This window comes from Zea mays, chromosome 1 (genome assembly GCF_902167145.1).
Source record: "Zea mays cultivar B73 chromosome 1, Zm-B73-REFERENCE-NAM-5.0, whole genome shotgun sequence".
NCBI classification, from domain to species: domain Eukaryota; kingdom Viridiplantae; phylum Streptophyta; class Magnoliopsida; order Poales; family Poaceae; genus Zea; species Zea mays.
Genome location: NC_050096.1, coordinates 118407533 through 118479621, shown reverse-complemented (window position 1 = coordinate 118479621; position 72089 = coordinate 118407533). Strand labels below are relative to the sequence as shown.

Sequence of the window (72089 nt, the reverse complement as noted above, 5' to 3'; positions counted from 1 at the left end):
CCGGACAAGCTACAGTACCTGTCCGGTGGTGCACCGGATTGTCCGGTGCGCCACCCGACAGAAAGCAAATATTGCCTTCTAAATGAAGTCCAACGGCTCCTAGGCCCCTTGGGTCTATAAAAGGGACTCCTAGGCGCCTCCAACAAATATACAAGTGCAGCCAACAAGTGGAGACATCACTCGGATCAATTCTCTCTCTCCCTCTCGTGTATATCTCTCTAGTTTGTGTAGAGGCAAAGCTATAAGCCTTGAGAGAGTGGAGAAGTGCTGCAAAGAGCTAGAGCAAGGTCTTGAGCATATAGTTACTCTGCCGGAGTGCTGCCAAGAAGATTGTAAGCAGCCGAGGTTTCGTTGTAACCAACTCAACATAGTGAAAGGCTTTATCTGTCATATGGACAGATCTGAGCAAACGGAGGAAGGAGTTGAAACAGACTCCAAGCCCAGGTGTGGCTAACTCCAACGAGGACTAGGCAAGCATTTCAGGCTTGACCGAACCTCGGGATAAATCCTTGCGTCTGTGTGCTCTGTTTTGAATTGTGCTCTGACTCTCTGTCTTACTCGCTTTTATTTCTGCACTTCAACACTTATCTGTGGTACAAGTTATATTTGAAGTGCAGGACATTTTGAGACAGGATCTTCTATTCCGCTGCAACCTACTTGAAGGGGTTTCTCATTCCACTGCGTTCTAGTCTTCGAGTAGAGTAAGAATTTAAGTTTTAAAGTGATAATTTTTATTCTCCTATTCACCCCCCCCCCCCTCTCTAGGCGACATCCAGATCCTGTTCCCGGGCAAAGGGAACTTTCAATTGGTATCGGAGCTAGGCCTCTCCAGTGTGGGCTTAGCCGTCCGGAGATGATGATGTCGTCACAAGAGGTAACTGTAGAACTTCTTCTAGGCGATGGCTCTAATTATAAATCTTGGTCTGTCTCTATTTATAATGCCTTCATGCGTGTTGATCCTGATTTGAGACAGATCTTTAGTAGAAGTATTTTTCCCTCCAATTTTAGTCAAAATCCTTCTAATGATGAACTAAGATGTCTGTCTCTCAATCACCATGCTTGCAACATCTTAGTTGACTCACTTTCTAGAAGTGCCTATTTTGCAATCATGAATAGTGATAGTGATTTATTTGTTGATGCTCATGATCTATGGACCAAAATTAAGTTAAAATTTTTTAAGTCCATATGCACTGCTTCTGCTCCCTCTATTGCTGGTAGTACTAACTTGTCCAAGGGAGAAGAACGAGAGAGATGGACACCAAGCGATGAATCCACCTCACCGACAGGTTCATCTCCCACTTGTTATACATGTCTTGTTGCTAACGATGAGAATAAGATGAAAGCAATCATGAGGAGGAATATGAGGAAGAGGTGTCTACATCATCACAGGTACATTTTCCTATTTTGCTTCCACTGACAATAGTGACAGGGAAAATGAGATTGACGATGTAGAAGAAGAGGAGATTTGTCGTTTCTACACCCATCTCAACAAAGAAGACAAAGTGCCCTTGGTTAAGCTGTTGAGAAGGAACAAGGAACAAGGCGAGACGCTTCTAAGGCTAGAGGAGACTATCATCAAAACCAACGACAACCTAAAGAAGATGACCAAAGAACTTGAGGAGCTAAAATGCTCTCATGATGATTTGATCCAACGGTATTATTCAGTTTTAATTGAGCAAAGAAATAATGATGATGTTTTATCTAATGTTGCTCAACTTAAAACTGAAAATTCTATGCTTAGGAGTCAAGTAGAAATGATAAATTTAGAAAAACTTGCTCTAGGTGAAAAGTATGATATGTTGTCATATTCTCATAATAAACTAGTTGATGACCATATCATGCTTGATGTTGCTCATGAGGTTGTAATTACAAACTTAAATTCATGTGAACCTCATTCTTGCACAAGTGCACATTTGGATAATATATCACCATGTGCTAACCCCTGTCGCTCAAAAGGAAGCGAATGTTTGAATGAGCAACAAGTTGTAGGGTCAAAAAGGAAATTGCTTGGAAACAAGAAACAAAGACAATTAAGGAGAAGATGCCTTGCTCGACTTCCTCAAGATATCTACGAACACGTGGTGAAGAAGCTTGAGGAAGGAGAAACCGCAGCAAGGGTCAAACTCCTTGAGAAAGATGTTCCTAAAGCAATAAGTGAAGCAATCAACAAGAGACAAGAAAAAGGTAATGATTCAATTAGCCATGTTATTTGCACTAATAATCTCTATATGTCATCCAAAAGCAAAAAGAGAAGAGGAAAAAGGAGGTGCTTCAAGTGCAAGAGATTAGGTCACCTCATTGCTTCTTGTCCATACAAAGACAAGGACGAAGGGATAAGGAGATGTTTTGGATGCAATGAAAAGGACCACATGATCACCTCATGTCCGGTCATAAAGAATCAAGGACATGCACCCTCCAAGATGACCCTCACCAAGGAAAATGATAAACAGCAAGCGTCATGTCGGGTTGAGCGACGTTTCTGCTATATGTGTGGTGAGCATGGTCATCCACCTGAGGTATGTAATAAAGGTAAGGGTCCTAAGCAAGTAAATTTGTCTCAATCTTATTCGCTTAGAAGACCCAAACCATACACTTGTGCTAGATCAGTAATGAGATCACCTAGAACTAGCACAATTGCTATTTGGGTACCAAAGGCTCTTTTGGATGATCGTTATGGACCCATCCCGAGATGGGTACCAAACTATGCCAACTAGACCATGCAGGTGCCTCGAGATGGACTGGAGACCATGGGAGAGCTTAAGATGTTAAATAATTTGTAGAGGTCTTGAATCATTATTGGTGAATCAAGCAAGGGACCTTGATGAGAATATGCAACTTGCTCTCCAAAGGACGGTACCCGGGTATCTTAAGTACATTATTGCAAATCAGTATTGCTCTTAAGTTGGTTTGTTGTGCTACCTATCCTTGGAGTAGTTATGCTTTTGAGATTGCCTGTGTTATCAATGGTTCATAATGATGCTTGTGTAATCATGATTGTGTGTTCTATATGTTATATCTTTTGAATCATTCAATGGTACCTTTTAAATCGATATATTCACTATGATTAACTCTTTTTGTGTTAATGGATAAACATGTATCCTTTTGTAAGACATGCTATTATCTTTAATGATTAACCTATGTGCAAGCATGACATCTTATTTAGTCCATGTTCACATAATTACCCAATTTTGATACTATGTGTATACCAAATCCATGTTGTGCCACTAATGCACCTTCTTGAGTTATGAGGTGCATGAGCAAAAGGAGCCCTAAATTGGTGACAACATGTGCTATCACTCTACACTACCTAAAAGAATGGATCTCATGGTATTCAGGTAAAAGGCAAAGGTATGGAGAATGGAACTATGCAATCTCATATCTTGAAGTTCCATTGATTGTGATCACAGCTATGTTCTTGCCTCTGAATTGGTAGTAACTTGGCTTAGGTGCTCCTTACTTTAAAATGTTGTTTCTTTTGGTGTACCTAAGGAACCTTCTTGATCATGGTGTACTTAGACACTACGCTTTATATGCATGATCTTGTCGTTTTCAATTGGTATGCAATGATTATCATGTATGAAGCATGCCTAGGTTGCTTGTAAAATGTTATACTCCTTGAGGCATGCATTGTTGTATTAAGTCAACTATTCAATTGGTATCTCTTTGTGATGAAATTGATAGAGTATGCCTTGACCAAGAGATGTTGTGATCCCCTCTAGTTCTGAGGAAGCTAGAATGTGCAAAGTGCAAGTCATTCAAATACTTGATGCAAAACTTTAGGGGCAGCACACATAACATGTGTCTTTTGAGACTAATTGGTTCTTGAGTGATCTTGTATAGTCTCAAGGTGGAAAAGAGAAGATGAGCAAGAAATGGAGCAATCAGGACTTTGGTACCTCTGTAAGTAAAGTATTTGGTATCTTAAGTTGTAAGTAAATGCATATTTTTAGACTGCTCATGCTCTATAATATTTGGTGTTACTAGATGCTGATCTTTAAATATCATGGAGCCATGATAATAAATGAGTTTTCAATTGGTAGTCGTGATAGTTTGCCTCAATTGACATCTCTTGATAATCACTAGAATAGGAGTTTCATCTTGTGCCGCAATACTATAACTTGTTCTAAGTTTGGTGTCTTAGCAACAAGAAAAGGTAGGATAAAGGATCAGGCACAAGTGTGGAGGAGCCTCCTAGAGATTAAACTCTCAAGATGGAAAGTACACCGCAACATGGTAAAGGTACAAAAGGAAGTATTGATCTTTTTGCGTATATGTATCTTAATTTTACTCAAATGTTGGTGGTGCATATGTTTAATGAGTAAGGGGGAGTTTTGATAATGTGTTTTTCCTCCTTAACACCCTGTTGTCCCTTGACATCATTCTATGTTCTTGCTTGAATATGGTTTTGGTGTTTGATGTCAAAGGGGGAGAGATTGTGCATTAAAGCTTATCTCAACCTGAGAGGAAAGCTTATCCTAAAGGGGTGATGTGTTAGTTTGAGCATTGTTAGTGTGTTATTGATAATTCTTATCATATGCTTCTTGCTATAGTATATGTGTTGCATCATATGGTTGCATCATATGGTGATGATGCAAAACTAGTGCTTCCGCTGCTATGAATTAATTGGCATGTGTTCATGTGGGTAATGGTGCATGTGGTTAATGGGTTAATGGTGCTTTAAATTGGTATCTTAGTTTGAATTGGTATCTTAATGGTGAATAGTAGTAGGTTGATATTCCTGTGATATATCCACTCAATTGATTGGTGTTTAACTCTGATTCTGTGCATTTGTGTGTTATAGCATCATGGTTTGATCCTTGACACAATGCATCCCACAAGTGCTAAGGTGTAGAAATGCTTCGAATTGCCTAAGCATGTGCATATTGGTATTTAAGGCCAAAGTTATGATTTTGATGTAAGCACATATTTAGGGGGAGCATTCTACAAACTTAGAGTTCAAAATGTGTGCTTTAAATTTCACTCTTATGTAAGCTTTAACTGTGTTGCCATCAATCACCAAAAAGGGGGAGATTGAAAGCTCTCTTGTGGGTTTTGGTGTTTCGATGACAACTCAATTAAAGGACTAACAAGTGTGCTAAGTGTTGAACATGTGCTTAATGTAAAGCTAACAAAGTTCAACACAAGTGAACAAGTGTGATGGTCCAAGGACTAGATTATGGATAGATAATGGACATCGCAAGTGAGATGGACATTGCATAAAGTGAGACTCGGGTGCGTAGCTCGGAGACAACTGATCAGGCCAAGGATGGAGGCAAGAAGAGCTTCGAGGTACCAAGTGCACGGGAGAAGGTCAAGAGGCTGAGGAACCCAAAGCCAAGGGTGAAGAAGAAGACTTGCAAAGTCAGGGGTGATCGAGTTGAGAAGAGCTATGACACATCAAGGATCACTACATAAGGACGTGACTTACAACCAATGAGGAAACATCTATGGTTATGTGGTGTAAGTGGCTCAAGATCAAGCTCTAAGAAGGAGAACAAGGTCACTAGGAGGAGAACAAATGTCAAAATCAGAACTGGAAGCAGCCCAAAAGAGCTAAGTGCACCTTGACCTTTAGTTTGGGTTGTTCCTAGTTTGGAGATATTCTATGTGACCTTTGCAGGATGTTGGAGCTCAGAAATGTCAGTCTAGATCAAGTTAAGCTGACTTAATGATTTATGAGTCCAACATCAATCTAAAGCATGTCAAATAATAGAGAGATGAAAATCCAAGAGAAGGTATGGTTCTAGACTTAGTACATTGGTTTTTGTATACTAACATATTTGTCTAAGTGGTAGAAACAGAGAAAATAAGAAAAGAAAAGAGATGCAAAAGGCTTGGCTGTGTACAGCCAAGACTCAGCTCAGTCTGGCACACCGGACTGTCCGGTGGGGCACCGGACAATGTCCGGTGCGCCAGGCTGAACTCCGGTGAACAGGCCACTCTCGGGAAAGTCTGGCGGCGTACGGCTATAATTCACTGGACTGTCCGGTGGTGCACCGGACTGTCCGGTGAGCCAACGGTCGACTGCGCCAACGGTCGGCAGCGCAATCAGCGGGCGACGCATGTCATGAGCCAACGGTCAGTTGGCGCACCGGACTGTCCGGTGTGCACCGGACATTGTCCAGTGAGCCAAGACGACCGTTGCTCCAACGGTTAGCTGTGCCAGTTTTGGAAGGAGATCGGGCACCGGACAAGCTACAGTACCTGTCCGGTGGTGCACCGGACTGTCCGGTGCGCCACCCGACAGAAAGCAAATATTGCCTTCCAAATGAAGTCCAATGGCTCCTAGGCCCCTTGGGTCTATAAAAGGGACTCCTAGGCGCCTCCAACAAATATACAAGTGCAGCCAACAAGTGGAGACATCACTCAGATCAATTCTCTCTCCCTCTCGTGTATATCTCTCTAGTTTGTGTAGAGGCAAAGCTATAAGCCTTGAGAGAGTGGAGAAGTGCTGCAAAGAGCTAGAGCAAGGTCTTGAGCATATAGTTACTCTGCCGGAATGCTGCCAAGAAGATTGTAAGCAGCCGAGGTTTCGTTGTAACCAACTCAACATAGTGAAAGGCTCTATCTGTCATACGGACAGATCTGAGCAAATGGAGGAAGGAGTTGAAACAGACTCCAAGCCTAGGTGTGGCTGACTCCAACGAGGACTAGGCAAGCATTTCAGGCTTGGCCGAACCTCGGGATAAATCCTTGCGTCTGTGTGCTCTGTTTTGAATTGTGCTCTGACTCTCTGTCTTACTCGCTTTTATTTCTGCACTTCAACACTTATCTGTGGTACAAGTTATATTTGAAGTGCAGGACATTTTGAGACAGGATCTTCTATTCCGCTGCAACCTACTTGAAGGGGTTTCTCATTCCACTGCGTTCTAGTCTTCGAGTAGAGTAAGAATTTAAGTTTTAAAGTGATAATTTGTATTCGCCTATTCACCCCCCCCCCTCTAGGCGACATCCAGATCCTGTTCCCGGGCAAAGGGAACTTTCAGGGCTGCCGGAGGTGGAGTGTCAAAGAAGATCTGCTTGAGGAGTGACGGGGCGAGGAGCCGAGGCACCCGTGGATGGCCCGGGCCACATGTGGATGGTGCCTGTCCATGGGTTGTAGAAAGATGGCCACTAGGAACCACCCGAAGAGCTGTCGTGCCACTGCGTCCACTCTTGCGACCACGACCGCGACCCCCCCCCGGAGTCAGTAGGCTGTCGAAGAGCTCCAGGCGACAGGGGACCAAAGTGTGGTTAAGAGGAACCCCCCTGGAGGCAGAGGGGGATGCCCGAGGAGCGTTGTAGAGCGTCGTGGCGGGAGCGGCAGTCGCAGTGGTAGAGAGGCGAAGCTCCTCCAGAAGAAGATCGTTCTTGGTCTCCGCAAAGGTTGGAAATGGCTTCATGTGGGTAAGAATGGGTGTCACACGATCGAAACGAGGGCTCAAGCCATGGAGGAGGTTGAGCACGAGGCACTCATCAGTGGTGGGGGCCAGAGGGTGCGGAGAGTGTCCGCCATCGTCTTCATCTGACGGTAGTACTCGTCCATAGAGAGATCGCCCTGAGCAAGCTAACGGAAGGCGGTCTCGAGGTATAGGATCCGAGTCTGGCGGTGGCCGAGGAACTGAGCCTCAAGGCACCCCAGATCCGGTGAGCAGTATCGTTCGGCACGCGGACGATGTCTTGAAGTTCGGTCGTGAGGGTGCCATGGATCCAGGAAAGCACCACCTCGTCCATCAGAAGCCAATCCTCTGATGGGTCAGGGACCGCGGAGAGGACGTGGTCGGCGAGGGCGTAGCGACGGAGGGTCTGTAGGACTTGATCACGCCATCGGGGGTACTGAGTGGAGTCCGGCGCAAGAACGTCGGTGACGATTGCCTGGATGCTGGTGAGGGCCGCCACCTGAGCGTGAAGAGAAGCGCGAAGGGTTGAGGCCGGGGCGGCGCGGGCTTGAAGGTGTCGGTGCTGTGGCGAGCGGACGTGGGGGAGCCATCCGATGCGCCCTTGCCAGCGAGACGGCGGTAGGTCTCGGCGTACTGGCGCTCAATGGCGTCGACAATCGCCTCCTCTTGCTCAAGAGCACGGGCGGCGTCCTGGGCCCGCTGGCAAGCAGCCGTAACAGTTGCCCGGGTGGCGGCGAGAAGGGCAGCAGCGTCATCCAAAGGAGCGCGCAGGGAGGAGGTGATGGCGGACGGCTAGCTGTAGACAGTCGTCGGCAGGGGGCAGCCACGCACGCGGGCCCCGTAAGGTGTGTCGAGTGGGACATGAGGAAACCCCGGCGCTAGCAGCTGGGAGCGAAGCAGGGCGGCATACGGTAGGGAGAGCGCAGGAGCCGGCCGAGACCCGTTAGGCCCAGGGGCAGCCCCGAGGGTGGCGGATTAGGTCAGCATGGGTGGAGGTGGTTCGATAGTGACGACAGCACAGCAGCGATGACGATGTGCCCCAACAGTGCGTCGGGAGCGGCGATGGGGCGCGCAGGGCCAGAGACAGCGGATGTGGCGGGGAAGTGGGCCACAGGGGGTGCAACAACTATCGGTGACGCGCTGACCACAAAGGGGAGGGCCGTCAGGGACGCGTTGTTGCTTAGCGGCGCGCCTGCCGCAGAGCGGAGGGGTGCTGAAGGGGTGGCGGGGCCCGACAACACGCCAGCCATGGGGGAGAAGGGGCGTCTGAGGTGCAGCGAGGCCTGGCGGCGCTGCTGCCGCAAAGGAGATGGTCGCCGGAGGGGCTGCGACGTCCGGCGACGCGCCGGTCGTGGGGAAGACGGTCGTCGGGGGCACAGCAAGGGCGGCACAGTAGGAGAGAGGAAGGGGAGGGAAGAGCTCGACGGCGAATGAGGAGAAGGGAGGCAGCGGCGGCCGGCCCGCCATGGAGGGGCGGCGGTGGTTGGAGGAAAGGGTGGGGGCGGCGGCGACTGTAACCTAAAGCTTTGGTACCATGTTACATTGTGGAATACAACTAAACCCTAGCTACAGGGGTACAAAACAATATAGAACCCTAATGGGTCAGGCCCATATACATAGATACACAGATGCTCTAACAGTTAGCATGGCAGTGAAAGAAACATGTTCCTTGTCTATTAAAGATCGACCTCACCTTCATTTCCTTCGAAGCACAATGCTGACTGGGGGAGGTCGCTAGCGATTACATAAACGACTCATCATAGCATAGTGCTTCGAATAGTAATAAAGAGTAAGTAATAATACTACAGACTAGACTCATTTACATTGTATAAATCAAAGTACACAGAATAGAAACGTAGCCAACATAAACAAACCCACCACAGGCAGCTGACTAGGGGAGGTCGCTAGCCTAATCCTCGAACTCGTCGAAGTCCTGGAACTCCTAGAGATCCGTCTCGATGCCTTCTTCTTCTTCTTTACTTGAGCATAGGTTGCACCAAAGCAATCTGGTGTTTTGTGAAAGCAAGGGTGAGTACACATCAACGTACTCAGCAAATGTCCCGTTTGACTGAGGTGGACTAGCTTTATGTGGGGTTAGGGTCAAAGCAGTTATTTTTAGTTCGTCAGGTATTTATTATTAGTAGAAGCCAAGTTTTAGCAATAACCAACCTGTGAACCATTTCCTCATTGAGGAACATCATTATCGTCATCGAACCAAATCCATAAATTGAACCATACCATCTCAAACGATCTGTATCTCTAATCAAAGAGGATCCTAAGGCCTCTCATAACCGTGAGCACGGCCGATATATCAGTTTCTTTCCCCTGCATAAGTTGCACACTTTACCCACGAGTCGTGATTCTCTTTCTGCCTGGAGACAGCTACTCCCCATTGACCACTACCTAGGTGTCCTGGCAGGGTATCACTATGTAGCCTTTACAAAGATTCCCCTGGTGCGAAGTTGCTCGTTAGGTTTCGCCAGTCGTACAAACACAGTACTCCTCCCTAAGGTGGGTGACTAACAAAACCAAATGAAATGAACCTCAGCACCCACCCTTAGTAGAGCAAGCACTATGCCCCGGCCCCCATTGACGGCACAACGTCAAAGCTAACTACACCCCCAGGTTCATCCAATTAATTAGCTAAGGGCATCTCATTCCACCTTCATAGTTGTATTGTTTTCTCGGGTGATCTCTTAATGAACATATCCTTACGGAGAGGTACTCAGGAAATAGCCCGAGCCCCCTTAAGTATCACAAGTTCATCATCATAATCAAGATATCATCAATGTATCATAAATATTCTCATCATGTTCATTGATTAAAGTAAAGCAGTAGCATAATACTAATCATAGTAACCAATTCCCAAAGGGTAAACAAGGACAAGAAAACAAAATACTAGTAAATCCTTAGGTTGTTCATGGTATGTGGTAAATGGGACATGATGGGTCAGAGGACACTTGCCTTCACCAAATAGACGCTCAGGGTCTTCAATGTCGTGGAACTCGAAGAGCTAGACCACTTGGTCGCCAACGCTTGATCTTCGATTCCTTGAAGCTCGGGAATGGGTCGCATTCTAATCGCAACGCGAAGCGAAGACGAACAGGCACAAGCAAACAAACATATATATGCATAAGAACATTACACCATGCCAAGGAAAATATAATAAAAACATGCAATACAAAATAGAGCGCGCTACTATGGTCACGTGAGGAAAAGAAACGTCGAACTCGAAGCTACGGTCGAGAAGATATCGCGTTTACGCCAAACAAGTATTAGTTAGAACATTTGATTCGACATGATTATATTAATCGACATTTATTAAATGTAAATTAAAACTACTACTTAGTTTCGATTAATTTTCTATGCTAATAGTTGTCGGGTTAAACAAGTAATTAATTTATTACCACGAGCGATTATAAGTGAAACGGTTTGATAATGTGCGCGGACAGCGCGCGACATGCGCGAGCGACGTGTGACACGCAAAACAACACGCGCGAACGCTGCGCGAACGACACGCGAACAACCGCGACACGCGAGAACTACTAAATATATAATGTGTTTACATTAAATAGGTATTAATTCAAGACATGTGAGTTGACATTAATCAAATGGACTTGTATTTATACAAGCGTAGATTAAAACTATACATTAACTTTAAGTGGCATGTTGTTTAATTAAACATCGGATAAACAATTAACTAAATAATTAACGAAAACATGTGTTGCGACAAAATAATATTTCTAACATATACACGACGTTATTGTGAAGCTAACGCAACTGAAACGAGTCGAAATGGGTTTATGACGCATTATATACTGAATGACTAACAATTCGCGGTTATCAACGACACGACATACGAATACTACTAAACTGTGTCGCTTTCTTATATTGAACAAATGTTAAATATAACATTTCAGTCGGCATAAACACGTTAACAGGTATCTACAAACGCATAATTAAAATTATAAATTAGATTCGATTGAATTGTTATCTTAATAACCGAAAACTAAACAATTAATCAATTATTTAACATGAATGGTATGGCGAAGTGATTTTATGAAAGCGCGCAAATAGCGATTTACGCAAACGATGACGCGCGCGAACAACGTGTGAATTAGCACGTGCGAAACAGCACGCGCGACGCGCGCTACAGCACGCAAATAACGTGCGGATCGGACGCGCGGCGCGCGTGCACGAACATGCAAATGGACGATGACTACATGCACGACATGCGCGTAACGGCGCGCGGCGACACGTCTGACTTGTGCGCGCGGCGCGAATCGCACGGCAGCGAGGGTGCGACGGGGCTATGCGCAAGGGGTAGACGTAGGATGAACCAGGGTAGATGAAGCTCACCTTGCGACGACAGCGGACGGCGAGACGAGCTCGCGGCGAGGTAGGACGACGGCGAGGCTGCAGCGCGGATGCACTCAATCATGGCGGAGAGAGGAAGCGTCGACCGAGGATCGCGGGGAAGGGAAACGGCGGAGCTCACTGGCCTGTGCAGCGGCGACTCGCAGGCTACAATGCACGGCCGAGAAGCCGGCCGGAAATGGACTAGACAGGCTAGGAAGGGACGACCTGGATGTAAAGGAGCTTGGGCGTCGATCATCACCTCGGAATGGAGCTCGGCCAGAGATGACCACAACGACAGGCTTGCTTGGAAGGGGAACACGACGTTGTTTCATCGTAGCTCCAGTCGTGCGCACTCGTCGACGGCCTCGGCAGCGCGTGTGGTTTTGAGGATGGCGAGGTTGTGCTGCAGGGCCTAAGGCGAGAGGAGGAAGGTTCATGGTTGGGGCCTTAAAGGCTAAGCAACGTGGGCGAGGCCTCGCGAGGTGGGTGCTGGTTTCTCTGGCAGCGAGCACTAAGTGGAGACGGTTGTGGCGAGGAAGATTGGAGGAGACGACACGTGGGGCCCACCTGTAAGAATGAGAGAGGGAGGGGAAATGAGAGCGTTGGTTCAGGGAGACTAGTCGAACGACCGTTTATTTTTTATTTTTGGATTTCTTTCCTTCTTTTTCTATTTCTCTTATTTTCGTATATATATAGACATAGTAGACATATATATATATATATTCATTTTAGATCAAGCTTAAAATAATTTAAATAAAATTAAATACGATAGCAAATAAAACTAAGCTTCAGCATGAAATACAGCACACAAAGCTTCTCTAGGGTTCAATTCAGTAGGCTTACGCTAATATATAACAAAATAACACTCCATTATTTAGAAAAAGAAAAGAAAAGCAAGGAAAAGAGAGAGTAACACCTGAATTTGGTGAATATTTTAAAAAAATTATACCCTCAAATTTAGGGTGTTACACCTTCATTTCAACCAACTATGTATATCGTACAGTCAGAAAAAATCATTAATATCTGGATGATGAAACAGTCAAAGCGATAGTGACAGCAAACAAAGGAAAGGAACTATAGAAATGCAAATTATAAAGAGGCAAGTGATATAGTACTCCCAATCAATTGACTGGGGTTCATACAGTATAATTGAAGAAGATCACTTCCAAAAGGAAACAGTCAAAGCAATAGTGACGGTAAGTAAAGGAAAGGAACTATGGAAATGCAAATTATAAAAGACCAGTGAATTCTCACCAGAGCATCAAACCTTGGCTTGTATTGAGGAGTGAGTGTCAACATAATTGGGGATCCCTATGCCTGCACTTTTTCCCAATCCAGATCACAATAGGCGGTTAAATAGCCTAAAAGTGCAAAGAACCATAAGAATATCCGAAACCTTTAAAACCAGCAACCGTGAGCAAAACGGTACTAAATCATTTAGTAATCCTTAGATCTAGGTCCATCCTAGAGTTCAATGTTGCAATGCACCATGTACACAGCCTATTATTAGTACCCCTCTAAGAATTGCTTAGTTTCAGCTTGCTGTAGACTCGGAAAAAAAATGGGATATCAACATGCTTGGTGATGCATTTGGGTACAATTGACAGATGCGACCCACAAGAATTGCCCAGTCTATATCGCCCATAAATCCCATAACCTGGAAAGGGTTAGAAAGCATTTGTTATAAAATGTACATAATTTATGAATATATCATGTTAAGTTGTTAACACTATAAAGCATACTCCTGCAACAAGAAAAATCAGAAGAGAATCATACATTCGAGTAAACCCCATATGTCGCTTTCCCCAATATCTTATGAATCTTAAGGTTGTGTGAAAACTCTTGATGAAAAAAACAAACTGTATTAATCCAGCAACAAAAACACTGTAAACATTTACTTCAAAATAGGTATATTAAGAATACAAACCAAAATATACATGCCCATCTAACCATCAAGAGTATTATGGGTAAGGGAAAAAAAAGGAGGAATGGTTAAACCCGATGTTGTTCGTCAACTCGATCAACATGTTCCTAGAGAAATTGAATTAACATGCAATACCTGACTAACAATTTTGGTGTCCTGCATCCACTCCTACGGGATCTGATACCCACGGTATTGGCTCATCGTGCCATCTCGCACAGGCACAAGGCTGTACATTTCATGCTCTGACGTGCTAACGAAACGTCGATGAGCACAAGAATAAGCAAAAACAACTCCCTGATACCAGAAGCTACAAAGTGTTAAGCAGAGCGTCTGCCTTCCCCTTCGGCCAGTCGAAGTGCTTCAGCACCGCCCTCGTCCACCTGCCCATGCATTGCCCAGCGAAACGAAGTTAAGCAGAATCCGATTTGCCATGGCAGGCTCCATGCTATGCCGCTTCATCTCAGCTTGCAACACATGCACACCTGTTGAAGGCACATCTTAATAACATTATTTTTGTATGAAAAAATGAAGAAGTAAATTTTCGTTTCCAGGAAGGCGACACGAGCATATACGAACGAGAACCCCAAAACAGATCACTTTTGTTTGCAGCTAAATTTAAGAAAGAGCTTAGATTGGTTGAGTGAAATTAGCACTCCTTTTCCTACTCTTTTCCTTTTTGTTTTTCCTCAGCCCCTGCTGCCATCACGGTGGCGCTCGTCTTATGTTGCAAAATTGTATCCACTCATATCTCAGCGGCCAAGGAAAATTCTAGCGATTTAGGCAGTAGTTTTCATAGGGAGTCGATGCCACCAATTCCTTGTCCACTCGCCACGTTTCTCCAAAAAGAAATTGATGGCCAGACAAGACGCCACATTTTGCTCATTCGCGTAAGGGCGCAGCACTGGATCAAGGGAGGGAGTTCAGCAATAAACTGACAATTTCATATTGCAGTTCACACATATCACAGATACATAGTTCTGTGACTCAGTTCCAGTTCACACACAGAAACCACACATACATAGTTTCAGTTCCCAGATTTCAGTACACAGACAAACCACAGATACATAGTTCCCAGATTTCAGTTCACACACAAAACACAAATACTTCACACTTTCTTCTTCTTGGGGGTGATTTTTTAACTAGCCATCCTTTCATGCGTGGTGGAGTTCCTGCTGAAAGTGTAGTCAGCGTTTCATGGCTGACAGTCAGCTGTTCCTGCTGATATTGTGTTGTTATACGGGTTGCTGAAATTGTAGCACCCACTTCTTGGTCTGCAGTTTGTTGAGTTGTTTTTGCAAGCACCACTTCATCAGTAGCAGCCTTTGAAGATGTAGCCCGAAGTTCACCACGATATCTAGCTAACCTACAGCTTTTTAAGAGTGAAGGGACCACCTGATCCTTTGGCCTCCAGTGCAAGATCGTCCAACCATTGAGAGTCACTCCACACAATGAATTGTTGCCTCCACATCCTAAATAGTTGCAGGGAAAGGACAAACAAGAACTTATGAACACAAAATGAATTTGGCTGTGATACAGCAACCATCACAAACCTATCCCCAAAGAAGGGATGGGCAGATGGCCATGACACTACGAAACATGAATGTTACTGAGGTTGTTTTGCTTCAAAATTATCATTTTTATTTGTGCCCATCTACAGTTTGAATACATGGAATGAAGAAACACAGTTTATGTCATCTGAGCATGATCCTTGTTAGAAAAATATGATAAAAGGCCTGTGACACTCACCTCATGGTTAGATATCAAAATCTCCAAAATCCATTCTGGACACTCTAGTCATTGTAGTTCTGTTATCTAGATGACTACAAGCCAAAAACAGAAGATCCTGAAACAACGTAGAAATATTTTGACACCATAAGAATCTAAACAAGATCTAAAATTGATAAATAAAAAGCATACAAGTCTTAGTTTGTAAAGAACAAAGAGCATATAACAATGTAGCACAGTTCAAGTGAAAACAAAATGTGTAGTTGTTTGGCTGCTGATATAAACATGGCAACTGGGGTTATGAGGTCGACAGATGTAAGGCATCCAGATATTAGCAACACCGACATGTAATCCTAAGATTTCAAAATCTAAAAACACTCGACCTACGAGGGCAAGACCGCCCCCACAGCATTAGATTAATAATAAGACCTCACGCAGGTCGAGAAAACCCCCTAAACCCCTTCACCACCCATATACGAGTGTATATGTGATTTTAAGATGGTTAGACAATGAGTCTAGTGCCACAAGAAAGAGTTGGATCACACCACTGCATGCACATACACACAACAACAGGGAGATTGTACCTCTGGGCCATTGGCAAGAGAATGCACTAATATGTCAATGCTACCAAATTCATTCCTCACTGATTCAACAATGTCCTGTTAAATTAAGAGAGCTCAATGTTATTGTAAACTCTAAAGCTTTTATGAGAAACGGGTAACACATTGGAGTTGTATCTTCAGCATTTTCTTCTAGCAAGCATAGAACCAAGGCAGCTATTCATATGGAAAAATGATTGGAGGATGCACACCTTTACTGTCCAGTTTGATGCACCTGCACATCTTTTGTTCGATTTGACCTAATAGAGAAACAAAATGTTAATTATGAATCCATGTTGCAAAAAGAGATAAAAAAATAAGAACATTACATCTTCAGGGAAATCGTAGACAGCATCAAGTGGGTAGACTTAAAACAATATCCATAAGAGAAAAAAAACTCAGCCGGGGAGGGAAAGACCGCCCTCCCGGTATTATATTAAGAAGAAACCGAAACATGGTCCCGGCTGAGAAAATCCCCGAACCCTGGCCCCCCATCACTAGCGGGCCGTCACCGCCCACTCTGCAACGGCCCAGCCGGAGGGTGGCGCGCAGGACGTAACCCGGGAGCGGACGGGGCACAGCGAGGGGATTTTTTTAACCAAGCCAGAAATTCGCCCCCGAGGGGGATCGAACCCAGGACCTGGAGGTGCTACTCGGAAGCCTTAACCATTACGCTAGAGGCCCTTTCGCCAATATCCATAAGAGGTCCATCTGGCAGCCTGTATCAACAGTAAGTTAGATACTTGCTAAACTGTATGTATGATGAATCCAATAAAGAACCAAAATACATATTGTTGTGATTCATCAAACTTTCCACGCTTCCATAGAAGAGCTAAATTGTTTCAGCATCAGCAGCTTGTTCCACTCTAACAAACTCGTGGCACTGAACATTCTGAGATGAAGGAGCACAGGGACATCCCCTCCCTAGGACCTAACTTGGAACTGACAAAGAAATAGGGACGCGGGAAGGAGGCCTTCACCTTGCTGAGTGCGCAGTGGAAGTCGAGGGTTTCCTTGGCCTCAGTTGCCTAGGCGAGCTCAGGCATCCGCTCCGCATAGGTGTCGTTGGCGTAGTGGTGGAACCCCACGATGTGGCTGTCGTAACCCCTCTCCTCGTCCCTGACGTCGACGATGGTGACGCGGGCCTCGCTGCCTAGGCGAGATGGTTTCTGTGGGAGATGCGAGACGGACAGGCGGTGGACGACGAAAGCGAGCGAGGAGGGTGCGTACTCCATGGGAGGAAAGGGACGCGGCGGTAAAGGACGACGACAATCTTAGAGGTGGGGGCGGGAACGGCCGTCTCGCCATAGCGAGCAGGGGGGAGGGTAGCATGTGGTACGACGCATGAAAAGTCTAACGACGCACGAAACTCTCCTTTTAAAGGAGTAGAGACCAAAAGGCATGCTAACATTTCCAGGAGTTGTAGGCAGAACTGGAGCCACAGTGAAGTGTGACCTACTACTAGTAATGATCACTATTGGTTTACATTATTTTTGTGGAGTTCCTTTTTTTTTACTTTTCAATTATTTGTCTTTTAAGATAGCATTACAGGATAATAAGGGGAATGAGGATGTGAGAGTTTTTGTGAAGGTTGGTGGCAAAGAGTTTCCGATTGGAACACTATCAGTTGACAAATACCCTCAGGCCCCGTTTGTTTCGTTGGAATTGAATTCTATTTTAATAATTATAATTTAGACAAAATTAATTAAGTTCATATATTTATATATGTAATATATTTATATATTATCTTAAACCATATGAGAGAGATAGTTATATACTACATTCATGTTATAACTAAGCAAGTAGAAGAGTGTGCTATAAGTTGTACATCGAAAAAATAACATGTAAATCTATAGAATCAATTTTCATTTCTCACCCCATGAATTTGAGATAGGCTTATATGATAACTTTGGAAAGTGGTGGAATGTCGCATTCTAAAAAAATAGCCTATTACAATAGTAAGATTTCAATTCCTCAAAACGAAAAGAAACAAACGGGACCTCAATGTAAAACTAGTTTGTTATTCGAGGAGTTTGAGTTACTAAACACCTTTTTTTCTAAAACACGCAGGAGAGTTGTGTATCATTATATTAAGAAGAGAAAAAACGAGGGGAAAAGAACCCTCAAAGGAACAGTACAAAAGCCAACAAACTGAACTCACCCACTACCTTTTTTCTCGAAAACCGCAGGAGAACTGCGCCCCATTATATTAAGGAGATAAAAAGGTCTAACAAGACCAGGTACAACAAAAATTTAGACTTCCTTACAGAGGTCTAAAAACCAGAAACCCAAAAGAATCCATAAGAGGACAGCACCCAACTACTAGCCTAAAACCCCCTCTAAGACTAAGCCTCAAGGAGAGGGGCACATAGGTAGGAAAGGCCTTTAGCCCTGGCCATTTCCCACATCCATCTTTCCTCTGTAGCCATCCTAATGGCTAAAGACACATTAGGGTTCCAATTATCAAAGATGCATTTGTTGCGAAGATTCCAAATAATCCAGGTCCCGAATGCAATAAGAGAATTGAGCTCTTTTCTAACAAGACCCCTGACCGAATAAGAAGCTTCTTCCCACCAGCTCATGAAGGAAGACAAACCAGGCTGAGGGGCTAGCACTTGAAGGTCGAAAGTCCTCAGGAGCTGAAACCAGAAATCTCTTCAGAAAACACAGGCGACCAAGAGATGGTCTAAGGTTTCATCCTCTTGGTCACATAAGGGGCATTTTGGTGGGTGATCAAGCCCTCTTTTGGCCAACCTGTCAGCAGTCCACCACCTGTTATGCGCAGTGAGCCAAAGAAAAAATCTGCATTTAGGCAGGGCCCAGGTTTTCCACACCCTGGGATAGTGGCTGAAATAGACTCATCCCATGAAGAGCCCTTCGTATGCCACTTTAGCTGAATAGTTACCATCTGAGGAAATACTGAAAACATGTCTGTCTTCAATAGTAGCCTGCAACACTACCTCAAAAAGAAGGTTCCAAGGTTGTAGATAATCCACCAAAACTCCTAGAGAGAGCACCTTTCATGTCGGAGACCCATTTCTATTCAGAAGAGCCTCCCGAACAATTCTTCTTTTTGAAATCATCCTGGGTATACATTGAAAAAGCCTAGGAGCAAGGTCACATATTCTCTGCCTGAGAGCTATTTATCAATCCGGGACAGGGTCAAAAACCTGGAGAAAGGTCAGCCCCTTAGCTCCTGCTAAACACCATCCTAAGACCTCCTCTTTAGCAGCTAGGAGCGTCGCTGCCACATTTGGCCAGCCCCATCAAACACGCATCTATTTCTATGTTTCCAAATAACCCAAGCCCCTAGAATAACTAAGGAATTGAAGCCCTTTTGATGCAACCCTACAAGTTGAGAACTTCGAGTCCTCCACCAGTTTTCAAAACGTTCCCCATGCCCACGGGCAAGGGACTGAAGCCCAATTGACCGAAGCAGTTGAAACCAAAATTGTCGGGCAAAGATGCAAGAAGCCAACAGGTGTTCGATGGATTCCTCTTCCTGATCATACAAGGGGCATCGCTCGGAGTGAGGCAACTCGCGCCTAGCAAGATTGGTCAGCAGTCCAACATCAGTCATGTTCAACCAACCATATGAAGAATCTACATTTGTCGGAGCCCATGTCTTCCGTATTCTATCAGAAGAATCAAAAGAGGTTAAACCAAAAAAATATAATAGCTCGTTTGGATGTCGATATTAGAGCATAGAATTGAGAATTGGAATCACCTTTCCTAAATTATGTCGTTTGGTTGCACACAAAATTGAGATTTGGAACCAGAGACTCAATTCCCTGGAATTGGACTATAACTAGAAACTCCTCCCAATACCGAACGTCACCCCTCTGTATTGCATGGAATTAGACCGCACAATTCCAAACCCCAATCCAGCGACATCGAAATAATAGAATTGGAATCACATATTATTTCAATACCATGACTGATTAGGTATTGAACTCAATTCAATTCCATGCCCTTCAATATCGACATCCAAACGAAGCATAAAGCATCATAGGCAGATTTAGTGGAGAACTGTCCAGAAGGGAAAGACTCCAAATATGAGCGTCAGGAATCTCAGGTTGGAGAATAACATCATCAACTATCTGAAACAGCTCCACGAACTCCCAAATAACTCTGGCCGTAAGGGCACCTCGAATGTCACTGACCCACATATGATCACTAACCAGCCTCTTGATAGCAATACGCTTGGAGACTAAAGCAAAAACAATCGGAGCAAGAGCTTTTAGCCTTTTACACTCCTTCCATGTAACCAATTGTCAGCCCAAAAAAGAGTATCATTGTGTTTGCCCACTTGCGAAATCACAGCCACTGAAACAAGTTTTTTGACAATATCACAAATCTGAACTTGAAATTCAGACCAAGGTCTAGGGGGCTCCGTCATTTGCAACCATAGCCATCTGACCCGAAGAGCCCACCCAAGCTTTTGCAGATCATGAATACTCAAGCCACCCAACTCCTTTGGCCTAGTGACCTTAGGCCAAGATAGCAGATAGTAGCCACCTTTTACTTCTTTTCTTCCTTTCCACAAAAGACCTTTACGCAGCTTATCGATAGCTTTAAGAACCCAACCAAGTAGATCCAAAGCCATAGCTGGGTAAATAACTTTAGTTGTTAGCACACACTAGACATAAGTGGCACAACCAGCCCTAGACATAAGCTCCGCCTTCCATCCTGGCCACATATCCACAGTACGATCGATGATGGCTTGTAATTGATCTGTATTAAGCTTCTTGAGAGACAATGGGAGGCTTTGCAAGGGAATTCTGAAACCCCACAGGGCAGCAGCTCCTAGATGACTTCGACCTCCTCATTAGTACAACGAATAGGAAAAACACTACTTTTTTCCACATTAGTCTTCAATCCCGAAGCATTGCCAAACAGTGTCAGGAGGTTCACAGTCAAAATGATGTCCGATAGGATAGGTTTTAAGAAGACCACTGCATCATCGGCATAAAGAGACATACGGTGTTGTAAGCGAAGAAAGTTGTAGAAGGCCATCCTCAAAAGCACGCCGTAGAAGGTGAGAAAGAACATCCATGACGAGGATGAAAAGCATAGGGGATAGGGGATCACCCTGCATTAATCCTCGTCGATGGGCAATGTAGTCACCAGGCACACCATTCTAAATAATTCTTGTCGATGAAGAAGCGAAAAGCCCACTAATCAAGTCACACCAAATGACACCAAAACCAAGTTTCCTCAGGACCTCAAGAAGGAAAGCCCAAGAGACTGAATCAAAAGCCTTTGAAATGTGAAGTTTAAAAAGGATTCTAGGTTGTTTCTGATCGTTAAGAAATCTGGTCGTTTGTTGCACTAACATAAAGTTATCCTAAATAAATCTCTTCTTGGTAAAGGCTGTTTGATTAGGAGAGACCATCATTTGCAGCTTACCGGCCAACCTATTGGCCAAATTTTTTGTAATGAGCTTAGCAAAGCTATGCACAAGGCTAATAGGTTGAAAGTCCTAAACATGTTGGGCATCAACCTTTTTAGGCAACAGCGAGATGAAGGCTGAATTCAAAAGCTCCATATTCCTGAATTTCTGAGCCCACACACAAGAGATAGCAGCCATGACACTCCCCTTAATAATCGGCCAGTAAAATTTATAGAAGCACCCAGTGAAGCCATCCAGCCCCGGGGCCTTTCCGAAAGAAGGTGCTCGATGGTGTTCCACACCTCCACCTCCGAAATGGGTACTTCAAGAGCAGACAAATCATGAGAAAGGAATCCTCAGCGCATCAAGGTCAATGGTAGTGTCTCTAAGCTCCACTGTAACCAGCAACCCGTTATAGAAGTTGAGAAATTCTGTTGCTTTATCCTCATGCACAGTCAGCACTCTATCATCTATAGTAGTGATACTAGGTAAGTGGGTATAAAATTCTTCCTTTTTCGGTACCTACCATAAGAATGGAACAAACAGGTGTTGGCATCCCCATCTTTTAGCCATCCAATGCGAGATTTCAGAAGGATGCCAAAGCAAGACTGTGTTTCTTCAACAACCTTGGGCTATTTCAAGTTGATGCAAGAGCTCTTTAGCTAAATCAAGTTGATTTTTCACATGCCCCACCTTTTTATCACTCCAACTCTGCAACCCACGAGCAACAACCCTTATTTTCAAGATAGGGTAGCTAGAGGGCACTGACCATCAGAAATCGAGGGCCAAGTAGCCACCACATCCTGGAAACCCTCCAATTTAGGCCAAAAAGCTTGAAAGTGGAACCTACTCTTGCCCTGGATGTCACCTCAAAAACCAGCACCATCTCTGCCCTTGGCTAGAAATTTTGGCATTGCAAGAGAAAATAACCTTTCATTTTACTTTGTTCAATATTTTTAGAGAAGCTGGAACACAAATTTCTTTTCCTTAACCGCTTCTGTCTTTTTATCACATATGACAGTGTCACAAGTACCAAAGAAGGTAATGATCCTCTTCTTTCAGTATTGAACATCCCTAATGTTTTTTATCACTTGGCATAAGCAATATGGCGATTGATATTTCAGATGATGAATCTGATGAGGAGGTTCCACAGGCTATTCCATTATTCCCAAACGCAGATGGTATATATAATATATCATTGTTCTACATAACATTTTTGTTTAAGAGTTACTATTGCATCTCTCTGTGCATTATGACTGCTTCATAGACCCCACTCATGTGGGAGCCTCCGGCAGCGGGCCTGCCCTTTTTAATATTGAAGATTGACTGATCCAGTTTTGCTGAAGCTATGGTATTATAGAGAAAAAGAGAAGAAAAAAACAAGAAAATTGTCTTATTTAACCTTTGTCGTTGATCCAGACCACCCTTTCTACCTTCTTCAGGCCAATCACCAATATTCCAAAGGTTCCTTCTTCAGCTACAAAAAAACAATGAAAGCAGCAGATAACTTCAGCACAGTTATTGGGAAGGGTGGTTTTGGAACTGCCTGTAAAGCTCAATTCAGTGATGGATCCATAGCTGCGGTGAAAAGGATGAACAAGGTTTCAAAGCAAGCTGAAGAAGAGTTAGAATGCCTACAAAAAGGGAAAACATCAGCAACAAATTAACGGTCGCTTATTTCTTCTTTGGGATCTGCTTCAGTAACTCATCCAGAACCTCAAACAGATCAGCAACCACTCCGTAATCTGCAACCTGGACAATGTCAATGCCCAGTTGGCTTAGAATTGTAGCTAATATTGGTGGACAACACGTAATTTGTTAAATGAGAGAAGGAACCTGAAATATGGGGGCATCAACATCTTTATTAACCTTCGAGTCTCATTCGATCATTCCTGCCAAGTGCTGTATCGCTCCAGATACTCCAAAAGCATGGCATAGAGTTATGGAACTATATGACTTGTACCTAAAAACAAAGATAAAAAGAACTATAAGAATTGTACCTGAAAAACAAAGATAAAAGAACTATAGAACTCAACCTTCTCATCTATCATTATAAAAACAAAGATGAGTGTGTTAGCTGGGCAATAGCAGGAGCTAAGGAGCTTGAGAGCCTAGGCTTAGTTGTAGCTCTGGCCGAGGTCGGGTCAAGTTACGGTTCCAGTTTGTAATTTCCTTCGGGTTTTTGTGTGGGGGCCTTGAGAGACTTGCCCAGCAAAATCTCCTTTTTGTAAGGTTTTTTATTCCTCTCTAATATATAAGATGTGCAGTTCTCCTGCGCGTTCGATAAAAAAATAAAAAAATTAAAAATTGTTGGTGGTGCTTTGCTCGCATCGCATGTTCTTCTTGCATAGCATTGACGCCTTGGCGTTGCTAATCCTTCCATCTACCAAGCTCGTGTCTTCATCATTCTTGGCGCTGATCGATTGTGACGCCGAAAAGTCGGCATCCATGCATGGACAGTAGTCCACTCTTCGTCCCGCGCCCGCATCCTCCGTTCTCCAGGACAACGTCGTTGATGTCCAGAACTGAGAAATTTGCAAGATCACCACCCCAGAAAGGTGGCTTCGCTGCATTGCCACTATCAAATGATCCTCACTGTTGTTATGCCATCCAGCCTCATATAATCCATCAACTTGTTCTTTTACAGCTCTTCAGCCACGGGAAAAAATAGCTCTGTCCTTAGGTCAAGATACGGTCATCTTGCCTCTGTTTGCTTGGACTAAAAATGAACGAGCGTTGTGTTCTCCCCGGCGGCGCACAGAGGATTGGACACTCAAGCACGCATAACTCAACATTTGGTTCTCCTCCAAGCCCACAGGCAGCAGATTTGAGGTAAGAATGGTGTTCCAGTTGTATTCCCTCTGTTTCTGTTATCCACCTTCGATTTCTAAAATCCCTTGTTTTTTTGGACGCATGAACCAATAGATTTTGTGATGTTGGCTCTAAATCTGTGATCCATTGCCCATGGAGAGGTGGTGCTATGCCAGATTTGGACATGGAACCCACCTCCAACTCTTGGGACATGAACCTAAGGTATATAATCTATTCTGCTATGTGGTTTTGTTTACGTATTTCGGCTGTTCGAACTGCTAACCAAAGATAGGTTGCCCCTCTAACTCGATTTTATTGTGCACTTGCTCCTTGCATTGAGGGTTTTTTAGCAGGATGTAGGCCTTATCTGCACTAAATGGTAGGTGGAACGGCCAATTGGAATCAGTAACAGATATAGATGGTCATAACTGGATGTATCCTGTTGCATTTGGATTAATACAATCTGAACCAGAGTATAACTGGGTTTGGTTTATGAAGCAGTTGCGTAGGGCTATAGGAGACATGCCCCAGCTAGCAATTTGCACAGATGCTTGTAAGGGATTAGAAAAGGCAGTGGTACAAGTGTTTCCTTATGCAAATCAAAGGGAATGTTTTAGGTACCTCACGCAAAACTTTATGAAGAGATATAGTGGTGTCATTTATTCACGTATGTACCCTGCAGTTGAGACTTATAAGAAGGACAAATTTCAGTACCACATGACCCAAATGTTCTCAGGTAGCAATGATGTGTTCAAGTACCTTGATGAACACCATTCACTGAAATGGATGAGATGTGACTTCAACCAAGAAATTAAGTGTGATTATATTACTAACAATCTAGCGGAGTGTTTCAACAATTGGATTAGAGAGTAGAGACATAAAGGACTTGCCAGTGACTGATCATGTTGATAAGATAAGGGAAATGATAATGATACCACGGGAGAAGATAAGAAAAATTGGAGAACGACTTCAAGGCAAGATACTACCAGCTGTCCTCCACCAATTGAATGCAAGAACTAGAGGGTTGGGACACTTAACTGTTGTGAAAGCTGACTTACATGATGCAGAGGTGTACGACAGCAGCCACAATCATCATGATCGACATGCTATCAAGGAACATTTACATGACTGCACTTGTGAAGAGTAGCAACATACTGGCAAGCCTTGCGAGCATGCATTGGCCTTGCTAACAGCAGTGCAAAACAGAAATGTGAAGCTTGAGGATTTGTTCATGAATACTACTCTGTTCCAATGTTCAGATAGGCATATAAAAGATTGATAGAGCCACTGCCTGACAAGTCACAATGGCCCACAGTAGAAATTCCATTTGATATGGGTGCACCAATTTGCAAAAGAACTGTTGGCAGACAGAAATTTGAGGTTCAAAAGTTCCCTTCAAGGCGGCAACAGTTCAGAGACAAAACATGATGAAGGTGGCATCAGTTCAAAGGCAAAACCAACTGAACAAGAAAAGCCCAAAACGATGGTAAGAGGAAAACGTAGGTGCAAAAGATGCGGTACATTGGGTCACACAAAAGTTAGTTACAAATGCCAACTCAATGGTACAAAGAAAACGAAGAGAAAGCCTAGGAATAGTAAATCAAGTGGTAAAAGTCAGATGGCAAGACCATATAGCCAATAACAACTAGGGAAACCATAATTCAAGATAATCCAAAAGCATGGCATAGAGTTATGGAACTATATGAATTGTACCTAAAAACAAAGATAAAAAGATGGCTTCGCTCAGAAATTTGCAAGATCCCCACCCCGAAAGGTGGCTTCGCTGCATTGCCACTATCAACTGATCCCTCACTGTTGTTATGCCATCCAGCCTCATATAATCCATCAACTTGTTCTTTTACAGCTCTCCAGCCCACGGGAAAAAAATAGCTCTGTCCTTAGGTCAAGATAAGGTCATCTTGCCTCTGTTTGCTTGGACTAAAAATGAACGAGCGTTGAGTTCTCCCCGGCGGCGCACAGAGGATTGGACACTCAAGCACGCATAACTCAACATTTGGTTCTCCTCCAAGCCCACAGGCAGCAGATTTGAGGTAAGAATGGTGTTCCAGTTGTATTCCCTTCGTTTCTGTTATCCTCCTTCGATTTCTAAAATCCCTTGTTTTTTGGACGCATGAACCAATAGATTTTGTGATGTTAGCTCTAAATATGTGATCCATTGCCCTTGGAGAGGTGGTGCTATGCCAGATTTGGACATGGAACCCAACTCCAACTCTTGGGACATGAACCTAAGGTATATAATCTATTCTGCTATGTGGTTTTGTTTACGTATTTCGGCTGTTCGAGTTGCTAACCAAAGATAGGTCGCCCCTCTAACTCGATTTTATTGTGCACTTGCTCCTTGCATTGAGGGTTTTTTAGCAGGATGTAGGCCTTATCTGCACTAAATGGTAGGTGGAACGGCCAATTGGCATCAGTAACAGATATAGATGGTCATAACTGGATGTATCCTGTTGCATTTGGATTAATACAATCTGAACCAGAGTATAACTGGGTTTGGTTTATGAAGCAGTTGCGTAGGGCTATAGGAGACATGCCTCAGCTAGCAATTTGCACAGATGCTTGTAAGGGATTAGAAAAGGCAGTGGTACAAGTGTTTCCTTATGCTGATCAAAGGGAATGTTTTAGGTACCTCATGCACTTTATGAAGAGATATAGTGGTGTCATTTATTCACGTATGTACCCAGCAGTTGAGGCTTATAAGAAGGACAAATTTAAGTACCACATGACCCAAATGTTCTCAGGTAGAAATGATGTGTTCAAGTACCTTGATGAACACCATTCACCGAAATGGATGAGATGTGACTTCAACCAAGAAATTAAGTGTGATTATATTACTAACAATCTAGCGGAGTGTTTCAACAATTGGATTAGAGAGTAGAGACATAAAGGACTTGCCAGTGACTGATATTGTTGATAAGGTAAGGGAAATGATAATGATACCACGGGAGAAGATAAGAAAAATTGGAGAACGACTTCAAGGCAAGATACTACCAGCTGTCCTACACCAAATAAATGCAAGAACTAGATGGTTGGGACACTTAAATGTTGTGAAAGCTGACAACATGATGCAGAAGTGTACGACAGCAACCACAATCATCATGATCGACATGCTATCAAGGAACATTTACATGACTGCACTTGTGAAGAGTAGCAACATACCGGCAAGCCTTGCGAGCATGCATTGGCCTTGCTAACAGCAGTGTAAAACAGAAATGTGAAGCTTGAGGATTTGTTCATGAATACTACTCTGTTGCAAAGTTCAGATAGGCATATAAAAGATTGATAGAGCCACTGCCTGACAAGTCACAATGGCCCACAGTAGAACTTCCATTTGATATGGGTGCACCAATTTGCAAAAGAACTGTTAGCAGACAGAAATTTGAGGTTCAAAAGTTCCCTTCAAGGCGGCAACAGTTCAGAGACAAAACATGATGAAGGTGGCACCAGTTCAAAGGCAAAACCAACTGAACAAGAAAAGCCCAAAACGATGATAAGAGGAAAACGTAGGTGCAAAAGATGCGGTACATTGGGTCACACAAAAGTTAGTTAGAAATGCCCACTCAATGGTACGAAGAAAACGAAGAGAAAGCCTAGGAAGAATAGTACTAAATCAAGTGGTAAAAGTCAGATGGCAACACCATATAGGCCAATAACAACTAGGGAAACCATAATTCAAGAGCGCCCTGGAGCAACAATGACAAAAAGGTAATTCCAAAATTTGTGCAGGCGACTTGCTGCTCTGTTAGAAAGCAATTCTTCTCAGACAACTATGCCTACTTCAACCAAGATAGCAACGTCTACCAAGAAGATAGTTCAAAAGAAACTGACCCCAAGGAAGAAAAAGAAAGAACTCTTAGGATTCTATTTGTGGTTGTAGTCCTAAACTGAAATATTTGTGGTTGCAGTGCTAAACTGAGTCACATGTTTAATTGTGCAGTTTGTTTTGGATTCTGTAGTCCTAAACTGAGATACTAAAACATGTATGGGTGTTGTCATATATATCTTGTACGGATAAGGATTTGTTCACCACACATCAAGGTTCATGGCACAGGAGATTGGTGTCAGCAGTATGGAGAACAAGCATGATGCCAAAACTGAAGCCGGTTGCCTAGAGAGCAATTGCAGGCTGTCTGGTTCTGTTTTTTGGCCAAATGTCAAGCCAAAGCCCGCAAACACAGCCAAGGGCAGGGCCGTTTTTTTGGGTTGCACAGTTGAAAAGAACTCGTGAATGAGGCATGATGGCATAAGAACAGCAAGAAAGTGATTGATATTGGCACTTCAGCGTGCTCAATGGTGGCAATGCAGCGAAGCCACCTTTCCAGGGTGGTGATATTGCAAATTTCTCATCCAGAACTTTGTATGCCCAGCCAATCATCGGACCACCGAGCGCTCATGCAATACGCCACGCCGGTCCTCCTCGGCCTTGTCAAACACGACGGACGGTACAGTCCCTACCCACACGCCGGGGCAGTGGTAGGCCTGACGGCAAAGGGTGTGCGCCACCTGGTTCCCCTCGCGGTACACATGCCTCACATCGCACCCTGCAAAACAGCGAAGCAGCCCGTGGATCTCCTTCTGCAGCGCCACAGGGATCCGCGTCCGCGTGTCCTCGCCACGGAGCAGCCGCACAAGCATGAGGTCGTCGCCCTCGACCACCACCCGCTGCAGGTTAAGCCCAAGCGCCAGGCGAAGGACACGAGCCATCGCGCGCGCCTCCACTATGCCAACCGTGGAGTGCTCTGTGGGCTCAGCAAATGCGAGCACGACACGACCGTCGCTGTCACGGATGGCGCCACCGATACTGGCTCGTGCTGACCCATCATGGTAGACTGATCCATCAAAGTTGAGTTTGTACCAACCATGAGGTGGCAGCGACCATTGCACCATGACAACGCGGCCAGGATGGTACGGCCGTGCCCACGGAGAGAGCTGCGACGTATGGTGGTATAGATTGGGGTCGTTGGGTGGCGCCATCGATGCTAGGGAGCACACCATGCTATCAGATCAACTGTTCGTGCAGTGTATCGCGTATATAGTGAAACACGTAGGGGCGGCGGGGTGAAGGCAGCTCACCGGTCGCCGCTCCGGCATCCAACGTTCGGCCTCAGTCCACCCTCTGGGTCTCTGTGGGGTCTGCCTCCGCCACACGCCCACACGATCTACAAGTACACTAGTTCTCTTTGGGGTCAGCCTCCGCCTTCCGCGCACAAAAAGTATGCGTGATGGATTAAGAGCGCAGGAGACCGAGTCTCAACTCAGATTAGTGAGAAACGTGGCAAGAACACAGATAGAATCTTTATGGAACCCTAATTCCACAAATTCGAGCCCCGAATCCCCAAATCGGAAATCAACAGTCATCTTGAGATGGGGATTAGAACAAGGGAGCAAGAAAGGAGAACGCACCGTGGTCTTGCCGTCGGTAGTTCACAGTTCGCAACCCTCAGGCCGACGCCGTACCTCCTTGCAAGTGCAGAAGCACCGCCGAGGATCTCACCGACGGCGGCGCCCTCACAGGAAAGCGCTCGCCGGCGGGGAGTTCGACGGCAGCGCAACAATGGACGACGGATCAGTCCTCCGCCTGGCCGGTGAACAGAAGGGACGAGGAATCTGGCTAGGTTTCAGGCGAGAGGCGCACGGCTGAGAAAAACGGGGAAATGGCTAGAGTTTCAGGAGATCGATTTCTCCGGCTTATAAATGGATAAACAGTGATCCGTGTATTCTTCGTCATCGATCCTTATCCAACGGTCCACGGCGATGCGGGAGGGGGGCGCGGGCGCTTTTGGTGGGCTGACTTCTCGGCCCGGGCGCGCGCGCCGCACCCGCACGGGCCGCCTGGACCGGCACAAAGACGGGCCCAAAGGCCGACAGAGGCCAAGCAGCCCATTTTTATTTCCAGCGAATTAAGAATTGGTCTTTTCTTTATTTCGGCAGATTGAATAAAAATAAAAGAAAAGGTTAAGAAAATTAGAAAAAAAATTATGAGATTTAGAATTTTGCAAAGAATATCTTGGAATATTTTGTTTTCACTGCATACTTTAGATTATTTTATATACATTATTGTTCATTATGAAGCCAACATGGATTAATTTTCATTTAATTGCATAGAAATTTCGAGATTTTGTGGTATTTTAAATGTTTGACCACGTTTAATATTTTATACCACATTTAGAACAGTGTTATATTTTATATATCATCCAATGATGGTTTAGATTTTCATAATTGTATATTCATTTTATAAAGCATGGTTATTATTTAACTAACGTTGAATATTTCGTGTAAGTTCTATGTTCCAATATTTTATTTTAGATGTCCTAATTTTTTTGTTTTATTTTGCAAAGGTGCACACAATGCTCTACTAGTTGGTCAGATAGGCAGGTTGAGCCGCGAGATGGTAGTAATTACCACTCTTCGCACGAAAAGATTGAGATGGTCACCATAGTGGATGACATAGATTACTCACATTGTTTTGAGAAACTCACTGAGCCCACAGTGGGCTCACCTTAATATGACCATAAGATGCTACAGTATAACATCAATAAGGTCAAGTGGGAAAGATACGTAAAGTGCTTGGTCATAATTAAGAGCCTCATCAAGTACTCTACTAAGAGTGTTATTCTAGAGTGTGAGATAGCCAAGAAGTACCTTAAGAAGATAGCTTCTCATTTCACTAGGTCCTCTCAGGCTTATGCATGTTCCTTGATGATGGAGTTTCTCAACATTATGTACGATGGAAGTGGTGTAAGGCTATTTGTTCAGAACATGATTTTCATTATTATTAGCTAAACAAATACCTCTCCGAGCCGAGCCTTTCCGAGCTCGAGCCGACTCGTGGGTTTTGCATCAAAAGACAAGTTTAAAACTCGAAAACCATTTTAAAATCTAAAGTGGTGGTGGGATCTAGTTTCTTTGGCCTTTAATTTCTCGCCATTTGGTATTAAGCACCAAAACAGATAAACTAAGTGACCTAACCCTATTGTCTTACCAAAAAAGTAACCCTATTGGCCTTTATTTTGGTAGATTCAATAAAAATAAAAGAAAAGGTTAAGAAAATTAGAAAAAAATTTATGAGATTTATAATTTTGCAAAGAATATCTTGGAATATTTTGTTTCCGCTGCGTGCTTCAGATTATTTTATATGCATTATTATTCGTTATGAATCCAACGTGGATTAATTTTCATTTAGGATGTGTTTGGTTTGGCTTTTGAATTTGGCTTTTGTTCCCTAAAAGCAAAACGTCAAACCAAATGGCTGGATCCAAAAAACAGTTTTTTTTCTAAAAGTCAACTTTCTCAGTGTGCAAAATTGAATGTATCTCTGGACCTGCTTTTAGCGGCTTTTTGCATGGAACTGTGAAAATATATATGAAAGAATTTTTAGCGGCTTTTATTTTAGTTGTCCTAAATAATTTTGTTTTATTTTACAAAGGTGCACACAATGCTCTACTAGCTGGTCATATAGGGCAGGTTGAGCCACCAGATGGTAGTAATTACCACTCTTTGCGGGAAAATATTGAGATGGTCACCATAGTGGGTGATATAGCTTACTCACTGCGTTTTGAGAAACCTATTAAGCCCATAGTGTACTCACCTTAATATGACCATAGGATGCTACAGTATAGCATCAATAAGGTCAAGTGGGAAAGATCAAATGTAAAGTGCTTGGTCATAATTAAGAGCCTCATCAAGGACCCTATTAAAGGTGTTATTCCAGAGTGTGAGATAGTCAAGGAGTACCTTCTGGTCATAATTAAGAGCCTCATCAAGGACCCTATTAACACGGAATGGCAGCCGGGAATGGGAATGGGAATGGGAATGAGCTTTGCGGGGAGGGGAGAATGAGAAAGACAGTGCGGGAATGAGAATGTCAGAACACGGAATGGCAGCCTACCCCTTACCGCCTTAATAAGTAGTAGAGATTTAACATGAATGGTATGGCGAAGTGATTTTATCAAAGCGCGCAAATAGCGATTTACGCAAACGATGACGCGCGCGAACAACATGTGAATTAGCACGTGCGAAACAGCACGCGCGACGCGTGCCACAACACGCAAATAACGTGTGGACCGGACACGCGGCGCGCGTGCACGAACATGCAAATGGACGATGACTACGCGCACGACATGCGCGGAACGGCGCGCGAAGGACGCGCGGCGACACGTCTGACTTGTGCGCGCGGCGCGAATCGCACGACAGTGAGGGTACGACGGGGCTATGCGCAAGGGGTAGACGTAGGGTGAACCAGGGGTAGAAAAGCAAGAAAAAGAGAGTGTAACACCTGAATTTGGTGAATATTTAAACGAATCGCACGACAGTGAGGGTACGACGGGGCTGTGCGCAAGGGGTAGATGTAGGGTGAACCGGGGGTAGAAAAGCAAGAAAAAGAGAGGGTAACACCTGAATTTGGTGAATATTTAAAAAAAATATACCCCCAAATTTAGGGTGTTACACCTTCATTTCAACCAACTATGTATATCGTACAGTCAGAAAAAATCATTACTATCTAGATGATGAAACAGTCAAAGCGATAGTGACAGCAAACAAAGGAAAGGAACTATAGAAATGCAAATTATAAAGAGGCAAGTGATATAGTACTCCCAATCAATTGACTGGGGTTCATACAATATAATTGAAGAAGATCACTTCCAAAAGGAAACAGTCAAAGCAATAGTGACGGTAAGTAAAGGAAAGGAACTATGGAAATGCAAATTATAAAAGACCAGTGAATCCTCACCAGAGCATCAAACCTTGGCTTGTATTGAGGAGTGAGTGTCAACATAATTGGGGATCCCTATGCCTGCACTTTTTCCCAATCCAGATCACAATAGGCGGTTAAATAGCCTAAAAGTGCAAAGAACCATAAGAATATCCGAAACCTTTAAAACCAGCAACCGTGAGCAAAACGGTACTAAATCATTTAGTAATCCTTAGATCTAGGTCCATCCTAGAGTTCAATGTTGCAATGCGCCATGTACACAGCCTATTATTAGTACCCCTCTAAGAATTGCTTAGTTTCAGCTTGCTGTAGACTCGGAAAAAATGGGATATCAACATGCTTGGTGATGCATTTGGGTACAATTGACAGATGCGACCCACAAGAACTGCCCAGTCTATATCGCCCATAAATCCCATAACCTGGAAAGGGTTAGAAAGCATTTGTTATAAAATGTACATAATTTATGAATATATCATGTTAAGTTGTTAACACTATAAAGCATACTCCTGCAACAAGAAAAATCAGAAGAGAATCATACATTCGAGTAAACCCCATGTCGCTTTCCCCAATATCTTATGAATCTTAAGGTTGTGTGAAAACTCTTGATGAAAAAAACAAACTGTATTAATCCAGCAACAAAAACACTGTAAACATTTACTTCAAAATAGTGTTAAGCAGAGCATCTCGCACAGGCACAAGGCTGTACATTCCATGCTCTGACGTGCTAACGAAACGTCGATGAGCACAAGAATAAGCAAAAACAACTCCCTGATACCAGAAGCTACAGAGTGTTAAGCAGAGCGTCTGCCTTCCCCTTCGGCCAGTCGAAGTGCTTCAGCACCGCCCTCGTCCACCTGCCCATGCATTGCCCAGCGAAACGAAGTTAAGCAGAATCCGATTTGCCATGGCAGGCTCCATGCTATGCCGCTTCATCTCAGCTTGCAACACATGCACACCTGTTGAAGGCACATCTTAATAACATTATTTTTGTATGAAAAAATGAAGAAGTAAATTTTCGTTTCCAGGAAGGCGACACGAGCATATACGAACGAGAACCCCAAAACAGATCACTTTTGTTTGCAGCTGAATTTAAGAAAGAGCTTAGATTGGTTGAGTGAAATTAGCACTCCTTTTCCTACTCTTTTCCTTTTTGTTTTTCCTCAGCCCCTGCTGCCATCACGGTGGCGCTCGTCTTATGTTGCAAAATTGTATCCACTCATATCTCAGCGGCCAAGGAAAATTCTAGCGATTTAGGCAGTAGTTTTCATAGGGAGTCGATGCCACCAATTCCTTGTCCACTCGCCACGTTTCTCCAAAAAGAAATTGATGGCCAGACAAGACGCCACATTTTGCTCATTCGCGTAAGGGCGCAGCACTGGATCAAGGGAGGGAGTTCAGCAATAAACTGACAATTTCAGATTGCAGTTCACACATATCACAGATACATAGTTCTGTGACTCAGTTCCAGTTCACACACAGAAACCACACATACATAGTTTCAGTTCCCAGATTTCAGTACACAGACACAAACCACAGATACATAGTTCCCAGATTTCAGTTCACACACAAAACACAAATACTTCACACTTTCTTCTTCTTGGGGGTGATTTTTTAACTAGCCATCCTTTCATGCGTGGTGGAGTTCCTGCTGAAAGTGTAGTCAGCGTTTCATGGCTGACAGTCAGCTGTTCCTGCTGATATTGTGTTGTTATACGGGTTGCTGAAATTGTAGCACCCACTTCTTGGTCTGCAGTTTGTTGAGTTGTTTTTGCAAGCACCACTTCATCAGTAGCAGCCTTTGAAGATGTAGCCCGAAGTTCACCACGATATCTAGCTAACCTACAGCTTTTTAAGAGTGAAGGGACCACCTGATCCTTTGGCCTCCAGTGCAAGATCGTCCAACCATTGAGAGTCACTCCGCACAATGAATTGTTGCCTCCACATCCTAAATAGTTGCAGGGAAAGGACAAACAAGAACTTATGAACACAAAATGAATTTGGCTGTGATACAGCAACCATCACAAACCTATCCCCAAAGAAGGGATGGGCAGATGGCCATGACACTACGAAACATGAATGTTACTGAGGTTGTTTTGCTTCAAAATTATCATTTTTATTTGTGCCCATCTACAGTTTGAATACATGGAATGAAGAAATACAGTTTATGTCATCTGAGCATGATCCTTGTTAGAAAAATATGATAAAAGGCCTGTGACACTCACCTCATGGTTAGATATCAAAATCTCCAAAATCCATTCTGGACACTCTAGTCATTGTAGTTCTGTTATCTAGATGACTACAAGCCAAAAACAGAAGATCCTGAAACAACGTAGAAATATTTTGACACCATAAGAATCTAAACAAGATCTAAAATTGATAAATAAAAAGCATACAAGTCTTAGTTTGTAAAGAACAAAGAGCATAGAGACCATCATTTGCAGCTTACCGGCCAACCTATTGGCCAAATTTTTTGTAATGAGCTTAGCAAAGCTATGCACAAGGCTAATAGGTTGAAAGTCCTAAACATGTTGGGCATCAACCTTTTTAGGCAACAGCGAGATGAAGGCTGAATTCAAAAGCTCCATATTCCTGAATTTCTGAGCCCACACACAAGAGATAGCAGCCATGACACTCCCCTTAATAATCGGCCAGTAAAATTTATAGAAGCACCCAGTGAAGCCATCCAGCCCCGGGGCCTTTCCGAAAGAAGGTGCTCGATGGTGTTCCACACCTCCACCTCCGAAATGGGTACTTCAAGAGCAGACAAATCATGAGAAAGGAATCCTCAGCGCATCAAGGTCAATGGTAGTGTCTCTAAGCTCCACTGTAACCAGCAACCCGTTATAGAAGTTGAGAAATTCTGTTGCTTTATCCTCATGCACAGTCAGCACTCTATCATCTATAGTAGTGATACTAGGTAAGTGGGTATAAAATTCTTCCTTTTTCGGTACCTACCATAAGAATGGAACAAACGGGTGTTGGCATCCCCATCTTTTAGCCATCCAATGCGAGATTTCAGAAGGATGCCAAAGCAAGACTGTGTTTCTTCAACAACCTTGGGCTATTTCAAGTTGATGCAAGAGCTCTTTAGCTAAATCAAGTTGATTTTTCACATGCCCCACCTTTTTATCACTCCAACTCTGCAACCCACGAGCAACAACCCTTATTTTCAAGATAGGGTAGCTAGAGGGCACTGACCATCAGAAATCGAGGGCCAAGTAGCCACCACATCCTGGAAACCCTCCAATTTAGGCCAAAAAGCTTGAAAGTGGAACCTACTCTTGCCCTGGATGTCACCTCAAAAACCAGCACCATCTCTGCCCTTGGCTAGAAATTTTGGCATTGCAAGAGAAAATAACCTTTCATTTTACTTTGTTCAATATTTTTAGAGAAGCTGGAACACAAATTTCTTTTCCTTAACCGCTTCTGTCTTTTTATCACATATGACAGTGTCACAAGTACCAAAGAAGGTAATGATCCTCTTCTTTCAGTATTGAACATCCCTAATGTTTTTTATCACTTGGCATAAGCAATATGGCGATTGATATTTCAGATGATGAATCTGATGAGGAGGTTCCACAGGCTATTCCATTATTCCCAAACGCAGATGGTATATATAATATATCATTGTTCTACATAACATTTTTGTTTAAGAGTTACTATTGCATCTCTCTGTGCATTATGACTGCTTCATAGACCCCACTCATGTGGGAGCCTCCGGCAGCGGGCCTGCCCTTTTTAATATTGAAGATTGACTGATCCAGTTTTGCTGAAGCTATGGTATTATAGAGAAAAAGAGAAGAAAAAAACAAGAAAATTGTCTTATTTAACCTTTGTCGTTGATCCAGACCACCCTTTCTACCTTCTTCAGGCCAATCACCAATATTCCAAAGGTTCCTTCTTCAGCTACAAAAAAACAATGAAAGCAGCAGATAACTTCAGCACAGTTATTGGGAAGGGTGGTTTTGGAACTGCCTGTAAAGCTCAATTCAGTGATGGATCCATAGCTGCGGTGAAAAGGATGAACAAGGTTTCAAAGCAAGCTGAAGAAGAGTTAGAATGCCTACAAAAAGGGAAAACATCAGCAACAAATTAACGGTCGCTTATTTCTTCTTTGGGATCTGCTTCAGTAACTCATCCAGAACCTCAAACAGATCAGCAACCACTCCGTAATCTGCAACCTGGACAATGTCAATGCCCAGTTGGCTTAGAATTGTAGCTAATATTGGTGGACAACACGTAATTTGTTAAATGAGAGAAGGAACCTGAAATATGGGGGCATCAACATCTTTATTAACCTTCGAGTCTCATTCGATCATTCCTGCCAAGTGCTGTATCGCTCCAGATACTCCAAAAGCATGGCATAGAGTTATGGAACTATATGACTTGTACCTAAAAACAAAGATAAAAAGAACTATAAGAATTGTACCTGAAAAACAAAGATAAAAGAACTATAGAACTCAACCTTCTCATCTATCATTATAAAAACAAAGATGAGTGTGTTAGCTGGGCAATAGCAGGAGCTAAGGAGCTTGAGAGCCTAGGCTTAGTTGTAGCTCTGGCCGAGGTCGGGTCAAGTTACGGTTCCAGTTTGTAATTTCCTTCGGGTTTTTGTGTGGGGGCCTTGAGAGACTTGCCCAGCAAAATCTCCTTTTTGTAAGGTTTTTTATTCCTCTCTAATATATAAGATGTGCAGTTCTCCTGCGCGTTCGATAAAAAAATAAAAAAATTAAAAATTGTTGGTGGTGCTTTGCTCGCATCGCATGTTCTTCTTGCATAGCATTGACGCCTTGGCGTTGCTAATCCTTCCATCTACCAAGCTCGTGTCTTCATCATTCTTGGCGCTGATCGATTGTGACGCCGAAAAGTCGGCATCCATGCATGGACAGTAGTCCACTCTTCGTCCCGCGCCCGCATCCTCCGTTCTCCAGGACAACGTCGTTGATGTCCAGAACTGAGAAATTTGCAAGATCACCACCCCAGAAAGGTGGCTTCGCTGCATTGCCACTATCAAATGATCCTCACTGTTGTTATGCCATCCAGCCTCATATAATCCATCAACTTGTTCTTTTACAGCTCTTCAGCCACGGGAAAAAATAGCTCTGTCCTTAGGTCAAGATACGGTCATCTTGCCTCTGTTTGCTTGGACTAAAAATGAACGAGAGTTGTGTTCTCCCCGGCGGCGCACAGAGGATTGGACACTCAAGCACGCATAACTCAACATTTGGTTCTCCTCCAAGCCCACAGGCAGCAGATTTGAGGTAAGAATGGTGTTCCAGTTGTATTCCCTCTGTTTCTGTTATCCACCTTCGATTTCTAAAATCCCTTGTTTTTTTGGACGCATGAACCAATAGATTTTGTGATGTTGGCTCTAAATCTGTGATCCATTGCCCATGGAGAGGTGGTGCTATGCCAGATTTGGACATGGAACCCACCTCCAACTCTTGGGACATGAACCTAAGGTATATAATCTATTCTGCTATGTGGTTTTGTTTACGTATTTCGGCTGTTCGAACTGCTAACCAAAGATAGGTCGCCCCTCTAACTCGATTTTATTGTGCACTTGCTCCTTGCATTGAGGGTTTTTTAGCAGGATGTAGGCCTTATCTGCACTAAATGGTAGGTGGAACGGCCAATTGGAATCAGTAACAGATATAGATGGTCATAACTGGATGTATCCTGTTGCATTTGGATTAATACAATCTGAACCAGAGTATAACTGGGTTTGGTTTATGAAGCAGTTGCGTAGGGCTATAGGAGACATGCCCCAGCTAGCAATTTGCACAGATGCTTGTAAGGGATTAGAAAAGGCAGTGGTACAAGTGTTTCCTTATGCAAATCAAAGGGAATGTTTTAGGTACCTCACGCAAAACTTTATGAAGAGATATAGTGGTGTCATTTATTCACGTATGTACCCTGCAGTTGAGACTTATAAGAAGGACAAATTTCAGTACCACATGACCCAAATGTTCTCAGGTAGCAATGATGTGTTCAAGTACCTTGATGAACACCATTCACTGAAATGGATGAGATGTGACTTCAACCAAGAAATTAAGTGTGATTATATTACTAACAATCTAGCGGAGTGTTTCAACAATTGGATTAGAGAGTAGAGACATAAAGGACTTGCCAGTGACTGATCATGTTGATAAGATAAGGGAAATGATAATGATACCACGGGAGAAGATAAGAAAAATTGGAGAACGACTTCAAGGCAAGATACTACCAGCTGTCCTCCACCAATTGAATGCAAGAACTAGAGGGTTGGGACACTTAACTGTTGTGAAAGCTGACTTACATGATGCAGAGGTGTACGACAGCAGCCACAATCATCATGATCGACATGCTATCAAGGAACATTTACATGACTGCACTTGTGAAGAGTAGCAACATACTGGCAAGCCTTGCGAGCATGCATTGGCCTTGCTAACAGCAGTGCAAAACAGAAATGTGAAGCTTGAGGATTTGTTCATGAATACTACTCTGTTCCAATGTTCAGATAGGCATATAAAAGATTGATAGAGCCACTGCCTGACAAGTCACAATGGCCCACAGTAGAAATTCCATTTGATATGGGTGCACCAATTTGCAAAAGAACTGTTGGCAGACAGAAATTTGAGGTTCAAAAGTTCCCTTCAAGGCGGCAACAGTTCAGAGACAAAACATGATGAAGGTGGCATCAGTTCAAAGGCAAAACCAACTGAACAAGAAAAGCCCAAAACGATGGTAAGAGGAAAACGTAGGTGCAAAAGATGCGGTACATTGGGTCACACAAAAGTTAGTTACAAATGCCAACTCAATGGTACAAAGAAAACGAAGAGAAAGCCTAGGAATAGTAAATCAGGTGGTAAAAGTCAGATGGCAAGACCATATAGCCAATAACAACTAGGGAAACCATAATTCAAGATAATCCAAAAGCATGGCATAGAGTTATGGAACTATATGAATTGTACCTAAAAACAAAGATAAAAAGATGGCTTCGCTGAGAAATTTGCAAGATCCCCACCCCGAAAGGTGGCTTCGCTGCATTGCCACTATCAACTGATCCCTCACTGTTGTTATGCCATCCAGCCTCATATAATCCATCAACTTGTTCTTTTACAGCTCTCCAGCCCACGGGAAAAAAATAGCTCTGTCCTTAGGTCAAGATAAGGTCATCTTGCCTCTGTTTGCTTGGACTAAAAATGAACGAGCGTTGAGTTCTCCCCGGCGGCGCACAGAGGATTGGACACTCAAGCACGCATAACTCAACATTTGGTTCTCCTCCAAGCCCACAGGCAGCAGATTTGAGGTAAGAATGGTGTTCCAGTTGTATTCCCTTCGTTTCTGTTATCCTCCTTCGATTTCTAAAATCCCTTGTTTTTTGGACGCATGAACCAATAGATTTTGTGATGTTAGCTCTAAATATGTGATCCATTGCCCTTGGAGAGGTGGTGCTATGCCAGATTTGGACATGGAACCCAACTCCAACTCTTGGGACATGAACCTAAGGTATATAATCTATTCTGCTATGTGGTTTTGTTTACGTATTTCGGCTGTTCGAGTTGCTAACCAAAGATAGGTCGCCCCTCTAACTCGATTTTATTGTGCACTTGCTCCTTGCATTGAGGGTTTTTTAGCAGGATGTAGGCCTTATCTGCACTAAATGGTAGGTGGAACGGCCAATTGGCATCAGTAACAGATATAGATGGTCATAACTGGATGTATCCTGTTGCATTTGGATTAATACAATCTGAACCAGAGTATAACTGGGTTTGGTTTATGAAGCAGTTGCGTAGGGCTATAGGAGACATGCCTCAGCTAGCAATTTGCACAGATGCTTGTAAGGGATTAGAAAAGGCAGTGGTACAAGTGTTTCCTTATGCTGATCAAAGGGAATGTTTTAGGTACCTCATGCACTTTATGAAGAGATATAGTGGTGTCATTTATTCACGTATGTACCCTGCAGTTGAGGCTTATAAGAAGGACAAATTTAAGTACCACATGACCCAAATGTTCTCAGGTAGAAATGATGTGTTCAAGTACCTTGATGAACACCATTCACCGAAATGGATGAGATGTGACTTCAACCAAGAAATTAAGTGTGATTATATTACTAACAATCTAGCGGAGTGTTTCAACAATTGGATTAGAGAGTAGAGACATAAAGGACTTGCCAGTGACTGATATTGTTGATAAGGTAAGGGAAATGATAATGATACCACGGGAGAAGATAAGAAAAATTGGAGAACGACTTCAAGGCAAGATACTACCAGCTGTCCTACACCAAATAAATGCAAGAACTAGATGGTTGGGACACTTAAATGTTGTGAAAGCTGACAACATGATGCAGAAGTGTACGACAGCAACCACAATCATCATGATCGACATGCTATCAAGGAACATTTACATGACTGCACTTGTGAAGAGTAGCAACATACCGGCAAGCCTTGCGAGCATGCATTGGCCTTGCTAACAGCAGTGTAAAACAGAAATGTGAAGCTTGAGGATTTGTTCATGAATACTACTCTGTTGCAAAGTTCAGATAGGCATATAAAAGATTGATAGAGCCACTGCCTGACAAGTCACAATGGCCCACAGTAGAACTTCCATTTGATATGGGTGCACCAATTTGCAAAAGAACTGTTAGCAGACAGAAATTTGAGGTTCAAAAGTTCCCTTCAAGGCGGCAACAGTTCAGAGACAAAACATGATGAAGGTGGCACCAGTTCAAAGGCAAAACCAACTGAACAAGAAAAGCCCAAAACGATGATAAGAGGAAAAAGTAGGTGCAAAAGATGCGGTACATTGGGTCACACAAAAGTTAGTTAGAAATGCCCACTCAATGGTACGAAGAAAACGAAGAGAAAGCCTAGGAAGAATAGTACTAAATCAAGTGGTAAAAGTCAGATGGCAACACCATATAGGCCAATAACAACTAGGGAAACCATAATTCAAGAGCGCCCTGGAGCAACAATGACAAAAAGGTAATTCCAAAATTTGTGCAGGCGACTTGCTGCTCTGTTAGAAAGCAATTCTTCTCAGACAACTATGCCTACTTCAACCAAGATAGCAACGTCTACCAAGAAGATAGTTCAAAAGAAACTGACCCCAAGGAAGAAAAAGAAAGAACTCTTAGGATTCTATTTGTGGTTGTAGTCCTAAACTGAAATATTTGTGGTTGCAGTGCTAAACTGAGTCACATGTTTAATTGTGCAGTTTGTTTTGGATTCTGTAGTCCTAAACTGAGATACTAAAACATGTATGGGTGTTGTCATATATATCTTGTACGGATAAGGATTTGTTCACCACACATCAAGGTTCATGGCACAGGAGATTGGTGTCAGCAGTATGGAGAACAAGCATGATGCCAAAACTGAAGCCGGTTGCCTAGAGAGCAATTGCAGGCTGTCTGGTTCTGTTTTTTGGCCAAATGTCAAGCCAAAGCCCGCAAACACAGCCAAGGGCAGGGCCGTTTTTTTGGGTTGCACAGTTGAAAAGAACTCGTGAATGAGGCATGATGGCATAAGAACAGCAAGAAAGTGATTGATATTGGCACTTCAGCGTGCTCAATGGTGGCAATGCAGCGAAGCCACCTTTCCAGGGTGGTGATATTGCAAATTTCTCATCCAGAACTTTGTATGCCCAGCCAATCATCGGACCACCGAGCGCTCATGCAATACGCCACGCCGGTCCTCCTCGGCCTTGTCAAACACGACGGACGGTACAGTCCCTACCCACACGCCGGGGCAGTGGTAGGCCTGACGGCAAAGGGTGTGCGCCACCTGGTTCCCCTCGCGGTACACATGCCTCACATCGCACCCTGCAAAACAGCGAAGCAGCCCGTGGATCTCCTGCAGCGCCACAGGGATCCGCGTCCGCGTGTCCTCGCCACGGAGCAGCCGCACAAGCATGAGGTCGTCGCCCTCGACCACCACCCGCTGCAGGTTAAGCCCAAGCGCCAGGCGAAGGACACGAGCCATCGCGCGCGCCTCCACTATGCCAACCGTGGAGTGCTCTGTGGGCTCAGCGAATGCGAGCACGACACGACCGTCGCTGTCACGGATGGCGCCACCGATACTGGCTCGTGCTGACCCATCATGGTAGACTGATCCATCAAAGTTGAGTTTGTACCAACCATGAGGTGGCAGCGACCATTGCACCATGACAACGCGGCCAGGATGGTACGGCCGTGCCCACGGAGAGAGCTGCGACGTATGGTGGTATAGATTGGGGTCGTTGGGTGGCGCCATCGATGCTAGGGAGCACACCATGCTATCAGATCAACTGTTCGTGCAGTGTATCGCGTATATAGTGAAACACGTAGGGGCGGCGGGGTGAAGGCAGCTCACCGGTCGCCGCTCCGGCATCCAACGTTCGGCCTCAGTCCACCCTCTGGGTCTCTGTGGGGTCTGCCTCCGCCACACGCCCACACGATCTACAAGTACACTAGTTCTCTTTGGGGTCAGCCTCCGCCTTCCGCGCACAAAAAGTATGCGTGATGGATTAAGAGCGCAGGAGACCGAGTCTCAACTCAGATTAGTGAGAAACGTGGCAAGAACACAGATAGAATCTTTATGGAACCCTAATTCCACAAATTCGAGCCCCGAATCCCCAAATCGGAAATCAACAGTCATCTTGAGATGGGGATTAGAACAAGGGAGCAAGAAAGGAGAACGCACCGTGGTCTTGCCGTCGGTAGTTCACAGTTCGCAACCCTCAGGCCGACGCCGTACCTCCTTGCAAGTGCAGAAGCACCGCCGAGGATCTCACCGACGGCGGCGCCCTCACAGGAAAGCGCTCGCCGGCGGGGAGTTCGACGGCAGCGCAACAATGGACGACGGATCAGTCCTCCGCCTGGCCGGTGAACAGAAGGGACGAGGAATCTGGCTAGGTTTCAGGCGAGAGGCGCACGGCTGAGAAAAACGGGGAAATGGCTAGAGTTTCAGGAGATCGATTTCTCCGGCTTATAAATGGATAAACAGTGATCCGTGTATTCTTCGTCATCGATCCTTATCCAACGGTCCACGGCGATGCGGGAGGGGGGCGCGGGCGCTTTTGGTGGGCTGACTTCTCGGCCCGGGCGCGCGCGCCGCACCCGCACGGGCCGCCTGGACCGGCACAAAGACGGGCCCAAAGGCCGACAGAGGCCAAGCAGCCCATTTTTATTTCCAGCGAATTAAGAATTGGTCTTTTCTTTATTTCGGCAGATTGAATAAAAATAAAAGAAAAGGTTAAGAAAATTAGAAAAAAAATTATGAGATTTAGAATTTTGCAAAGAATATCTTGGAATATTTTGTTTTCACTGCATACTTTAGATTATTTTATATACATTATTGTTCATTATGAAGCCAACATGGATTAATTTTCATTTAATTGCATAGAAATTTCGAGATTTTGTGGTATTTTAAATGTTTGACCACGTTTAATATTTTATACCACATTTAGAACAGTGTTATATTTTATATATCATCCAATGATGGTTTAGATTTTCATAATTGTATATTCATTTTATAAAGCATGGTTATTATTTAACTAACGTTGAATATTTCGTGTAAGTTCTATGTTCCAATATTTTATTTTAGATGTCCTAATTTTTTTGTTTTATTTTGCAAAGGTGCACACAATGCTCTACTAGTTGGTCAGATAGGCAGGTTGAGCCGCGAGATGGTAGTAATTACCACTCTTCGCACGAAAAGATTGAGATGGTCACCATAGTGGATGACATAGATTACTCACATTGTTTTGAGAAACTCACTGAGCCCACAGTGGGCTCACCTTAATATGACCATAAGATGCTACAGTATAACATCAATAAGGTCAAGTGGGAAAGATACGTAAAGTGCTTGGTCATAATTAAGAGCCTCATCAAGTACTCTACTAAGAGTGTTATTCTAGAGTGTGAGATAGCCAAGAAGTACCTTAAGAAGATAGCTTCTCATTTCACTAGGTCCTCTCAGGCTTATGCATGTTCCTTGATGATGGAGTTTCTCAACATTATGTATGATGGAAGTGGTGTAAGGCTATTTGTTCAGAACATGATTTTCATTATTATTAGCTAAACAAATACCTCTCCGAGCCGAGCCTTTCCGAGCTCGAGCCGACTCGTGGGTTTTGCATCAAAAGACAAGTTTAAAACTCGAAAACCATTTTAAAATCTAAAGTGGTGGTGGGATCTAGTTTCTTTGGCCTTTAATTTCTCGCCATTTGGTATTAAGCACCAAAACAGATAAACTAAGTGACCTAACCCTATTGTCTTACCAAAAAAGTAACCCTATTGGCCTTTATTTTGGTAGATTCAATAAAAATAAAAGAAAAGGTTAAGAAAATTAGAAAAAAAATTTATGAGATTTATAATTTTACAAAGAATATCTTGGAATATTTTGTTTCCGCTGCGTGCTTCAGATTATTTTATATGCATTATTATTCGTTATGAATCCAACGTGGATTAATTTTCATTTAGGATGTGTTTGGTTTGGCTTTTGAATTTGACTTTTGTTCCCTAAAAGCAAAACGTCAAACCAAATGGCTGGATCCAAAAAACAGTTTTTTTTCTAAAAGTCAACTTTCTCAGTGTGCAAAATTGAATGTATCTCTGGACCTGCTTTTAGCGGCTTTTTGCATGGAACTGTGAAAATATATATGAAAGAATTTTTAGCGGCTTTTATTTTAGTTGTCCTAAATAATTTTGTTTTATTTTACAAAGGTGCACACAATGCTCTACTAGCTGGTCATATAGGGCAGGTTGAGCCACCAGATGGTAGTAATTACCACTCTTTGCGGGAAAATATTGAGATGATCACCATAGTGGGTGATATAGCTTACTCACTGCGTTTTGAGAAACCTATTAAGCCCATAGTGTACTCACCTTAATATGACCATAGGATGCTACAGTATAGCATCAATAAGGTCAAGTGGGAAAGATCAAATGTAAAGTGCTTGGTCATAATTAAGAGCCTCATCAAGGACCCTATTAAAGGTGTTATTCCAGAGTGTGAGATAGTCAAGGAGTACCTTCTGGTCATAATTAAGAGCCTCATCAAGGACCCTATTAACACGGAATGGCAGCCGGGAATGGGAATGAGAATGAGCTTTGCGGGGAGGGGAGAATGAGAAAGACAGTGCGAGAATGAGAATGTCAGAACACGGAATGGCAGACTACCCCTTACCGCCTTAATAAGTAGTAGAGATTTAACATGAATGGTATGGCGAAGTGATTTTATCAAAGCGCGCAAATAGCGATTTACGCAAACGATGACGCGCGCGAACAACATGTGAATTAGCACGTGCGAAACAGCACGCGCGACGCGTGCCACAACACGCAAATAACGTGTGGACCGGACACGCGGCGCGCGTGCACGAACATGCAAATGGACGATGACTACGCGCACGACATGCGCGGAACGGCGCGCGAAGGACGCGCGGCGACACGTCTGACTTGTGCGCGCGGCGCGAATCGCACGGCAGTGAGGGTACGACGGGGCTGTGCGCAAGGGGTAGACGTAGGGTGAACCGGGGGTAGAAAAGCAAGAAAAAGAGAGGGTAACACCTGAATTTGGTGAATATTTAAACGAATCGCACGACAGTAAGGGTACGACGGGGCTGTGCGCAAGGGGTAGACGTAGGGTGAACCGGGGGTAGAAAAGCAAGAAAAAGAGAGGGTAACACCTGAATTTGGTGAATATTTAAAAAAAATTATACCCCCAATTTTAGGGTGTTACACCTTCATTTCAACCAACTATGTATATCATACAGTCAGAAAAAATCATTACTATCTAGATGATGAAACAGTCAAAGCGATAGTGTTAAGCAGAGCATCTCGCACAGGCACAAGGCTGTACATTCCATGCTCTGACGTGCTAACGAAACGTCGATGAGCACAAGAATAAGCAAAAACAACTCCCTGATACCAGAAGCTACAGAGTGTTAAGCAGAGCGTCTGCCTTCCCCTTCGGCCAGTCGAAGTGCTTCAGCACCGCCCTCGTCCACCTGCCCATGCATTGCCCAGCGAAACGAAGTTAAGCAGAATCCGATTTGCCATGGCAGGCTCCATGCTATGCCGCTTCATCTCAGCTTGCAACACATGCACACCTGTTGAAGGCACATCTTAATAACATTATTTTTGTATGAAAAAATGAAGAAGTAAATTTTCGTTTCCAGGAAGGCGACACGAGCATATACGAACGAGAACCCCAAAACAGATCACTTTTGTTTGCAGCTGAATTTAAGAAAGAGCTTAGATTGGTTGAGTGAAATTAGCACTCCTTTTCCTACTCTTTTCCTTTTTGTTTTTCCTCAGCCCCTGCTGCCATCACGGTGGCGCTCGTCTTATGTTGCAAAATTGTATCCACTCATATCTCAGCGGCCAAGGAAAATTCTAGCGATTTAGGCAGTAGTTTTCATAGGGAGTCGATGCCACCAATTCCTTGTCCACTCGCCACGTTTCTCCAAAAAGAAATTGATGGCCAGACAAGACGCCACATTTTGCTCATTCGCGTAAGGGCGCAGCACTGGATCAAGGGAGGGAGTTCAGCAATAAACTGACAATTTCAGATTGCAGTTCACACATATCACAGATACATAGTTCTGTGACTCAGTTCCAGTTCACACACAGAAACCACACATACATAGTTTCAGTTCCCAGATTTCAGTACACAGACACAAACCACAGATACATAGTTCCCAGATTTCAGTTCACACACAAAACACAAATACTTCACACTTTCTTCTTCTTGGGGGTGATTTTTTAACTAGCCATCCTTTCATGCGTGGTGGAGTTCCTGCTGAAAGTGTAGTCAGCGTTTCATGGCTGACAGTCAGCTGTTCCTGCTGATATTGTGTTGTTATACGGGTTGCTGAAATTGTAGCACCCACTTCTTGGTCTGCAGTTTGTTGAGTTGTTTTTGCAAGCACCACTTCATCAGTAGCAGCCTTTGAAGATGTAGCCCGAAGTTCACCACGATATCTAGCTAACCTACAGCTTTTTAAGAGTGAAGGGACCACCTGATCCTTTGGCCTCCAGTGCAAGATCGTCCAACCATTGAGAGTCACTCCGCACAATGAATTGTTGCCTCCACATCCTAAATAGTTGCAGGGAAAGGACAAACAAGAACTTATGAACACAAAATGAATTTGGCTGTGATACAGCAACCATCACAAACCTATCCCCAAAGAAGGGATGGGCAGATGGCCATGACACTACGAAACATGAATGTTACTGAGGTTGTTTTGCTTCAAAATTATCATTTTTATTTGTGCCCATCTACAGTTTGAATACATGGAATGAAGAAATACAGTTTATGTCATCTGAGCATGATCCTTGTTAGAAAAATATGATAAAAGGCCTGTGACACTCACCTCATGGTTAGATATCAAAATCTCCAAAATCCATTCTGGACACTCTAGTCATTGTAGTTCTGTTATCTAGATGACTACAAGCCAAAAACAGAAGATCCTGAAACAACGTAGAAATATTTTGACACCATAAGAATCTAAACAAGATCTAAAATTGATAAATAAAAAGCATACAAGTCTTAGTTTGTAAAGAACAAAGAGCATATAACAATGTAGCACAGTTCAAGTGAAAACAAAATGTGTAGTTGTTTGGCTGCTGATATAAACATGGCAACTGGGGTTATGAGGTCGACAGATGTAAGGCATCCAGATATTAGCAACACCGACATGTAATCCTAAGATTTCAAAATCTAAAAACACTCGACCTACGAGGGCAAGACCGCCCCCACAGCATTAGATTAATAATAAGACCTCACGCAGGTCGAGAAAACCCCCTAAACCCCTTCACCACCCATATACGAGTGTATATGTGATTTTAAGATGGTTAGACAATGAGTCTAGTGCCACAAGAAAGAGTTGGATCACACCACTGCATGCACATACACACAACAACAGGGAGATTGTACCTCTGGGCCATTGGCAAGAGAATGCACTAATATGTCAATGCTACCAAATTCATTCCTCACTGATTCAACAATGTCCTGTTAAATTAAGAGAGCTCAATGTTATTGTAAACTCTAAAGCTTTTATGAGAAACGGGTAACACATTGGAGTTGTATCTTCAGCATTTTCTTCTAGCAAGCATAGAACCAAGGCAGCTATTCATATGGAAAAATGATTGGAGGATGCACACCTTTACTGTCCAGTTTGATGCACCTGCACATCTTTTGTTCGATTTGACCTAATAGAGAAACAAAATGTTAATTATGAATCCATGTTGCAAAAAGAGATAAAAAAATAAGAACATTACATCTTCAGGGAAATCGTAGACAACATCAAGTGGGTAGACTTAAAACAATATCCATAAGAGATCCATCTGGCAGCCTGTATCAACAGTAAGTTAGATACTTGCTAAACTGTATGTATGATGAATCCAATAAAGAACCAAAATACATATTGTTGTGATTCATCAAACTTTCCACGCTTCCATAGAAGAGCTAAATTGTTTCAGCATCAGCAGCTTGTTCCACTCTAACAAACTCGTGGCACTGAACATTCTGAGATGAAGGAGCACAGGGACATCCCCTCCCTAGGACCTAACTTGGAACTGACAAAGAAATAGGGACGCGGGAAGGAGGCCTTCACCTTGCTGAGTGCGCAGTGGAAGTCGAGGGTTTCCTTGGCCTCAGTTGCCTAGGCGAGCTCAGGCATCCGCTCCGCATAGGTGTCGTTGGCGTAGTGGTGGAACCCCACGATGTGGCTGTCGTAACCCCTCTCCTCGTCCCTGACGTCGACGATGGTGACGCGGGCCTCGCTGCCTAGGCGAGATGGTTTCTGTGGGAGATGCGAGACGGACAGGCGGTGGACGACGAAAGCGAGCGAGGAGGGTGCGTACTCCATGGGAGGAAAGGGACGCGGCGGTAAAGGACGACGACAATCTTAGAGGTGGGGGCGGGAACGGCCGTCTCGCCATAGCGAGCAGGGGGGAGGGTAGCATGTGGTACGACGCATGAAAAGTCTAACGACGCACGAAACTCTCCTTTTAAAGGAGTAGAGATCAAAAGGCATGCTAACATTTCCAGGAGTTGTAGGCAGAACTGGAGCCACAGTGAAGTGTGACCTACTACTAGTAATGATCACTATTGGTTTACATTATTTTTGTGGAGTTCCTTTTTTTACTTTTCAATTATTTGTCTTTTAAGATAGCATTACAGGATAATAAGGGGAATGAGGATGTGAGAGTTTTTGTGAAGGTTGGTGGCAAAGAGTTTCCGATTGGAACACTATCAGTTGACAAATACCCTCAGGCCCCGTTTGTTTCGTTGGAATTGAATTCTATTTTAATAATTATAATTTAGACAAAACTAATTAAGTTCATATATTTATATATGTAATATATTTATATATTATCTTAAACCATATGAGAGAGATAGTTATATACTACATTCATGTTATAACTAAGCAAGTAGAAGAGTGTGCTATAAGTTGTACATCGAAAAAATAACATGTAAATCTATAGAATCAATTTTCATTTCTCACCCCATGAATTTGAGATAGGCTTATATGATAACTTTGGAAAGTGGTGGAATGTCGCATTCTAAAAAAATAGCCTATTACAATAGTAAGATTTCAATTCCTCAAAATGAAAAGAAACAAACGGGACCTCAATGTAAAACTAGTTTGTTATTCGAGGAGTTTGAGTTACTAAACACCTTTTTTTCTAAAACACGCAGGAGAGTTGTGTATCATTATATTAAGAAGAGAAAAAACGAGGGGAAAAGAACCCTCAAAGGAACAGTACAAAAGCCAACAAACTGAACTCACCCACTACCTTTTTTCTCGAAAACCGCAGGAGAACTGCGCCCCATTATATTAAGGAGATAAAAAGGTCTAACAAGACCAGGTACAACAAAAATTTAGACTTCCTTACAGAGGTCTAAAAACCAGAAACCCAAAAGAATCCATAAGAGGACAGCACCCAACTACTAGCCTAAAACCCCCTCTAAGACTAAGCCTCAAGGAGAGGGGCACATAGGTAGGAAAGGCCTTTAGCCCTGGCCATTTCCCACATCCATCTTTCCTCTGTAGCCATCCTAATGGCTAAAGACACATTAGGGTTCCAATTATCAAAGATGCATTTGTTGCGAAGATTCCAAATAATCCAGGCCCCGAATGCAATAAGAGAATTGAGCTCCTTTCTAACAAGACCCCTGACCGAATAAGAAGCTTCTTCCCACCAGCTCATGAAGGAAGACAAACCAGGCTGAGGGGCTAGCACTTGAAGGTCGAAAGTCCTCAGGAGCTGAAACCAGAAATCCCTTCAGAAAACACAGGCGACCAAGAGATGGTCTAAGGTTTCATCCTCTTGGTCACATAAGGGGCATTTTGGTGGGTGATCAAGCCCTCTTTTGGCCAACCTGTCAGCAGTCCACCACCTGTTATGCGCAGTGAGCCAAAGAAAAAATCTGCATTTAGGCAGGGCCCAGGTTTTCCACACCCTGGGATAGTGGCTGAAATAGACTCATCCCATGAAGAGCCCTTCGTATGCCACTTTAGCTGAATAGTTACCATCTGAGGAAATACTGAAAACATGTCTGTCTTCAATAGTAGCCTGCAACACTACCTCAAAAAGAAGGTTCCAAGGTTGTAGATAATCCACCAAAACTCCTAGAGAGAGCACCTTTCATGTCGGAGACCCATTTCTATTTAGAAGAGCCTCCCGAACAATTCTTCTTTTTGAAATCATCCTGGGTATACATTGAAAAAGCCTAGGAGCAAGGTCACATATTCTCTGCCTGAGAGCTATTTATCAATCCGGGACAGGGTCAAAAACCTGGAGAAAGGTCAGCCCCTTAGCTCCTGCTAAACACCATCCTAAGACCTCCTCTTTAGCAGCTAGGAGCGTCGCTGCCACATTTGGCCAGCCCCATCAAACACGCATCTATTTCTATGTTTCCAAATAACCCAAGCCCCTAGAATAACTAAGGAATTGAAGCCCTTTTGATGCAACCCTACAAGTTGAGAACTTCGAGTCCTCCACCAGTTTTCAAAACGTTCCCCATGCCCACGGGCAAGGGACTGAAGCCCAATTGACCGAAGCAGTTGAAACCAAAATTGTCGGGCAAAGATGCAAGAAGCCAACAGGTGTTCGATGGATTCCTCTTCCTGATCAAACAAGGGGCATCGCTCGGAGTGAGGCAACTCGCGCCTAGCAAGCTTGGTCAGCAGTCCAACATCAGTCATGTTCAACCAACCATATGAAGAATCTACATTTGTCGGAGCCCATGTCTTCCGTATTCTATCAGAAGAATCAAAAGAGGTTAAACCAAAAAAATATAATAGCTCGTTTGGATGTCGATATTAGAGCATAGAATTGAGAATTGGAATCACCTTTCCTAAATTATGTCGTTTGGTTGCACACAAAATTGAGATTTGGAACCAGAGACTCAATTCCCTGGAATTGGACTATAACTAGAAACTCCTCCCAATACCGAACGTCACCCCTCTGTATTGCATGGAATTAGACCGCACAATTCCAAACCCCAATCCAGCGACATCGAAATAATAGAATTGGAATCACATATTATTTCGATACCATGACTGATTAGGTATTGAACTCAATTCAATTCCATGCCCTTCAATATCGACATCCAAACGAAGCATAAAGCATCATAGGCAGATTTAGTGGAGAACTGTCCAGAAGGGAAAGACTCCAAATATGAGCGTCAGGAATCTCAGGTTGGAGAATAACATCATCAACTATCTGAAATAGCTCCACGAACTCCCAAATAACTCTGGCCATAAGGGCACCTCGAATGTCACTGACCCACATATGATCACTAACCAGCCTCTTGATAGCAATACGCTTGGAGACTAAAGCAAAAACAATCGGAGCAAGAGCTTTTAGCCTTTTACACTCCTTCCATGTAACCAATTGTCAGCCCAAAAAAGAGTATCATTGTGTTTGCCCACTTGCGAAATCACAGCCACCGAAACAAGTTTTTTGACAATATCACAAATCTGAACTTGAAATTCAGACCAAGGTCTAGGGGGCTCCGTCATTTGCAACCATAGCCATCTGACCCGAAGAGCCCACCCAAGCTTTTGCAGATCATGAATACTCAAGCCACCCAACTCCTTTGGCCTAGTGATCTTAGGCCAAGATAGCAGATAGTAGCCACCTTTTACTTCTTTTCTTCCTTTCCACAAAAGACCTTTACGCAGCTTATCGATAGCTTTAAGAACCCAACCAAGTAGATCCAAAGCCATAGCTGGGTAAATAACTTTAGTTGTTAGCACACACTAGACATAAGTGGCACAACCAGCCCTAGACATAAGCTCCGCCTTCCATCCTGGCCACATATCCACAGTACGATCGATGATGGCTTGTAATTGATCTGTATTAAGTTTCTTGAGAGACAATGGGAGGCTTTGCAAGGGAATTCTGAAACCCCACAGGGCAGCAGCTCCTAGATGACTTCGACCTCCTCATTAGTACAACGAATAGGAAAAACACTACTTTTTTCCACATTAGTCTTCAATCCCGAAGCATTGCCAAACAGTGTCAGGAGGTTCACAGTCAAAATGATGTCCGATAGGATAGGTTTTAAGAAGACCACTGCATCATCGGCATAAAGAGACATACGGTGTTGTAAGCGAAGAAAGTTGTAGAAGGCCATCCTCAAAAGCACGCCGTAGAAGGTGAGAAAGAACATCCATGACGAGGATGAAAAGCATAGGGGATAGGGGATCACCCTGCATTAATCCTCGTCGATGGGCAATGTAGTCACCAGGCACACCATTCTAAATAATTCTTGTCGATGAAGAAGCGAAAAGCCCACTAATCAAGTCACACCAAATGACACCAAAACCAAGTTTCCTCAGGACCTCAAGAAGGAAAGCCCAAGAGACTGAATCAAAAGCCTTTGAAATGTGAAGTTTAAAAAGGATTCTAGGTTGTTTCTGATCGTTAAGAAATCTGGTCGTTTGTTGCACTAACATAAAGTTATCCTAAATAAATCTCTTCTTGGTAAAGGCTGTTTGATTAGGAGAGACCATCATTTGCAGCTTACCGGCCAACCTATTGGCCAAATTTTTTGTAATGAGCTTAGCAAAGCTATGCACAAGGCTAATAGGTTGAAAGTCCTAAACATGTTGGGCATCAACCTTTTTAGGCAACAGCGAGATGAAGGCTGAATTCAAAAGCTCCATATTCCTGAATTTCTGAGCCCACACACAAGAGATAGCAGCCATGACACTCCCCTTAATAATCGGCCAGTAAAATTTATAGAAGCACCCAGTGAAGCCATCCAGCCCCGGGGCCTTTCCGAAAGAAGGTGCTCGATGGTGTTCCACACCTCCACCTCCGAAATGGGTACTTCAAGAGCAGACAAATCATGAGAAAGGAATCCTCAGCGCATCAAGGTCAATGGTAGTGTCTCTAAGCTCCACTGTAACCAGCAACCCGTTATAGAAGTTGAGAAATTCTGTTGCTTTATCCTCATGCACAGTCAGCACTCTATCATCTATAGTAGTGATACTAGGTAAGTGGGTATAAAATTCTTCCTTTTTCGGTACCTACCATAAGAATGGAACAAACAGGTGTTGGCATCCCCATCTTTTAGCCATCCAATGCGAGATTTCAGAAGGATGCCAAAGCAAGACTGTGTTTCTTCAACAACCTTGGGCTATTTCAAGTTGATGCAAGAGCTCTTTAGCTAAATCAAGTTGATTTTTCACATGCCCCACCTTTTTATCACTCCAACTCTGCAACCCACGAGCAACAACCCTTATTTTCAAGATAGGGTAGCTAGAGGGCACTGACCATCAGAAATCGAGGGCCAAGTAGCCACCACATCCTGGAAACCCTCCAATTTAGGCCAAAAAGCTTGAAAGTGGAACCTACTCTTGCCCTGGATGTCACCTCAAAAACCAGCACCATCTCTGCCCTTGGCTAGAAATTTTGGCATTGCAAGAGAAAATAACCTTTCATTTTACTTTGTTCAATATTTTTAGAGAAGCTGGAACACAAATTTCTTTTCCTTAACCGCTTCTGTCTTTTTATCACATATGACAGTGTCACAAGTACCAAAGAAGGTAATGATCCTCTTCTTTCAGTATTGAACATCCCTAATGTTTTTTATCACTTGGCATAAGCAATATGGCGATTGATATTTCAGATGATGAATCTGATGAGGAGGTTCCACAGGCTATTCCATTATTCCCAAACGCAGATGGTATATATAATATATCATTGTTCTACATAACATTTTTGTTTAAGAGTTACTATTGCATCTCTCTGTGCATTATGACTGCTTCATAGACCCCACTCATGTGGGAGCCTCCGGCAGCGGGCCTGCCCTTTTTAATATTGAAGATTGACTGATCCAGTTTTGCTGAAGCTATGGTATTATAGAGAAAAAGAGAAGAAAAAAACAAGAAAATTGTCTTATTTAACCTTTGTCGTTGATCCAGACCACCCTTTCTACCTTCTTCAGGCCAATCACCAATATTCCAAAGGTTCCTTCTTCAGCTACAAAAAAACAATGAAAGCAGCAGATAACTTCAGCACAGTTATTGGGAAGGGTGGTTTTGGAACTGCCTGTAAAGCTCAATTCAGTGATGGATCCATAGCTGCGGTGAAAAGGATGAACAAGGTTTCAAAGCAAGCTGAAGAAGAGTTAGAATGCCTACAAAAAGGGAAAACATCAGCAACAAATTAACGGTCGCTTATTTCTTCTTTGGGATCTGCTTCAGTAACTCATCCAGAACCTCAAACAGATCAGCAACCACTCCGTAATCTGCAACCTGGACAATGTCAATGCCCAGTTGGCTTAGAATTGTAGCTAATATTGGTGGACAACACGTAATTTGTTAAATGAGAGAAGGAACCTGAAATATGGGGGCATCAACATCTTTATTAACCTTCGAGTCTCATTCGATCATTCCTGCCAAGTGCTGTATCGCTCCAGATACTCCAAACGCATGGCATAGAGTTATGGAACTATATGACTTGTACCTAAAAACAAAGATAAAAAGAACTATAAGAATTGTACCTGAAAAACAAAGATAAAAGAACTATAGAACTCAACCTTCTCATCTATCATTATAAAAACAAAGATGAGTGTGTTAGCTGGGCAATAGCAGGAGCTAAGGAGCTTGAGAGCCTAGGCTTAGTTGTAGCTCTGGCCGAGGTCGGGTCAAGTTACGGTTCCAGTTTGTAATTTCCTTCGGGTTTTTGTGTGGGGGCCTTGAGAGACTTGCCCAGCAAAATCTCCTTTTTGTAAGGTTTTTTATTCCTCTCTAATATATAAGATGTGCAGTTCTCCTGCGTGTTCGATAAAAAAATAAAAAAATAAAAAATTGTTGGTGGTGCTTTGCTCGCATCGCATGTTCTTCTTGCATAGCATTGACGCCTTGGCGTTGCTAATCCTTCCATCTACCAAGCTCGTGTCTTCATCATTCTTGGCGCTGATCGATTGTGACGCCGAAAAGTCGGCATCCATGCATGGACAGTAGTCCACTCTTCGTCCCGCGCCCGCATCCTCCGTTCTCCAGGACAACGTCGTTGATGTCCAGAACTGAGAAATTTGCAAGATCACCACCCCAGAAAGGTGGCTTCGCTGCATTGCCACTATCAAATGATCCTCACTGTTGTTATGCCATCCAGCCTCATATAATCCATCAACTTGTTCTTTTACAGCTCTTCAGCCACGGGAAAAAATAGCTCTGTCCTTAGGTCAAGATACGGTCATCTTGCCTCCGTTTGCTTGGACTAAAAATGAACGAGCGTTGTGTTCTCCCCGGCGGCGCACAGAGGATTGGACACTCAAGCACGCATAACTCAACATTTGGTTCTCCTCCAAGCCCACAGGCAGCAGATTTGAGGTAAGAATGGTGTTCCAGTTGTATTCCCTCTGTTTCTGTTATCCACCTTCGATTTCTAAAATCCCTTGTTTTTTTGGACGCATGAACCAATAGATTTTGTGATGTTGGCTCTAAATCTGTGATCCATTGCCCATGGAGAGGTGGTGCTATGCCAGATTTGGACATGGAACCCACCTCCAACTCTTGGGACATGAACCTAAGGTATATAATCTATTCTGCTATGTGGTTTTGTTTACGTATTTCGGCTGTTCGAACTGCTAACCAAAGATAGGTCGCCCCTCTAACTCGATTTTATTGTGCACTTGCTCCTTGCATTGAGGGTTTTTTAGCAGGATGTAGGCCTTATCTGCACTAAATGGTAGGTGGAACGGCCAATTGGAATCAGTAACAGATATAGATGGTCATAACTGGATGTATCCTGTTGCATTTGGATTAATACAATCTGAACCAGAGTATAACTGGGTTTGGTTTATGAAGCAGTTGCGTAGGGCTATAGGAGACATGCCCCAGCTAGCAATTTGCACAGATGCTTGTAAGGGATTAGAAAAGGCAGTGGTACAAGTGTTTCCTTATGCAAATCAAAGGGAATGTTTTAGGTACCTCACGCAAAACTTTATGAAGAGATATAGTGGTGTCATTTATTCACGTATGTACCCTGCAGTTGAGACTTATAAGAAGGACAAATTTCAGTACCACATGACCCAAATGTTCTCAGGTAGCAATGATGTGTTCAAGTACCTTGATGAACACCATTCACTGAAATGGATGAGATGTGACTTCAACCAAGAAATTAAGTGTGATTATATTACTAACAATCTAGCGGAGTGTTTCAACAATTGGATTAGAGAGTAGAGACATAAAGGACTTGCCAGTGACTGATCATGTTGATAAGATAAGGGAAATGATAATGATACCACGGGAGAAGATAAGAAAAATTGGAGAACGACTTCAAGGCAAGATACTACCAGCTGTCCTCCACCAATTGAATGCAAGAACTAGAGGGTTGGGACACTTAAATGTTGTGAAAGCTGACTTACATGATGCAGAGGTGTACGACAGCAGCCACAATCATCATGATCGACATGCTATCAAGGAACATTTACATGACTGCACTTGTGAAGAGTAGCAACATACTGGCAAGCCTTGCGAGCATGCATTGGCCTTGCTAACAGCAGTGCAAAACAGAAATGTGAAGCTTGAGGATTTGTTCATGAATACTACTCTGTTCCAATGTTCAGATAGGCATATAAAAGATTGATAGAGCCACTGCCTGACAAGTCACAATGGCCCACAGTAGAAATTCCATTTGATATGGGTGCACCAATTTGCAAAAGAACTGTTGGCAGACAGAAATTTGAGGTTCAAAAGTTCCCTTCAAGGCGGCAACAGTTCAGAGACAAAACATGATGAAGGTGGCATCAGTTCAAAGGCAAAACCAACTGAACAAGAAAAGCCCAAAACGATGGTAAGAGGAAAACGTAGGTGCAAAAGATGCGGTACATTGGGTCACACAAAAGTTAGTTACAAATGCCAACTCAATGGTACAAAGAAAACGAAGAGAAAGCCTAGGAATAGTAAATCAAGTGGTAAAAGTCAGATGGCAAGACCATATAGCCAATAACAACTAGGGAAACCATAATTCAAGATAATCCAAAAGCATGGCATAGAGTTATGGAACTATATGAATTGTACCTAAAAACAAAGATAAAAAGATGGCTTCGCTGAGAAATTTGCAAGATCCCCACCCCGAAAGGTGGCTTCGCTGCATTGCCATTATCAACTGATCCCTCACTGTTGTTATGCCATCCAGCCTCATATAATCCATCAACTTGTTCTTTTACAGCTCTCCAGCCCACGGGAAAAAAATAGCTCTGTCCTTAGGTCAAGATAAGGTCATCTTGCCTCTGTTTGCTTGGACTAAAAATGAACGAGCGTTGAGTTCTCCCCGGCGGCGCACAGAGGATTGGACACTCAAGCACGCATAACTCAACATTTGGTTCTCCTCCAAGCCCACAGGCAGTAGATTTGAGGTAAGAATGGTGTTCCAGTTGTATTCCCTTCGTTTCTGTTATCCTCCTTCGATTTCTAAAATCCCTTGTTTTTTGGACACATGAACCAATAGATTTTGTGATGTTAGCTCTAAATATGTGATCCATTGCCCTTGGAGAGGTGGTGCTATGCCAGATTTGGACATGGAACCCAACTCCAACTCTTGGGACATGAACCTAAGGTATATAATCTATTCTGCTATGTGGTTTTGTTTACGTATTTCGGCTGTTCGAGTTGCTAACCAAAGATAGGTCGCCCCTCTAACTCGATTTTATTGTGCACTTGCTCCTTGCATTGAGGGTTTTTTAGCAGGATGTAGGCCTTATCTGCACTAAATGGTAGGTGGAACGGCCAATTGGCATCAGTAACAGATATAGATGGTCATAACTGGATGTATCCTGTTGCATTTGGATTAATACAATCTGAACCAGAGTATAACTGGGTTTGGTTTATGAAGCAGTTGCGTAGGGCTATAGGAGACATGCCTCAGCTAGCAATTTGCACAGATGCTTGTAAGGGATTAGAAAAGGCAGTGGTACAAGTGTTTCCTTATGCTGATCAAAGGGAATGTTTTAGGTACCTCATGCACTTTATGAAGAGATATAGTGGTGTCATTTATTCACGTATGTACCCTGCAGTTGAGGCTTATAAGAAGGACAAATTTAAGTACCACATGACCCAAATGTTCTCAGGTAGAAATGATGTGTTCAAGTACCTTGATGAACACCATTCACCGAAATGGATGAGATGTGACTTCAACCAAGAAATTAAGTGTGATTATATTACTAACAATCTAGCGGAGTGTTTCAACAATTGGATTAGAGAGTAGAGACATAAAGGACTTGCCAGTGACTGATATTGTTGATAAGGTAAGGGAAATGATAATGATACCACGGGAGAAGATAAGAAAAATTGGAGAACGACTTCAAGGCAAGATACTACCAGCTGTCCTACACCAAATAAATGCAAGAACTAGATGGTTGGGACACTTAAATGTTGTGAAAGCTGACAACATGATGCAGAAGTGTACGACAGCAACCACAATCATCATGATCGACATGCTATCAAGGAACATTTACATGACTGCACTTGTGAAGAGTAGCAACATACCGACAAGCCTTGCGAGCATGCATTGGCCTTGCTAACAGCAGTGTAAAACAGAAATGTGAAGCTTGAGGATTTGTTCATGAATACTACTCTGTTGCAAAGTTCAGATAGGCATATAAAAGATTGATAGAGCCACTGCCTGACAAGTCACAATGGCCCACAGTAGAACTTCCATTTGATATGGGTGCACCAATTTGCAAAATAACTGTTAGCAGACAGAAATTTGAGGTTCAAAAGTTCCCTTCAAGGCGGCAACAGTTCAGAGACAAAACATGATGAAGGTGGCACCAGTTCAAAGGCAAAACCAACTGAACAAGAAAAGCCCAAAACGATGATAAGAGGAAAACGTAGGTGCAAAAGATGCGGTACATTGGGTCACACAAAAGTTAGTTAGAAATGCCCACTCAATGGTACGAAGAAAACGAAGAGAAAGCCTAGGAAGAATAGTACTAAATCAAGTGGTAAAAGTCAGATGGCAACACCATATAGGCCAATAACAACTAGGGAAACCATAATTCAAGAGCGCCCTGGAGCAACAATGACAAAAAGGTAATTCCAAAATTTGTGCAGGCGACTTGCTGCTCTGTTAGAAAGCAATTCTTCTCAGACAACTATGCCTACTTCAACCAAGATAGCAACGTCTACCAAGAAGATAGTTCAAAAGAAACTGACCCCAAGGAAGAAAAAGAAAGAACTCTTAGGATTCTATTTGTGGTTGTAGTCCTAAACTGAAATATTTGTGGTTGCAGTGCTAAACTGAGTCACATGTTTAATTGTGCAGTTTGTTTTGGATTCTGTAGTCCTAAACTGAGATACTAAAACATGTATGGGTGTTGTCATATATATCTTGTACGGATAAGGATTTGTTGTAAGACCCAAAATTAGTAGGAAAAAAAATATAAACAAAGTATCATAATGCTTTGGAAATTAGGAAAATAAGAAAAATACTACATAAAATAAAATAAAATCAGAATAAACATCCTTCACACTTATATTATTCAAACTGAGGACAAGTTATTCACAAAAGTATGAATTTAAACTTGAACTCAAATTGGATTTTGAAAATGGAGAAAAGAAAATAGGAAATAAAAAGAAAAAGGAACACTATGCCTTCATGGGCCGGCCAGATCCATTTCGGCCCACCTAAGCATTTCCTCACCCGCGCGGCCCACTCCACCACGGGCAGCCTCTCATTCCCCTCACACGCGTTCTCGTTGTCTCACTGATACGCGGGCCATGCCCGTCAGCCACCGGCCTTCGCTCACCCCGCGCCAGTCACTTACGACCGGGACCCGCTGTCAGTTCTATCCCCGTCCGTAGCCAACGAACTCGCCGCAACGATCGCGCGCGATTTCCTCGCCGGTAACCTCGACGTCCAGCGGAGTCCGACCGAGCAGGCTTCCCCTGGACTCGGAACCCCGTAGCTATATAAGACCGGGCCGTTCCTTTGCGTCCGTATCATCCGCCATCACCGAGCGCAGAGAGAAGAGAGAGGAGCGCCGCCGCCGTGGACAGCCGTCGTCGGGGGGGGGGGGGGGCCTCGGCTCTCGAAATCGGGTCGTGGAGTGTCGCTTCTACCTGGGGAAGCCGTCTGTGCCATTGATTTGAGTCGAACGCCGCCGAGACTCGAGCAATTGCTCGTCGCACTTCGATCTCCGCCGCTCGCCGTGGCCAGGCACCATCTCGGTACGATTGCCGGTAAGTATCCGTCCATCGTGTTCGCTTTTGTTCCCGCATCGTGTAAAGCCATTTGGATTCGGGATTGGGGCCTTGGTCGGCCGGATTGCGCGAACTCCGGCGAACCCGCCGCCGTGTAGAGACTGCGCCGTCGCGTTTGTGAGCCTGGGGAGAAGAATGCTGTCGTGCCGTTGATCTTTGGATGAACGGCCGAGATTAGAGGTAGTGTACCCCTTCGCTCGGTTTGATCGCAGCCGTCCGATTGTGGATGGACGTTCGGGATGGGATCACGTAGTTTTAAATTAGTGGCCGTTAGATCTGGATCCGACGGTTCGGAGCGCGTACCGGTTCATTTATAGCACCATCTAATCTGGGCGCTCAGCTTGCGATCCAACGGCTCAGATCTATTCATACCCCTTCGCGGGTTATTCTTGTTAAAGAGACCCTGGGGATTTCTGGAATCAACCCGCCATCCCCGTTTTACTGTTTCCTGAGTCTGGGAATTCTTGCGCCGAGCCCCCTGACCTTTCTTATAATTGAGGCCCAGTCCAGAACTCGTTTAAATTGAATAAATAAAATAGAAAATGGATTTTTAATATGAAAATAATTGCTAGAACTTAGATAATTCATAGAAAATTCATACTTGCTCCAAATTTATCCATTCCACTTTCTAAAATTTTGTAATTTTATTATCTATCACTTAGAGCCTCTGTTTTGTCATGAAAACAATTAGAAATTTAATCTCTCACTTAATCCATTTTAAACACATAAAACCTTTGAAAATTTATAACTTGAACTCTATAACTCCAAAATTAATAATTCTTTTTCCTGTGATCTTATTTTAATGTCTAGTTTATTACTGGATATTCTATTTGCATGTTTGGTGTAATGTTAATTTTGCCTATGCCATGTTTGTTTGGATTGCTACGACTAGCAGTGAGGTCACGTGTCATCTGAAGATCATCCTGGTACCTGGATTCTCAAGGCCCAGGCAAGTTGTGCCCTTGATCACTTCTTTTTACCTACTCATGTTCTAATTAATCATAATGATCTGCATAGGTTAATTTTGATGGGACCCAATAGGTTACCCTAGTTTGTCTATCTTTATACCTTGTTTACCACTGAACTTTCTGGGTAGTACTTGCTAGTGCTATATGTGGTTTTGGGTATGAAGATTACACTATTCATGATTATACTTTTGTTATCAGTTGTTATTTATGGTTCATGTTAAGATCATTATGTTAATTGGAACATGGAGAACCACCCGGGAAAACAGTGCTACCACAAGGGTTTAATGGGACGCCCTTGGCTGATTAATTAGGAAAGCTAGTGGAAGACTACCTTACCCGAAAGGGGCAAGGGCAGTAGGGGAGAGGTCAGTGCGGGAAGTGCCCTCGGGAGGATTTTGCTGCGATGGCGGTCCTGCAAGGGATTCCTATACTGGATCTTCCTATAAACTGTAGCGGGTTTTCGGAAGCTAGTGGAACTTTGTAAAGGCCTCGTAGTGGATCCCTAGCCATTCACCTCGGAAGTGTCTTAGGGCCTTGCAAACCCTGGCGACATGGGATACACGACTTGTGGGTAAAGATGCGCAACCTCTGCAGAGTGTAAAACTGGTATACTAGCCGTGCTCACGGTCATGAGCGGCTCGGACACTCACATGATTAATTTATGGAACTAAACTCAATTTGTCATATGCATTGCATTGCAGGTGATGTGGTTACTTTTGTTCTATTACTTAATTGGGTTTGGTATTTACTTATACTTAGTAACTGCTAATAAAATTTTGACCAACTTTAAAAGCAATGCTCAGCTCTAACCATCTTCTTTGGTAAGCCTTACACTTCACGTGAGCTCCCACCTTTGGCGAGTTCATGCACATTATTCCCCACAACTTGTTGAGCGATGAACGTATGTGAGCTCACTCTTGCTGTCTCACATACACCACAGGTCAAGACCAGGTACTGCAGGATGATGCTCATGGAGGATGCTGTGATGAGTTCGTGAGAGGTCTAGGTCGTCGTCTCCCAGTCAACTTTGGGTTGCTGGACCGTTGTCTCCTTATAATGTAATTATTTTGTACAGAACTCCTGTTGTATATAAAGATGTGACATTCGATCCTGTGCCACTATACATCATATGTATGAGACTTGGTCCCAGCATACCTGGTGTTTATGTTAACGCCCGGGTTTTGGACCCCTAAAATCCGGGTGTTACAGAAGTGGTATCAGAGGAATGTTGACTGTAGGACGAAACCTAGATAGAACTGGACAACCATTATCTACTCACCTTTGCTACTCTGATCCTTTCTAAACTTATCTTAATCTTTTCTCATCTATTTCCGCTTTACTCTGATTATTCTTATCTTTTCTTTCTGAAAGACAAATGTGGATTTCACACTTTGAAATCCTGTGCCTAAAGTGACTTTAAGAATAGGAGATCTATTCTTAGGAACAAAAACAAAACTATTTTTTTTAAAAAAAACATTTATATGCTTGAATGTTTGTTCTTATGATACTTGCCTGATTTGGATCTTTGTTTGAGTGTGATGAGTTGTGGAGTAATGTCCACAATTGCATCTGCATATACACATATGTATAAAAATATATTTATAAAATAACTAGACAACCTAAATTATCCCCATTGGAACCTATCTAGCTTAAGAGATTTATCTTATCCTAAAAGATCTCATTCTAACCAATTCATCTTATCTTAAAAGATTCTCCCCTATCTTAATAGATTCATCTCATCTTAAAGAAATTCTATCCTACACTCATAGATCTATCTTATCTTAAAAGATTCTATCTTATCCTTATGGATTCATCTTGTCCTAATAAGCATATTTACCCCACCCTAGTAACAACCAAGATCTAATCCAAAGTAATTAGATATTATCTAGTCTAATCTAGTTATATCCAACCTAATCCAGATTCTATCTAATCTAAATATGACCCAATCTAAAGTGAGTTATTAACAAGTTAGTTAAGTTGGTGATATAGGTTAGACACTGTCTCTACAAATATATCTTAACCTAAATTAATGTCTTATACCAACTCATCCTTGAACAATGGCCTACCTATATCATATAATCCTTCCTGTCTTAAAAGATTCTAACATATCCTAATAATATTTATCCTACCCTGGTAGATCTAGCTAATCTTAACTAGTTTAATCTAGTCATACCAACCTAATCTGGATTCTATCTAATCCAATATAATCTAAGCTAGTGTGAGTTACTTAATGATGGTACAAAAGATAAGGCCATACCCTTCATGCACTTAAAACTAAACTAAGTGCCTTAAACCAACTCAGCCACCTGCATGAGATCTGATCCAACCAATAGAGTCATGAAGAATTGCATAGTTTGTCTATCCCCACCTAACATCAAACAAACCTTTGACCTACATCATGTAGTCCATCTCATTCATAACTATTCTAACCATATTTCCCCAAATATACACTAACCTCGAATTAATGAGCTCAAGACCGGAGAAGAAAGGATCAATGACATCAAGGGAGGATGAACACCAACTCAAGTCTTCAAGGATCAAGTGAGGTCACCAAGATGAGTCAAGATCCACAATCCTGGATGGAGTCTTTCTTTACCCCACTCTTTCTTGCCCAAACCTATATAGGCTTTAAAAGATATCTTTTATCCTGCATAATAAAGTATCTATAACCATATATACCCATGCTCTCCTAATCACTTACTAATGAAAAAAAAAAGAGACTCTTGATTTTGAACTAATTAGAAACTAAAAGCTAGATTTTAAATCACTCTTCCTATATCCTCTTTCTTACAAATCTCGAGGACGAGATTATTTTTAAGGGGGGTAGGATTTGTAAGACCCAAAATTAGTAGGAAAAAAAATATAAACAAAGTATCATAATGCTTTGGAAATTAGGAAAATAAGAAAAATACTACATAAAATAAAATAAAATCAGAATAAACATCCTTCACACTTATATTATTCAAACTGAGGACAAGTTATTCACAAAAGTATGAATTTAAACTTGAACTCAAATTGGATTTTGAAAATGGAGAAAAGAAAATAGGAAATAAAAAGAAAAAGGAACACTATGCCTTCATGGGCCGGCCAGATCCATTTCGGCCCACCTAAGCATTTCCTCACCCGCGCGGCCCACTCCACCACGGGCAGCCTCTCATTCCCCTCACACGCGTTCTCGTTGTCTCACTGATACGCGGGCCATGCCCGTCAGCCACCGGCCTTCGCTCACCCCGCGCCAGTCACTTACGACCGGGACCCGCTGTCAGTTCTATCCCCGTCCGTAGCCAACGAACTCGCCGCAACGATCGCGCGCGATTTCCTCGCCGGTAACCTCGACGTCCAGCGGAGTCCGACCGAGCAGGCTTCCCCTGGACTCGGAACCCCGTAGCTATATAAGACCGGGCCGTTCCTTTGCGTCCGTATCATCCGCCATCACCGAGCGCAGAGAGAAGAGAGAGGAGCGCCGCCGCCGTGGACAGCCGTCGTCGGGGGGGGGGGGGGGGCTCGGCTCTCGAAATCGGGTCGTGGAGTGTCGCTTCTACCTGGGGAAGCCGTCTGTGCCATTGATTTGAGTCGAACGCCGCCGAGACTCGAGCAATTGCTCGTCGCACTTCGATCTCCGCCGCTCGCCGTGGCCAGGCACCATCTCGGTACGATTGCCGGTAAGTATCCGTCCATCGTGTTCGCTTTTGTTCCCGCATCGTGTAAAGCCATTTGGATTCGGGATTGGGGCCTTGGTCGGCCGGATTGCGCGAACTCCGGCGAACCCGCCGCCGTGTAGAGACTGCGCCGTCGCGTTTGTGAGCCTGGGGAGAAGAATGCTGTCGTGCCGTTGATCTTTGGATGAACGGCCGAGATTAGAGGTAGTGTACCCCTTCGCTCGGTTTGATCGCAGCCGTCCGATTGTGGATGGACGTTCGGGATGGGATCACGTAGTTTTAAATTAGTGGCCGTTAGATCTGGATCCGACGGTTCGGAGCGCGTACCGGTTCATTTATAGCACCATCTAATCTGGGCGCTCAGCTTGCGATCCAACGGCTCAGATCTATTCATACCCCTTCGCGGGTTATTCTTGTTAAAGAGACCCTGGGGATTTCTGGAATCAACCCGCCATCCCCGTTTTACTGTTTCCTGAGTCTGGGAATTCTTGCGCCGAGCCCCCTGACCTTTCTTATAATTGAGGCCCAGTCCAGAACTCGTTTAAATTGAATAAATAAAATAGAAAATGGATTTTTAATATGAAAATAATTGCTAGAACTTAGATAATTCATAGAAAATTCATACTTGCTCCAAATTTATCCATTCCACTTTCTAAAATTTTGTAATTTTATTATCTATCACTTAGAGCCTCTGTTTTGTCATGAAAACAATTAGAAATTTAATCTCTCACTTAATCCATTTTAAACACATAAAACCTTTGAAAATTTATAACTTGAACTCTATAACTCCAAAATTAATAATTCTTTTTCCTGTGATCTTATTTTAATGTCTAGTTTATTACTGGATATTCTATTTGCATGTTTGGTGTAATGTTAATTTTGCCTATGCCATGTTTGTTTGGATTGCTACGACTAGCAGTGAGGTCACGTGTCATCTGAAGATCATCCTGGTACCTGGATTCTCAAGGCCCAGGCAAGTTGTGCCCTTGATCACTTCTTTTTACCTACTCATGTTCTAATTAATCATAATGATCTGCATAGGTTAATTTTGATGGGACCCAATAGGTTACCCTAGTTTGTCTATCTTTATACCTTGTTTACCACTGAACTTTCTGGGTAGTACTTGCTAGTGCTATATGTGGTTTTGGGTATGAAGATTACACTATTCATGATTATACTTTTGTTATCAGTTGTTATTTATGGTTCATGTTAAGATCATTATGTTAATTGGAACATGGAGAACCACCCGGGAAAACAGTGCTACCACAAGGGTTTAATGGGACGCCCTTGGCTGATTAATTAGGAAAGCTAGTGGAAGACTACCTTACCCGAAAGGGGCAAGGGCAGTAGGGGAGAGGTCAGTGCGGGAAGTGCCCTCGGGAGGATTTTGCTGCGATGGCGGTCCTGCAAGGGATTCCTGTACTGGATCTTCCTATAAACTGTAGCGGGTTTTCGGAAGCTAGTGGAACTTTGTAAAGGCCTCGTAGTGGATCCCTAGCCATTCACCTCGGAAGTGTCTTAGGGCCTTGCAAACCCTGGCGACATGGGATACACGACTTGTGGGTAAAGATGCGCAACCTCTGCAGAGTGTAAAACTGGTATACTAGCCGTGCTCACGGTCATGAGCGGCTCGGACACTCACATGATTAATTTATGGAACTAAACTCAATTTGTCATATGCATTGCATTGCAGGTGATGTGGTTACTTTTGTTCTATTACTTAATTGGGTTTGGTATTTACTTATACTTAGTAACTGCTAATAAAATTTTGACCAACTTTAAAAGCAATGCTCAGCTCTAACCATCTTCTTTGGTAAGCCTTACACTTCACGTGAGCTCCCACCTTTGGCGAGTTCATGCACATTATTCCCCACAACTTGTTGAGCGATGAACGTATGTGAGCTCACTCTTGCTGTCTCACATACACCACAGGTCAAGACCAGGTACTGCAGGATGATGCTCATGGAGGATGCTGTGATGAGTTCGTGAGAGGTCTAGGTCGTCGTCTCCCAGTCAACTTTGGGTTGCTGGACCGTTGTCTCCTTATAATGTAATTATTTTGTACAGAACTCCTGTTGTATATAAAGATGTGACATTCGATCCTGTGCCACTATACATCATATGTATGAGACTTGGTCCCAGCATACCTGGTGTTTATGTTAACGCCCGGGTTTTGGACCCCTAAAATCCGGGTGTTACATTTGTTCACCACACATCAAGGTTCATGGCACAGGAGATTGGTGTCAGCAGTATGGAGAACAAGCATGATGCCAAAACTGAAGCCGGTAGCCTAGAGAGCAATTGCAGGCTGTCTGGTTCTGTTTTTTGGCCAAATGTCAAGCCAAAGCCCGCAAACACAGCCAAGGGCAGGGCCTCATCAAGTACTCTACTAAGAGTGTTATTCTAGAGTGTGAGATAGCCAAGAAGTACCTTAAGAAGATAGCTTCTCATTTCACTAGGTCCTCTCAGGCTTATGCATGTTCCTTGATGATGGAGTTTCTCAACATTATGTATGATGGAAGTGGTGTAAGGCTATTTGTTCAGAACATGATTTTCATTATTATTAGCTAAACAAATACCTCTCCGAGCCGAGCCTTTCCGAGCTCGAGCCGACTCATGGGTTTTGCATCAAAAGACAAGTTTAAAACTCGAAAACCATTTTAAAATCTAAAGTGGTGGTGGGATCTAGTTGCTTTGGCCTTTAATTTCTCGCCATTTGGTATTAAGCACCAAAACTGATAAACTAAGTGACCTAACCCTATTGTCTTACCAAAAAGGTAACCCTATTGGCCTTTATTTTGGTAGATTCAATAAAAATAAAAGAAAAGGTTAAGAAAATTAGAAAATATTTTTTATGAGATTTATAATTTTGTAAAGAATATCTTGGAATATTTTGTTTCCGCTGCGTGCTTCAGATTATTTTATATGCATTATTGTTCGTTATGAATCCAACGTGGATTAATTTTCATTTAGGATGTGTTTGGTTTGGCTTTTGTTCCCTAAAAGCAAAACGTCAAACCAAATGGCTGGATCCAAAAAACAGTTTTTTTCTAAAAGTCGACTTTCTCAGTGTGCAAAATTGAATGTATCTCTGGACCTGCTTTTAGCGGCTTTTTGCATGGAACTGTGAAAATATATATGAAAGAATTTTTAGCGGCTTTTATTTTAGTTGTCCTAAATAATTTTGTTTTATTTTACAAAGATGCACACAATGCTCTACTAGCTGGTCATATAGGGCAGGTTGAGCCACCAGATGGTAGTAATTACCACTCTTTGCGGGAAAATATTGAGATGGTCACCATAGTGGGTGATATAGCTTACTCACTGCGTTTTGAGAAACCTATTAAGCCCATAGTGTACTCACCTTAATATGACCATAGGATGCTACAGTATAGCATCAATAAGGTCAAGTGGGAAAGATCAAATGTAAAGTGCTTGGTCATAATTAAGAGCCTCATCAAGGACCCTATTAAAGGTGTTATTCCAGAGTGTGAGATAGTCAAGGAGTACCTTCTGGTCATAATTAAGAGCCTCATCAAGGACCCTATTAACACGGAATGACAGCCGGGAATGGGAATGGGAATGAGCTTTGCGGGGATGGGAGAATGAGAAAGACAGTGCGTGAATGAGAATGTCAGAACACGGAATGGCAGCCTACCCCTTACCGCCTTAATAAGTAGTAGAGATTTAACATGAATGGTATGGCGAAGTGATTTTATCAAAGCGCGCAAATAGCGATTTACGCAAACGATGACGCGCGCGAACAACATGTGAATTAGCACGTGTGAAACAGCACGCGCGACGCGTGCCACAACACGCAAATAACGTGTGGACCGGACACGCGGCGCGCGTGCACGAACATGCAAATGGACGATGACTACGCGCACGACATGCACGGAACGGCGCGCGAAGGACGCGCGGCGACACGTCTGACTTGTGCGCGCGGCGCGAATCGCACGGCAGTGAGGGTACGACGGGGCTGTGCGCAAGGGGTAGACGTAGGGTGAACCGGGGGTAGAAAAGCAAGAAAAAGAGAGGGTAACACCTGAATTTGGTGAATATTTAAATGAATCGCACGACAGTAAGGGTACGACGGGGTTGTGCGCAAGGGGTAGACGTAGGGTGAACCGGGGGTAGAAAAGCAAGAAAAAGAGAGGGTAACACCTGAATTTGGTGAATATTTAAAAAAAATTATACCCCCAAATTTAGGGTGTTACACCTTCATTTCAACCAACTATGTATATCGTACAGTCAGAAAAAATCATTACTATCTAGATGATGAAACAGTCAAAGCGATAGTGACAACAAACAAAGGAAAGGAACTATAGAAATGCAAATTATAAAGAGGCAAGTGATATAGTACTCCTAATCAATTGACTGGGGTTCATACAATATAATTGAAGAAGATCACTTCCAAAAGGAAACAGTCAAAGCAATAGTGACGGTAAGTAAAGGAAAGGAACTATGGAAATGCAAATTATAAAAGACCAGTGAATCCTCACCAGAGCATCAAACCTTGGCTTGTATTGAGGAGTGAGTGTCAACATAATTGGGGATCCCTATGCCTGCACTTTTTCCCAATCCAGATCACAATAGGCGGTTAAATAGCCTAAAAGTGCAAAGAACCATAAGAATATCCGAAACCTTTAAAACCAGCAACCGTGAGCAAAACGGTACTAAATCATTTAGTAATCCTTAGATCTAGGTCTATCCTAGAGTTCAATGTTGCAATGCGCCATGTACACAGCCTATTATTAGTACCCCTCTAAGAATTGCTTAGTTTCAGCTTGCTGTAGACTCGAAAAAAATGGGATATCAACATGCTTGGTGATGCATTTGGGTACAATTGACAGATGCGACCTGTGGGGGATAGATATCCCCCGGGTCCACTAAAAGAGTAAAAGACCTCACGAAAGGCCCAAGGGCCCAATAAATCGTAAGGTCATTCTTTCGTGGGCCTGGGGAGAGGCAACCAGCAAAGCAGATCGACATGAGGCCGGATTGGTGCAAACCCGGACGGCCCACAACGTCGAGCGAGTGACCACAACAGAGATCCGACTTTACCGCGCTGGAGCCCCCATGCAACGGAGCCATGCGAGGATAAGTCGGCGAGGGTTACGCAGGGATAAACTCACGAGGTTCACTATCTTTTAGCTACTTGTTGTTATCATATCTACATGTATTGCCCCACGGTCGAGTATATAAGGCCTAGGGGGCACCCCTTCAGAACGATCGACCCTATTTTACTTAGCCACCTACATCGACTCTCTGCACTCTCAATTCAGAGAGCTCTCTTGTAACCACGTTCACCAAACATACTCACCAGGACGTAGGGTGTTACGCATCTCTAAGCGGCCCGAACCTGTAAACCTTGTCCACTGTCCCTCGTGCAATTGGCACGAACCATTTTGCTACAGTTGTCGACACCGTCCTACTCCTAAAAACACCTCGAGGGGCAACCCCGGGTGTGCGGTCGGACCCAAAACACCAACAGCTGGCGCACCAGGTAGGGGGTGTGTCGACGATCCAAGCTAGCTCAATGGCCGTCACCTTCTACAGCAAGATCACCCTGCGCCCCGGATCCGTATTCTGCTTCGGAACAATCTCATCTGTAGCGGATGAAGAGGGAATTCTACACCGTATCGCGGATCCGCCGGAAAAAAAGTCTCCTCCAACGAACTCCGAGAATGCCGGAGAAGCGCAACCTCCAGCTCTTCGGAAAAAGATCGTCTCCGGAAAGTCGGGGGTCGAGGGCTCGCTGACCCGGAAAACTCCACTGTCTACTTCCCCGACAAAAGAATGGACACGGATCGCGAGGAAGAAGGAGACCAGGGAGAAGCAAGT

The 72089-nt window shown here is 43.4% G+C and overlaps 4 long non-coding RNA genes across 11 annotated transcripts; all 4 read right to left on the bottom strand.

Annotated features, from left to right (window-relative positions):
• Positions 1-14607: 14607 nt before the first annotated feature.
• On the bottom strand, positions 14608-29875 carry LOC103638158 (uncharacterized). Of its 4 annotated transcripts, none has more exons than XR_002266198.3 (8): positions 29614-29875; positions 23215-23341; positions 23017-23123; positions 22781-22855; positions 16199-16246; positions 15972-16046; positions 15409-15505; positions 14608-15131 (listed from the first exon to the last, which is right to left on the bottom strand). It is a non-coding gene; the product is annotated as an uncharacterized lncRNA (long non-coding RNA). The 4 variants fall into 4 exon arrangements; XR_002266196.2 differs by having other exon boundaries at positions 23017-23130; positions 29614-29873; XR_002266194.1 differs by lacking the exon at positions 29614-29875 and adding an exon at positions 24949-25832 and having other exon boundaries at positions 23017-23130; positions 23215-24877.
• Positions 29876-34316: 4441 nt separating this feature from the next.
• On the bottom strand, positions 34317-35337 carry LOC118471916 (uncharacterized). The gene is made up of 2 exons (XR_004855308.1): positions 35146-35337; positions 34317-34868 (listed from the first exon to the last, which is right to left on the bottom strand). It is a non-coding gene; the product is annotated as an uncharacterized lncRNA (long non-coding RNA).
• Positions 35338-35346: 9 nt separating this feature from the next.
• On the bottom strand, positions 35347-43848 carry LOC103638145 (uncharacterized). 2 transcript variants are annotated; one of them, XR_004855309.1, is made up of 4 exons: positions 43585-43848; positions 37189-37315; positions 36991-37104; positions 35347-36829 (listed from the first exon to the last, which is right to left on the bottom strand). It is a non-coding gene; the product is annotated as an uncharacterized lncRNA (long non-coding RNA). The 2 variants fall into 2 exon arrangements; XR_004855310.1 differs by lacking the exon at positions 43585-43848 and adding an exon at positions 38923-39760 and having other exon boundaries at positions 36731-36829; positions 37189-38851.
• Positions 43849-47430: 3582 nt separating this feature from the next.
• Positions 47431-58459, bottom strand: LOC109943439 (uncharacterized). 4 transcript variants are annotated; one of them, XR_004855307.1, is made up of 9 exons: positions 57482-58459; positions 55748-57410; positions 55550-55663; positions 49502-55388; positions 49167-49240; positions 49050-49097; positions 48823-48897; positions 48260-48356; positions 47431-47982 (listed from the first exon to the last, which is right to left on the bottom strand). It is a non-coding gene; the product is annotated as an uncharacterized lncRNA (long non-coding RNA). The 4 variants fall into 4 exon arrangements; XR_002266184.2 differs by lacking the exon at positions 57482-58459 and having other exon boundaries at positions 55550-55656; positions 55748-56395; XR_002266181.2 differs by lacking the exon at positions 57482-58459 and having other exon boundaries at positions 55314-55388; positions 55748-56213.
• Between the last annotated feature and the right edge of the window lie 13630 nt (positions 58460-72089).